The sequence below is a fragment of the Vigna umbellata genome, chromosome 5 (assembly GCF_029865625.1).
Source record: "Vigna umbellata cultivar VRB3 chromosome 5, Vumbellata_1.0, whole genome shotgun sequence".
Classification (NCBI taxonomy): domain Eukaryota; kingdom Viridiplantae; phylum Streptophyta; class Magnoliopsida; order Fabales; family Fabaceae; genus Vigna; species Vigna umbellata.
Genome location: NC_142169.1, coordinates 8,610,165 through 8,682,253, shown reverse-complemented (window position 1 = coordinate 8,682,253; position 72,089 = coordinate 8,610,165). Strand labels below are relative to the sequence as shown.

At 33.7% G+C, this 72,089-nt stretch overlaps 2 protein-coding genes and 1 long non-coding RNA gene across 5 annotated transcripts; 1 reads left to right on the top strand and 2 right to left on the bottom strand.

The window, feature by feature from the left end:
* Nucleotides 1-17,604: 17,604 nt before the first annotated feature.
* Nucleotides 17,605-21,000, bottom strand: LOC124846115 (putative serine/threonine-protein kinase PBL11). Its single transcript, XM_047323331.2, has 7 exons — nucleotides 20,836-21,000; nucleotides 20,629-20,693; nucleotides 19,668-19,990; nucleotides 19,305-19,440; nucleotides 18,998-19,140; nucleotides 18,780-18,903; nucleotides 17,605-18,375 (listed from the first exon to the last, which is right to left on the bottom strand). The coding sequence occupies exons 2-7, from the start codon at nucleotides 20,678-20,680 to the stop codon at nucleotides 17,921-17,923; spliced, it is 1,233 nt and encodes a 410-aa protein (XP_047179287.1). The 5' UTR covers nucleotides 20,681-20,693; nucleotides 20,836-21,000; the 3' UTR covers nucleotides 17,605-17,920.
* Nucleotides 21,001-38,332: 17,332 nt separating this feature from the next.
* Nucleotides 38,333-40,637, bottom strand: LOC148197637 (uncharacterized). 2 transcript variants are annotated; one of them, XR_015786707.1, is made up of 5 exons: nucleotides 40,146-40,637; nucleotides 39,757-40,052; nucleotides 39,553-39,649; nucleotides 39,316-39,385; nucleotides 38,333-38,571 (listed from the first exon to the last, which is right to left on the bottom strand). It is a non-coding gene; the product is annotated as an uncharacterized LOC148197637 (long non-coding RNA). The 2 variants fall into 2 exon arrangements; XR_015786708.1 differs by having other exon boundaries at nucleotides 39,316-39,379.
* Nucleotides 40,638-66,943: 26,306 nt separating this feature from the next.
* On the top strand, nucleotides 66,944-69,904 carry LOC124832842 (transcription factor AS1-like). 2 transcript variants are annotated; one of them, XM_047307162.2, is made up of 2 exons: nucleotides 66,944-67,265; nucleotides 68,654-69,904. In XM_047307162.2, exon 2 carries the CDS (start codon nucleotides 68,698-68,700, stop codon nucleotides 69,772-69,774), a length of 1,077 nt encoding a protein of 358 aa, XP_047163118.2. In that variant the 5' UTR covers nucleotides 66,944-67,265; nucleotides 68,654-68,697; the 3' UTR covers nucleotides 69,775-69,904. The 2 variants fall into 2 exon arrangements, with proteins under 2 accessions (XP_047163118.2, XP_047163117.2); XM_047307161.2 differs by having other exon boundaries at nucleotides 66,946-67,165.
* Nucleotides 69,905-72,089: the final 2,185 nt, after the last annotated feature.

Below are 72,089 nucleotides of genomic sequence, written 5' to 3'. Positions count from 1 at the left end.
TCCATTTACTAATTGCAATTTATAGCATAAATGGAGTATTTGCACCAGTTCTAGTACCATCTGTCAGACCTCATAAAATATGCATCCAAAACCCTTATGTCAGACTTCGGAAAACGCAAACTGAAATCCCTTGTCAGTCATTTAAAACGCACTCAAATCCCTCTGCGCGGACGCCAGGTGTCAAGCAGCGAAGATTCGAAAATCAGATAGTGGAAGGCAGGTGCCAACGAGTGAGCGGACGTTCGTTTTAACGAGAGAAGCAAAACCTGATTTTCTGAAAAATCCGTTTCACTCACTCTGCATGCACCTTCTTCCCTAGAACTCTGAACTTTCCATCTTCTCCTCCTTCTCACTAGAAATCCTATCTTCTCTCTAAGAAAACTAACCTTTCCTCTTCTCCGATCATCATTCAGAAACCCTAGAAGTGTTCCCGGCGACCCAAGCTTTGATTTGAACCAAACAGCTTCGAATTCTGAAACTGGTAAGTTTCTTCCCCTTCAGCCGTTCGTTCTTTGTTACATGCAAACCAAGTTCTGGTAGCATGCAGGGGTATAGTCTAAGTTATTTTTGGATTTTTATGTTGTTCGGTTTAGTTTGGAGAATTGTTGATCGTTGAGGGTAGAAAGTTGTAGTCGGACAAACCAAGAACCTACATTTAGGACTTTCAATCACGTATCCAGGTAAGGGAAGCTTATTTAATTTAATTTGAATTGTATGCTGTTGAACTGTTTGACGTTCGTTTAGTTGATTGGATGATTTTGATGCATGATGGTTGATATGGTTGGATGAATTGAATGTTCGTTTACTTGATGAGATGAAATGAAATATGGCTGAGTTAGGTTATGATGTACTAAATATATGAAACCTGTATGATATGTGATGTATGAGATATGAAGGTTGATTTTGATAGAAAGTTTATAAAGTTCTAAAGTTATGAAGGTATAGGTTGAGAAAACTGATTTGAAATAAATGATGTTGTATATGAGATTATACTATGATAAAATACGTTCGTTACTGGACGGTCATTGACCGTTCGGTTCTCCTGTTGAACATAGTTGAAATGGGATTCTTTCATTTGGAAAGAATTCTAGTTGAGGACGAGCGCCTCCCTATCGTAATGTTGTGCTTGAACGATCGGTCAAGCGTAGTTGCCTCTGAGTATCCAGTAGTAAACCTAAATTCGGTATCTATATATATATATGATTGCATAGGTAGTTGTTTCTAAACACCATTCCTATGATATCTTATTTATAAATCTTTTATTCTAAATTTTAAGTAGTGCTCGGTCTCACACCAAGCATCTCGAAATTTCAGTGGTGCTCGATCTTACACCAAGCGCTCGTATTTTTACAGTAGATCTACCCTGATAAAATAGCGTTCGTCCAATTTCAGAAGAACCTTCCTTTCCTCGTTCGGTCATTTACTGACATGAGATTTCTGTATGTGAATTATTCTAAGTTTGGTCCTTTGACGTCCTAATATGTCCACTTTATTGTCTCGGATCAAGAGTTCCCAGTTCTATGTATTCTTTGAGTTTCGATTGGAGTTCACGAGAGTCAGTTCATTTGACTGATTCGGGTTGTAGAAGACGTTCGTCACATATCGCATAGGTGTACCTAATTCCTTTCTAAAATTTCAGTAAAACCTCTTTGGTAGTATTTTGTTCTAGAACGAGAGAGTTTCGTGTTTCGTTCCTGTCGTTCGTCCTTGTATTAAAGAGGGCTGAACGTTCGGTATCTAATGTTCTTGAAAATGATGGTAAGAATGACACGTAAGTGAAAAGTTATAAATGATGAAGAGTATATGAGATGAATGTAAGATCTTGCATTTGAACGAGGGTTCCAGGGAGGAACGACTCTTGGATGAATATTGAATTGGTATAGTATGAATGTGGTAATGCTAAGCTGGCGGTTCATCCTGATGTTCCGTGAGTACTCGTCCTCACGTAGAGGAGAGTAGGTCATGTGTGGGAACGGCAGGTGGTCCTAGTCCTTATGGTTAATTTGGACAGATAGGACTAACCTCGGGTGGCAGCTGATGAGGATTCCAGTTACTACATCACCCGGGTGCACGAACGTCGTAGCTACACAGAATTCATACAGTCCGGACAGTCGGTCTAGTATCATGGTTTTGCTTGAATTGTTTATTGGAATGTATTTGAATGTGCTTGCATATGAAAATGTATGTTATTACTTGAATTAAATTACATAAGCTTACCCTGTGTTTTTCTTTGTGTTGTCTCGTTTGTACATCCGTCCTTGTCTTTGCAATGATCATCCGTGTGGATGTGAGCAGAAGGAGACGCGCTACTGGAAGAGGCGTTGGAAGAGCAATATTTGGAGGAAGAGAACTTAGTCGAAGTCGAGGTGAAAATCGAACAATAGGACGTTAGGCTTGTAGTTGGTTTTTTTGTTCGATGACCGTCCGTTCACCTTTTTCTTTAAGTTTTGAATGACCGTTCGGTGTTGGTTTTGTAAACCGTTCGGTCAAAATTTCTCTTATGTTGTACAGTTTTAGTTGGGAAGTTATGTAAGGTCGTTCGGCCATAACCGTACTCTTTCTTTTAATTGTTAAAACTGACCTGTGTTATTATTAATCGTAATTATTTTATTATATGATTTTATTACTGTATTTTTGGGATGTTACACCATTCAACTTGTAAATAAAATTAAAAGACTTCCCTAATTTTTTTTCTTTTAAAAGCATCATTCCGAAATTTTTTATTTTTGATTTTAGGATAAAATCTCTATTATTAATAAAAGAGATTTTATGTACATATTTTTTTTTTCAATTTTATCTTTTAAATAATTGTTTTTTAAATTAAAATACTTATTTTTTATTATTTATTTAAATTTAACCGTTTCTGATATATTTATACTAATATTTTATAATATATTTGAAATGGTGGTGTAAGCTTTATTTATAATAATAAATTATAAGTGTTAAAATTAATTCAAGTAGCATATTTTGTTTTTGTTTTACATTGAGTTGACTGTATAGATAGATTCTTTAAATTGTAAATTGTAAATTGTATGTGAATACAGTGTGAAATAATAATTATAGAGGGTTGGGATATGATGCAGAAAACATATGAAGGTGCTAAGGAGACCAAGAAAGTATGCAGTATCTCAGAAGACAATATGAGTTGCTGTCTATGGTTGATCAAGAATAAATAGCAGATTACTTCAACCGAATTCAGCTGTTGGTGAATTCAATGAGGGCTTGTGGAGAATCAATCACAGATCAAAATATGGTGAGAAAATTCTGAGAACTCTTTCACCCACATTTGACTACATTGTAGTTGCAATAGAAGAATATAAGGATATTGAAAAGATGAAAGTTTAATAGCTCCAAGGCTCGTTGAGGTTCATGAACTAAAACTTCTGTCACCAAGTGCTAATACTCCAAGCACAAGTTTAAAAGAAGAGTGATTAATCTCATGGTATAGACATAGGCGTGAAGGGGTGTGTTGGAAGTCGCACGTCGAATAGAGATAAAATCAAAATATAATATATAAGTGAAGTGCAAACCTCACCTTACAAGCTGGTTTTGTGAAATTGAGTTAAGCTTAAAAACCCACTTTCTAATACCAATTATTCTTAACTTTTAATCATGATTAATGTCTCGACAAAACTTGGTTTGAAACTCAAAATATTATTTTTAAAAATTAAATAAAATTTTGTAGTGGAACCAAGTCCATTTTAATCCTAATTCGAACCCACTTAAAAAGGAGGATCTGGAACAAATTTTTTGTCCTCTCATTTGATAGTCCCCTAAAAGAATAATTTATGAAAAAAAAGTGTTTCATCCTACACCTCCAAGATCTTATCCTGCACCTCCAAAAATTCCACTTTTAACCTTCTGACATCTCATCATTATCCTACACCTTTAACTTTATAGAAAATTTTATTTTTAACTTTAATAAATATATTTTTATTTTCTTCTTTTTCTTGTTAAAAAGACTCTATATCACCTTAATAATAACTAAATTTAAAATTCAAATATTATTTAATATAATTTCATATTTTAATAATTATTAAAATATGATTTATGTTATAATAATAATTATATTAAAAATATAAAAATAAAATAATTAAAAATAAAAATAATAATAAAAAATTAAATTATATTAAATAAAATATTTAATATATTCAAATATATTAAATTATATTAAAACATTAAATTAAATTAAATAATTATTAAAATTTAAATAATAAACAAAATTTTAAAACAGTTATTTAACAAATAAAATTATATTAAATAAAATATTTAAATATACTAAATTATATTAAAATATTAAATTAAATTAAATAATTATTAAAATTTATATATAAAATAAAATTTTAAAAACTCTTTATCGGATATGGATATCCGATTTATAACTTATCGGATATCTATATCCGATTAACAAATTTTTCAAAATTTTGTTTTTTTAAAATTTTAATAATTATTAAATTTAATTTAATATTTTAATATAATTTAATATATTTAAATATATTAAATGTGATTTTAAATATTGTTTTTATTTTTATTTTTATTTTTATTTTAGTTATTATATTATAATTTTTATTTAAGTTTAATATTTATTAAATTTTAAATAAAAAGCAAAGTATTAACATATTTTATAGATTTTAATATATAAATAAACTTTTTAAAATTTTTATTTTTATTTAAAATTTAATAATTATTTAATTTATTTTAATATTTTATTATAATTTAATATATTTGAATATATTAAATCAAATTTACTTTTATTATTATTTATTATTGTTATTATTTTATTTTTATGTTTTTAATATAACTATTATTATAATATAAATTATATTTTAATAATTATTAAAATACAAAATTACTTTAAATAATATTTAAATTTTAAAATAAATTAAATTAAATTATTATTAAGGTAGTGAAGATTATTTTTAATAAAAAAGAAAAGAAAATGGAAAAATATTTATTAAAGTTAAAAATAAAGTTTTGAAAAAGTTGGAAGTACAGGATGATGATGAAATGTCAGAAGGTTAAAAGTGGAATTTTTGGAGGTGCAGGATGAGATCTTGGAGGTGTAGGATGAAACACTCGAAAAAAAAGGGCTGCAATTGACTCATGGGCCAATGGCCCCAAATTGACACCTCTACCCAATATCCCATCTATCGTTTTTTTTTTCTAAGATTAACAATGCCCCGTAAAATCCAGTTCTGTTTTCTTTTGTTTATTAAAGCTTTTGTCTTTTTTAACATCTAACAAAAATATATATTTTAAATGGTTTCTAAAGCGAATTTTCAAACAAGAATAGCAATAAATAAAAATAGTTTTAAATAAGGTATAAACTAAATTTTAAAATATTAATAACAACGAATAAAATATTGTAACAGTTCAAAAATCTTGAAAACTACAAATTCAAAGATTTATACGCACAACAACAAAATATTAATTAATATTTAAATAAAATAAAATATTTAATAATTTAAAAAATTATAAACGCGCGTGACAATTTAAATATCAACAGTAATGAATATAATTTCAAAATAAATTATATTTTTAAATCAAAATATATAATTAGTTTTGTTTTGATATATATATTTTTGTGATTTTGTTTAGGTTGAAAGAATATAATGTGGAATAAATAGATAGATAACTAATAACAATCCTATATAATTTGCTTATGTATGTCATCTATGACTTTTTATTTTTTACTAAAGGTGTAAGAAAGGAAAATTATTTTAAGTGTGATAAAGGAAAATTGTTTGAAGAAATATTCAATTATTTTATTCTTGTTATATCTAAGCGTTTGAGTAGTGGCATGTTATCTTCTTCTTAAGTTTTTTTCTTTCTTTTATAGGCTTTTTTTCACTATTTTCTACTACTTTTTTTTTATTATTGGTTTTATTTACTTCTAAATAGATGTGATATTTCATTTATGATGATTGGGGGAGTAAAAAGTTTTACCATCAATAACAAATTGTTCAATTTTAAGTAAAAAATTCCAAGTTAATTTTAAAATATGTTCAAGTTAATTATCCTTTATGGGTTTGTATCAATGTATTAGACAAAGGAACCAAAAGAAAGGAAAACAAGAAATGATCTTATAAGTTTTGTCAAAAAACTTTTAAAAGTTCTTATCCATAGTAAAAACTCATTTATTAAAATTTTATGGTACTATAATTAGTATGAGCTCAAATGTCAATGAAGAAATATTTGGTTGAATCGAAATTGGTTGTTAAATTGATAAAAATAGATTAAAAACATAAGTATATTTTTTTGTCAACAAAACATAAATATGAGAATAGTTCATTAAAAGAAATGAAGAATGATCATTTAGAAAGGACGTTTAATATAAAAAGACATAGATCATGTCAACGCTCTCATAGTTAGAATGTTCTATTTTCCTAGGTTGCTTTTAATCTTGTAAAAAATCTCTATAATGTGAATTCATATTTGTTTGATGCAAATAATAATATCAAAGATTTTATATTCCTCATGGATACAATGCATCGAGAATGACTCTATTACAACAAAAGAAAACACTCTTGAATGATTACTTAAACCAATTAAATCAACTTGAAAAAAAAAGGTATTAACATAGTCTTTGATGGATGGATATGGATTATCAAAGAAATCCCACTAATGTGTGTAACCACCACCAAGACTGCCCTTGTAAAACGTCCCTGTTAAATTTCTACCACCTGTTACAAAATTTTCAGCATACCCTTTTTAAAATAAACTCTTCCATATTAAGTTGCTAACTTCACAACTTCATACCTTATTACAAAACTGAACATCCATTCCCTAGAAACTGCAGAATCATTTTCCACAGAAAATGAGATTATTGACAACAATCCCTCTCAACAACTCATTTTCTTGCTCTAAACCACGTCAAGGAAGTGTCAATTCCACCATAAATAGACCTTGCAACATATTTAAATTGTCAGTCAACCTTCTTATAAGCCACGCCAAGAAAGTTTCAACTTACGTTAATAATCTATTTTTTTCCACGTATTTCTTCTTCAATGATGTTTGATGAGTCATGAACACATCAAACAATAAAAGACTTGAATGCATGATTAATTATTTCCAGTATAAGTAAATGTATTTGGTTAAATTATTTGTATCACAAAGCTTAATCAGAAGGTAAGTAGGTGGTGCATAAAACCTTATTCCATTCTACATTTTTTAAGATATAACATTTTAGAAAAAAATTGCGTAGAAAAACCAAGTTAAAAACGAATATCAATGTCGAGAGTAAATTAAAAAATAAATGGCATGCTTAAAAGCACAAATGAGAATTTAATCACACAAAATCATTGTCACGTCAATTTTGTTTAAGACACGTGTAGTTATTACTTCAGATAATGGGAATGAATAAAGTAACCATCACTTGTGTATGAACACTAATTTGACGTGCTCATGAATCTGGTTACCATCATAGACTATATCAAATCTTGTCTTTTCTATTTATATAGGAAATTTTTCAAACGCTCCATTTAAATATTCTCTGACGAGGATAGATACCAATTAGTAATGTGTTTCTTTCGATGTCAAACAAAAATCAATTCTATATCACAAAAAGGGTACTATGAAAAAAATACAAAAAACTTTTTAATGTTTTATCTTCATCATAAAAAGATAATTTTATATTAAAAGAAACACTATGAATCATAGTTTTCAATATAGATCTTATTAAAGTCAAAAAATGTTTTTGGCAAATTAAATAAAAAAGTCAAGTAAACAAAATAGAAATGTTCAACTAAAGTAAAAGGAGATAAACACAGTGAAAAAAAATCATATACTTTCATACAAAGGTACAAAAATCAATCATCATCTATAACATACTTAGACAACTTTGGTCTGGATCAACAAGACAAAGCATTTTGATCTAAAAGTATCAGCAATTGGTGGAGGCCAAGTCAATTTTATGTGGGATAATACTCAAGGAGACCTTAATGACTAAATGGTTGGACAAGGAGAGTCTAAGATAAGGATATTCAAGGTGGTTGGTGACACTTCAATTGTGGGATTGGATGAGTAGGCCTCAACTTCCTACATTTTTAAGGCCTTTGAAACTATAGGGTATTGCTTCCTATACCCTGTCAAATTTCTCTCACCCCACAAAAAGTTACTGAAAAAATTTCCGTACGACAGGGAGGAGTGATTGCTTTTCGGAAAAGAATTTTCGGAAGTGTTTATTGTATTACAGAAAATAAATTTCGGAAGTAATAGGATGTAAGAAGGAATACCCTGGACTCCTTAAAGTTGGTGCCCAAAGCATTAGTGCTTAATTGTTTATAATCAAAGAATTTCCTAATGAATTATGCATAAAGCAAACAAAGATTAATATACCAAGAAAAAGAAGACAAGATGCTAAGAAGCTAGGTTCTTACCCTTCAATCGAGCTACTAGACCTTCTATATATAGAGGTTTTGATAATTTTATATCAACCTAATCCTTGACCCTGAGACAATACTCTACTCTAAACTAAAATTTATTAGGAATTTACCAATATAATAGGAATTGAGTTGTGACATTTGAGTAAAAAAAGAAAGCTTTTTTTTTATATATACATGGGTGAACATTTAACATGAAGTATTTATTTTTGTTTTTTTTAAGATCAAGGTATATGGTAAATGGGGATTATGTTGGGCATCATTCCAACTATTCAACCAATTTTAGAGTTGTTTAAACTAATAAAAATAGGTGAATTTATATATGGTGGGACTTATTAAAAGATGTTAGAAAAATAATTTGTAATCCTATCAAGAAAGCTTAACTATTTAGGTTAAATTAATTAGGTGTTACATGAAAAGAACATCAAATTACTAAAAGAAGAGCTCATATAATAAAAGTAAAGAACATTTATGGAAGGTTCATGCTCACCTTCTCTTTGTCAATAGAACCCTTGATCATAATACGTTTCATCATACTATCAGTACAAACATTAAAAGAACTCAAGAAATCTTCAACGAAATCCCTCAAGATATTATTAACGTCATACAAAGAAAATTATTAATAAACTCTAAACTATTTGAAAAATGACTATCTTTGATGCTAATAAACTCCTCACTTAAAATGGGGGCTATCACCATGAAAGAAATTAGAGATGAATATAAGACATGATGAGAAAAAAAAAACATGCCTAAAACAAATGAACAAAAGCTACCAAAGATTGTAAATGGAGAAGAAGAAACTTGCCAAAATGCTCGCAAAACCTAAAGAAAATGTAAAACAAGGAATAGAGAAAAATGAAAGTTTAAATAACAAGTTTAACTGTTTTCTTGGATAATGTCTAAGAAGCGAGAAAATTGTTGCTACATGAGACATTTTAAAGATTTCAAGATCTGATAGGTTTATGGGTAACGAAACCTATCTAACTTCAAGCACTCACACACACAAACAAGAACTCAAACTATAAAAAGAATGGGTTTATGTATTCAATTCACAAGATACATGTACAATCAAGAAGACAGGAGCCTAATCCCCCTCTTCTGGTCAAAGTCCAGACTTTACAACCTCTCTATCAGACTCCCCTTGCCTTCTTATAGAGGCAACCCACTTCTAACTACCCAACATATTGTTCGACTTTATATCGTTCGGCTTCCCCCTGCCTTTATATCGTTCGACTTCTATCTCATGTCCCCCTTGTTATTACCGTTCGACTTCCCTGTTAATACTGTTCGACTCATTTCCTCTTCCTTCTATCCTAAACCCATTATATCCTATTACCTTATATCCTATCATTACACCCCGCTGCAGAACAACCTTGTTCTCAAGGTTGGAACCGTGAAACTCGATCTCCTGGCTCCTCTTCATCATCACGTTACCATATGAAGGGAACTCATTGGCTACTGCCCTCAAATTCAAGTCTAAAGGCTTGGGTGGTGGCAAATCCTCATCCAATGTCTTTCATTCTTCCTAGATTCTATTAACTTCCAACATTCTGGTCACCTTTTTCCAGAATCATAAGCCTTGAGAAAATGGTCTTCGATGTCTTTCAATGTTTCAAGCAGCTTTCTCCCCTCTACAGGTGTATCAAGAACTACAAGCCCCCTTTGCTTCCCTTGGTCCTCGGTGGCCACATCCACCACCTTCACTGTTTCAACACCACTAATCTCTTTCTCCGCAACAGCTTCATTATTACTTTTATTATTATCATTATTCTTTTCAACTCTCACTAGATTGTGCTTAACCTCTTCTCTTTTCACCCACGAAAAAATTGATTTATCCTCACCCTTATCATCACTTCCCGCCTTCGCCACCCTACTCACCATGTTTCCCTCCTTCCGCACGAACCCCACACTCTCGACGACTCCTGATCGGTCTGGGTTATAGCGACTAGGCTCAGACCGTGTCACTGCTCCTGTCATTCGCCCCCAAGATGCTTGATTCTTGGTCATACTCAAGTTCCCAGCCTTCGCATTGTCGTGGGCCTCCTCTATACCCCTTGTGATCCCCATAGCTGCCCTCAATTCTTGCGGGTCATGGAGTCGAACTTGATATTGGATGCCCTCTTGTAGTCTTGCGAGAAAGTACCCCATTAGTTGCTCTTCCGCCACTCCCTTTGTCTGAACCACTAAGGTTTCAAAATCTTGAATGTATTCTTCCATAGTCCTCGAATGCTTAATGGCAGCCAACCTTTCAAAGATTGTACCCCTATTCCTTCCTCCAAATCACACCATCATTGCTCCCTTCAGACCTTCCCAAGAACAATTCTTGGTGTTCTCCTTCTAGGCCCGGAACCAATACCCAACGCTTCCCTCCATGCTAATGTATGCTAGGCGCACCTTTTCTTCCTCCATCACCCCTGTAGTTCAGAAAACTTCTCGGCTCGATTGATCCAATTATATGGGTCGAGTCCCTCAAACCTGAGCAATTATACCCACTTCCTCCAATGTTATTCACCTCTGTCTTCCTCCAGCTCTTGTTCTGAACCCTCTTTCTATCCTTTGATGACAGATTTTTCACTTCTTTCTAAGCTCTTTATGTGAATCTTGATTTCTTGCAGCATTTCTCTCATTTCTTACATATTTCTTCTCCATTCTGCCATGCTCATTTTCGGTTCGTTAGTCCTCCTCTCCAAGGTATTGTCTCTTCCTTCCATCATGTTCCTTTCCCAAAGATCTGACACTCCTCTCCTAAGGATATCCGGCAGTGCTCCCTTGATGATGCGGCAGGTCAGACCAATTGATAGGTTTTTGGGTAATGAAACCTATTTGACTTCAAGCACTTACACACACAAACAAGAACTCAAACTGTAAAAATAAAATGGGTTTATGTATTCAATTCACAAGATACATGTACAATCAGGAAGACAGGAGCCTAATCCCCCTCTTTTAGTCAAAGTCCAAACTTTACAAAAGAATACTCTAAAGTTGTCCTCTCTATCAAACCCCCCTTTCTTTCTTATAGAGGCAACCCACTTCTAACTACCCAACATACCGTTCGGCTTTATACCGTTCGACTTCCCCCTGCCTTTATATCGTGCGGCTTCTATCTCACATCCCCCCTATTAATATCGTTCGACTTCCCTGTTAATACTATTGGGCTCATTTCCTATTCCTTCTATCCTAAACCCATTATATCCTATTACCTTATATCCTATTAAGATCCCTCATTAATGAGTCTTGAAAAGTACTTCCCCAAATGATTATTCATAAATATAAGAAATAAAGGCATACTAATGATTTCTCATAAAATCAAATGGCCATAAAAGTTCAACCTTATAAACAGTCGTAAAAAGTTGGTCTCATTAAAATGGTTGTAAAAGTTTAACCTTCACTCAATAAGTCATAAAAAGTCGAGATGGAAAATTCCTTCATCCTAAAACTAGAGAATTATTATTCTATCTACTTATTTAAAGTAATTAATCAGAATTCAAGCTTGGAGGTTTTATGTACCTACCCACCTTTAAATTACTCGGATGTATAAATTTTTAATTAAAAAAGATATTGAAATGTAAGATATTTTTTTGTTATTCATCAACTTAAAATAGTTGAATATTGAACATAAAACTAAAAGTCAGTATTAAGAAACTTATTTAAGAGTCATATATTCTTTGTTGTTTACCATGTTATTAGAGGCCTAAAGGGCATTAAATATATACTAATAGTGATGACATCATCTTTTGTGCCATTTTAAGCCATCATTGAGCTTTTAGAGTAAGAATAATTATGGACCTTGTATTTTGGGCCAAGTACTCTAGGATTTATTTGGGTTTTGTATTATGGACTTAGTAATGTAGGATTCCAATTTGGACCTTGTATTTTGGGTCAAGTAGAGTAGGGTTTTGACCACCAAGTCAACAAAAGGGCCAAAATCCCAACTTTGACCAAGGTGGACTTCCAAAGCTAGAGTTGACCAAGGGGTCAACATTTTTTGCCAAGCTTGGAGGACAAGGAGCTTATTTTCGTCCTAGATATGTTTCTCCTCCCTATTTGAGAGTTTTTACACCTAGTTAGTGGCCATATGTCACTCTAGGAATTGAGATTTTCTCAATAGGTAGTGGTCACATGTCACCCTCTCAATTAAGAGATTTTTGACACTTGTCTCCCTTCTATTGGAGATGATTTCTCCTTACTCTCCAAGCCAACCAAGGTGACTCTTTTAGGTTAAAGTTTCTTCTCATTTTGAGACTCCTTATCCTATAAATAGAGGTGTCTCTCTTTCATGTAATTACCTTTGAAATAGAGTAATGTTATGCTGTCATTTTGTGCACTCATACTCTGATAAGGTCACCCTAGGCTAGAGCAATCCCAAGTGGCCTCCTCTAGCCACCTTTCTCAAAGAGTTGGTCCAACCTCTCTTAGAGAACCCTTAAACACATCATCCTTCATCATGTAATCCATCATAATCGAGGCACACATCATCCATTCACCACCACCAAATTCCACCCCATTAAAATTGTGACATACATGGCTTTGTGCTTCTAGTTTTGGTTCATCCTAACTAGGATATTGTGATTAAATATTGAATAAAGTACTCATTTAATATTAAGTTATTCACCATAGTTATCATTAAATTTTTTCTTAATTGAGTGTCGATGAGTCTTTTGTAAATGAATTATCTTTTTATCATTAGGAACTAATTAAAGTTCATCTTCAAGGAGTTCATAATGGTTGAAAAACATATTTCAATCCTTGACACTTTTGTTTAAAGTAATATTTCTCTTTTGGTAAGAATACGAGTCATTTTATAATATAATATGTAAAAGAACAAAGAATTATTTGTTATTTTAATATATAATATGTAAAAATTAACATTTAACTTTAAGACAGATATCAAAATCCATTATAAGAAGTTAAATGTGTTGCCCATTGTTATTCCAATGACTTACATAATTAGTATTGTCTCCTTTTATATTAACTTTTAAAAAATTCAAATTTTTTTATAAAAATTGGAGGCAATACATAATTTTTGTATTAAATCTTAAATTACTAATTAAAGCTAACTTAAAGACAATTATCAAATAAACAAAATATAACTATATATAATTACAAATATACAAATACATGCAAAAAAATAGATTTTACACAAAAAATACTTTAATACAAATATACAAAATGATATTAAAACATATATAAAAACAATTTAAACTTTTATGAACCCGAGAGTGTGAAACTAGTTGTAACAATGTTGGGAACAAATACAATGGTGGTGGTAAGAACAAATAGTGGTGGAATGCAGAAATGGGTTGCAGACAATGGTGAATGGAGCGTAGTTGAGCATAGTTGAAAAAGGAAAGGGAAGAGAGGCAAGTGATAACGACTAATTTTACATATTTTTGTGTGTATACTTTCATGAATAAATAAACTTCTTCATAACTTTTACCTTATTTTTCCCTCAAAGTTTAGTTTGTTTTTATGTTTTCTTTTGTTTTAGTTAGTATATGCTTGTTTTATCTCTAACCTCTCTTTGAGTGTGTGAAATAAAGAAATAAGAAGTAATTCTGGTGGAGGAAAACAAGCTGGAACTCAAGGAAGCATGATTGGAAAAGAAATAATTATTTTTAGATAAATATCCACTTTAGGGGCTCTAGAATCACACCTAAGGCTACAAACATGAAGAAAAGACTCACATGTAGGGTTATATGGCCATGGACCACCCTCGGACAACCAGAAAATCACCATTGGGCTTCAGGCTAACTTGTAGGGCGAGTTTGACAACCTAAACTTACAATATTCGAGTCTCTGGATGCAAAAATGACTCGCCCAGCGAGTTACAAGTCAGGAAAGATCAGTTTTTAGGCCTCACTAGGCGAGAATGAATTCGTTGGGCTAGTCTATTAGCTTTGATAAGCAAAAAGTGAAGCTTCAATTCTTACACAAATAAAATCACCTAGGGTACTTGGGAGAGAACTTTGGAGACTATTTTGAGTGTTGGGAAACTATCCTTCGCCTCCTTGGGTTTCCTCCTTCATCCATGGTAGTTTTCCCCCTTTAAAGGTTGAAGGGGAAGATGGGTCACAAATTGGAGGTGTAGATGCTAAGGGGAGACACAATTGGAGCATGGAGCAGATGCCAAGAACCTTTGGAAGGGGTGTGTATCTTTCTTTGGTTTTCATTTCTTCCTTATATCTTCCATTTGTAGAACTCTAAGTTCTCCATCATGGAGGACTATTCTTATTCGTTGAGATTAGATGTAAGAAATTGAATCTTATATATTTTGTGATGTTAATGCATATGTTTTTCCATTTCAAAGTTAGTATTTGATTTATATGCTTAATGCTTATTGTGGCTTGATCACTCATGGCTTGATTTATGGTTCTTAATGTATTGGAAAATATGACTTGAACATGTAACTGAAATTGAATACCTAATGGAGCTTATATCTTGGGATAGAACATGATTCATTAGTAATCTTAAGATTATTGAACTTAATGCATGGTTGCTTGTTGAGGATTCAAGGAATTGAAACTTGATGAGTTATCATAGGCTTAAAGTTGTTAGGGATAGGCTTTGAGTATGTTGGTGAAGTGATTTTGACTTGAATATGGAAATGAAATGTTTGTGAATACATGAGAATGAAGTGGATGAAATATAATCTTGACAATTGTGAATACTCTATGTTACATTTCCTTGCACACCAACTGTTTGATGAAAATACCAAAAAGAGTTTCTTGTGTTTTTGTTATTTTTGTGTCTAATTAAGTTGTGAATTGGAAGAGAACAATATTTATCACTTGTTATGTTGTGACCAGTGCATTTATCATTGGTTTTGAAAGTATAGTTGAAAACAATAGTGAATGGAGTAGTTGCGGTGGTGAACAGAGCAATTGCAATTGTGATAGAGCAGATGAATTCTCGAAAATACTATTATAAAGACAATGAACAGTGATGAGTTCTTAAAATTATACTTAGATTTATCCTAGGCAAACATTTGGCTTCGATTATTAATAAGACTAAAGCAATTGAACCTCTATGGCTTCGATTATTTTCAAAACAAATCCTAATGTCTGTGAATAAAATAAAAAATATTATTCTCTATGACAATTTTGTAATTTTGGACAAATTTTTGGCTTTAGTTCTAGGAAAATCGAAGCCATCTAGGTATATTGCCTTGATTTAGCAAAAAAATTAAAGTCATATTCCTCTCTTAGATAAAAAAAATTAAAATAAAAACAGTGGTAATTTTAAAATTCTCCGTAACGTTGACTTCAAGTCTACTAAAACCGAAGTCATAGATGCATATGGTATTGGTTCCCCCACAGAACTGAAGCCATATACTTTTACTCACTACTTTCTTTAAATAAGAAGTATTGTTCTTATTGAAAAAGAGCATAAGTCCTCCAAGTGAAAATGTTAATCATGAATCAAATAAAAGGGAGAGTCGTCTACACAAGATTGTTTAACATTCAAGTTGGTAAGAATATAAAATATACAAACATATAAAGTGAATATGTACGAGAAAAATTGAATAAGTACTCTGTCTAAAAATGTGTTGTATTTATAGACTGAAGTGGACAAAAACTATAAAAGTGGTCATTAATTGGCATATATTTAATTGACAAAATATTTTTTATTTAATTTATTATTTTCGCATTGTGTGAAGGAGTCATGACATATATATATATATATATATACATATATATATATATACATATATATATATACATATATATATATACACATACATATATATACACACATACATATATATACACATACATATATACACACATACATATATACACATACATATATATATATATACACATATATATAGATATATATATATATATATACACACATACATATATATATATATATACACACATACATATATATATATATATATGTATACACACATACATATATATATATATGTACACACACACACATATATATATATATATATATATATATATATATATATATATATATATATATATATATATATATATATATATCCACAGCTATTTCTAATTAATCGGCATTTAAACTGTTTTGCACTCATCATACATAACAATAAAACTCTTCAATTCGTGATCTTACATTGTAATGAAAAGCATACAATTTTAACTTTGAGAACTTTGAGACTGTTATTTTTGCAAGTATTTTTCATAACAATTATCATTATAATAAAACAAATACAAGGGTGACTTAAAGGTTTAAAAGACCTAAAACATGAAACATTTCTCAAACATAATTTTATAATAATTTAATAAAAATATATTATTAAAAAAATTGAGACATTTTTTTAAACATAATTTTATAATTATTTAATAAAGGTATATTAATAAAAAAAAAGTTTGAAGACTAAAGCAAGAGCTTATCTGCTTGTCCTTGAGCCTACCCTCACAAATATAAACACTAAACACTGCAAATTTTTTTCATAAGAAGCTTAATTATAATATAGTTAACATAAAAACACTCTTCCTGTCTGTATTATCTTTTTCTTTTTTCATTACATCACTGTCACTTTCTTTTCTTTCTCGTTTCACAAATTTATGTAGACATCATCATATTTGTTTTTACTTCCAGTTCTACAAGGCTACACATGTGATGAACCAATCACTTGAATCCAAATTGGATATGCTACGAAAGATTAAAACCTTAAATGAAGAAGTATGGTCTTTTGGGACACTTAAACCAGGAATCACATCACGAGACAGGTGGACGGACATTGAGTCCTAAAACACGACTCTACACGTTGATACATTGTCAGTATATGTCTTCATCAAGTAGTTGGAAGTTTTTTATTCCATTACAAACCAGACATTAACTTCTTAGTCTCAATATATATTCTAATATATTGAACCTGATTTGGTTAGAGTGAATTTCAACATTTCAAAACATTTCTCTTTAATGTTGTAATGTGTGAACACACAGATCAATAAATAAATAGCTACCTGCTGAATTGAATGTGCAGACTGCGGAATATACAATCATATACTTTAGATATATACTGAAAATTAATTAAGAAAGCATGATAACAAAAGAAACTTCACTGGTTTGATACTTTTATATTTTCAAGAAATAACTTAAAATGATTCTCCCAGATCCATGTCACTGCAACAAATGTCACAGGTGGTTGAACCATAAGTGACCCACAATGCTACCAGGATGATTTGAAGCAGATGAAAAGCAGGGTGCACATGGTGGTTGGGGAGGAATGTCAGGTAGTCAACATTATCAAGACTTTTTCACATATTTAATGCAAAAGATAAATATGAAGAGCATAAACCACATGGGCAGTGTTGCAAATTTCTGCAGGGTTCAAAATTAATGAACACCATAATCTCAAGGATCCACATTAGACTCTTGCATGTCTAACAATCAGGACCACAACAGCAAAAAAAATCTATATATAGCACAAAATATAACAGAAATAAAGCAAACTATACATTGCTTACATAAATATGGTTCATGCCAGACCTAAACCTCTGAATCCTGTGTATTCTGCTTCCTACTTGCCGCATCACAAAAGTGTATCAACCGCCAAGGAGAGAAGCTGTAGGTCTAGGATAAGCAGAAGCAATTCTAGGCACATCTGCACCACCAGGGGTGCCGGTTGATCGGCCTTGGCCGGAATTGCGTACATGATGATGTTTATGATCAGCACCTTTTCTCTGCATGTCCTTTGATTCCTGAAGCTGCTCCAATGCTTTTACCACCTCATCCATAGTTGGCCTGCACTTGGACTCTACAGAAAGACATTGCATGGCAAGTGCAGCTGCTGCTTGAGCTCGAGTATGTGAATATTGACCTTCCAAACGTGGATCCATTATACGGAAAACTCTTCGTTTATTAGAAAGGTAAGGTTTTGCCCATTCAACAAGGTTATGCTCCCCAGATGGCTGGTTCTTGTCTATGGCTCGTCTTCCCGATATCATTTCCAGAAGAACTACTCCAAAACTATATACGTCACTCTTGGCAGTGAGATGACCTAGCAAAATAAAAATTTCGATCACAAAATTCTAGGTAATGCTTTCGGGCTTGCGTGTTAATATGAAAAAACTAAGCTGAGCAAATGTAGTAAATTCACAAATCACGAGATGACAACAAACACTGTCACTGATAATTGAAAATATATGAAACTTTCAACAAATTTGGAGAAAACCATGGTTATTGGCATTCTGAAAAAATACACCTAGCAAATGGATCCTAAAAAATAGTAACAATTCTACTGATAGAATAAAGTGTAAAGATCGCTTTAGAAAACTTAGTAACTAGACTAAGAAAGTAGGCACAATCTTATTTATGTAATAATATAGGTTATCAATCAAAACAGCATACATTAGGGTGAAATCAATGCTAGGAGGGCAATTTGACAAACACTATGATTGATACCTGTAGCTAAATACTCTGGAGCCGCATATCCTCGGGTTCCCATGACCCTGGTAGAGACATGGCTTTTATCACCAGTTGGACCATCTCTGGCCAACCCAAAATCAGAAAGTTTGGCGTTATAATGCTGCAAAGCAACATGAAGCAACCCAGTGATCAACTCTAAATCGACCAATTTTCAACCATAACAAGAAATGCTCAAGTTCCAATTATGCACGTACTGTATCAAGTAGGATATTTGAAGTTTTAAAGTCACGATATATGACTTTAGCTTCTGTACTGTGAAGAAAAGCAAGGCCCTTCGCAGCCCCAAGAGCTATTTTCAGTCGCAAACTCCATGAGAATGGCTGAAAGTAAGAACCTCCTGTATTTATGATTATTTCAAGCAACATTATTATTAGAACTCAGGATTAAATTTAACATTATTAATTAATATTCAGGAAAATGAAAATTTCTTTAAAGGAGTACAAACAAAAAGGAATAAAGGAATAAAGAATCATGCTTTCAACTAAAGTAGAAGGTACTAACTTCTAAAAAGATGATTTTCCATGCTACCCTTAGGCATGAATTCGTAAACCAAAAGCCGATGCTCATCCTCAAAGCAGTATCCTATTAACTTGACAAGATTAGGATGCTGCAGTTGCCCAAGATAGTTGATTTCAGCCTGAGACAAACATTGCAAAAGAAGAGGACGTCAAAAATTATGCAACTTGGGAATTGGTAGAACTTCAGTGTCAAAGTCAAGTTCTACTAAAAATACCCCTCACAGAATCAGGCAGGCAAAAAGAAGGAGTATCCAAAAATGCTTGCAGTTGCCTAGAATTTTGTTAATATGCAATGAAATTTTATGTCAACGTTAAGTATCAAGCAAATAATTCAACTGATACTTACCAACCATTCTCTGTGACCCTGGAACCCATCTTGGTTAAGCTTCTTCACAGCAACAATCATGCCTATTCCCGGTTTGGTAGCAGTAAGTGAATGTTCATCAATCCAGCCCTTAAAAACTGAACCAAACCCACCCTCCCCCAAGACACTATCTGGGCGGAAATTTCTTGTGGCGACTCTTAGCTCATTATAGCTGAAGCTTTTCAAGTTGGATGATTGCAAGATTTCACCTTCACTCCGAGAAGTGACGGATATGGAGGCTGATGAGTTCCTGCTAGCTGAGCTGATGTCATGGCCACTCCTGCTGACACTTCTCGAGGTTATCCCTACATGAATACAAAGAAAAACATGTTCAAAAAGACTCACTTACCATCACTAGCCTTGAAATAAACAAATCAACACTTCTAAAAGCAAATTCACTTGGAATCCCAAAACCCGCCAACCTATTCTTCTGTCGTCTTAACAACAATTTCCCTCGGACTGAGATAACAGCTTCTCTCCTTAAAAGTTACCTAGCAGAAAACCTTTCTTCCCGAGGGATTAAAAAAAAGGTGAAAAGCCCATAAATTAGTTTTGCTAGTGAATTGTAGTGCAAAACCATTCAAAAGCTTTTCAATCACATACCAAATCAAGCCTAAGATGAACTTTCAAGGGAGTGTGGAAAAGCTACAATTCTCTTGAATACCCAAATCCAAAATCTACCCATCCAATGGGTCTCTGAAATCAAACCCCTTTTTACATCACACACAGATCACCGTGTCAGAAAAGGCATAACAGACCTTCAAGGACCTTAATCATGTATTACAGACTCGAAAACATGAACATGACAGCAAAACCATCCATAAAGTTATCAGCTTTAAGCCTATCACATGTTCATCTCCAACCCCGGAAGAAAAGTTAGCCCATTTTAACAATTGACATAGAAGAAAATAAAGTTACAAGGCAAAAAAAAAAAAAAACTGACCTGTATTGGAAGGACTCACAGCCTTAATCCTATTACTCCAGCAAGCACCCATCAACAAACCACCCCTGTGACCAAGTCAAAGGTTGAGCCTTTCAGATGCAAGCAAAAAACCACATAGTCTGAAACTCTAAAGGGTGAAAATGCAAATTTGCAGAAATGAGGAAAAAAGGGCCAACAAACCCCAGAATGAAACACTGTTGAACCCACCAGGATGAAGGCAGATCTCAGTAATTACGCACTCAGTAGCTTAGATTTCCGAAGCCTTTTTCGACCCTTTATGATTAGGGGTTTGATGAGAAGGGTCGTGGAAGGAAGCTAGAAGGGTCAAAACAGGAACTTTGATCACTTTGTTGATGGTGGCTTTTGTAAATGATAATATTGTAGCCTTTTTTAGACCCTTTTGGCAAACCAGCGAAAGTGGAATAGAAGGTTGACTTCACCTTTCACCACCTTCTTCTTTTTGTCCTTTTTCCACCCAACATTAATTAAGGGAATATAACATCAAACTATAATTATCTAAACATAAAAAATTAAAATCATATACATTAGTTGAGAACTTGAAACTTAAGAGTTTAGTGCCTCAAATAAGTGTTAAAAAATGAAAATGATAATTCAAAAAACTGTTCATGAAATTGGTCAAAGAAGATTATATTTATTTGTCGGGTGATTTCATCTTGTTTATAATAACGATGATGATGAAAGAGCTTATAATCATCGTATAAGTTTTTTAGTTTGAAGTTTAATTTTACACTTCCGTCAAAGGAAAAAAAAATAATAATTTTACACAATCATCACGTTTTTGTCGGTCAAGGAGTGTTGTCTTCTTCTGAGACTTTGTCCCCACTGCTATTTAATGATTCCTGTTTACATATTTTACAATTATTAGACTGTCACTTATTTCATCAGTTTATGTTTATTATGGTAATATAAGCTTTTCATTTTCTACATTCGATGTAATTTAAAACACTAACTATTATTTTCAATGTTATTTAAAATATTACTTATCATGCATATTCGTAATATTTTTATTTTGAAAAATTATCAAAATATTACATATTTTACCACAAAATAGTTTGAAATATCCTGTTTTGTAGTAAAAATGTTTTTTTATGTGTTTACTTGAATGATAGTAAAAAATTATTAAAGAAAGAAATTGTAGGATAATAGTATGAATATCAAATTGACTTAGTTATTTTTGTAATTAGCTTATTTTTAATAGCCTTATATATACTTAGTCTATTTTGATATATTTTATAAATAGATTTGTTTTTCTCTGATTTCATATTTAGTTATGTCATTGTATGAAATGGATCAACCTACTTCAAATTAAAATTAAATAATTTAAAATATGAGACAAATTCACTTGTCAATTCTAAAATTTTAATATTTTTTTCATCAATTATAGGTTTTCAAATTTTTCACAGGTGCGTAATGTTCATCTTAACCAGCTTTCTTAGTGTTGTTTTTAATTTTATGTAATTTTGATTATAATAATATTTTTTTATCTCTTTTAATAGTATGGATTATCTTAGATTATATCTTTCTCATTTATTTTCATATAATCTTTCTTTATCAAAGAAACAAAAATTTATACATAAATACAAAGTTTTAAACTCAAAAACCTCTTTTGCCCTTTTTTATCCGAAGGATCTGTTCCATACATATTTCAAATCGACACCAAACACATGCAATTGAATATTCTCTCATATTAGTCTTTTCTTTGTACCATTTTTTTTTTCAATCATGTTGTACAAAAAATTACTCCAATTCAAAATATTGGTTAAAATCATATAAAATTGACTAAGTCAACGCTATATAAGTGTATAATTTCTAGAAGAAGAAAAAGAACTGTACATGAAACCATTTAAAACAATATAATATTGCTTCTAAAAAGTTTTATAAAGAGTTTAAAGTTAAACCATTTCGAACTATTGTAAATATAATTAATTAGTGTAATAAAAAGATTATTAATTTGAATGATAGAATATATTTATTTCTATAACATTTGAAGTATAATTACAAAAGGTAACATATAAGGAGCAAATAAGTATATTTATTAAGCTCTTAAGTCTTATTGAATCTTCATTTCAATCAAATCTAAATGAGCATTTACTCTATCTTATATATTTTCTTGAATGTTGAGTAGTGTATTAATCAAGTCACAGACATTCTTTTTTACATGCATTACATTTATGCAATGTTTAACCTCTAACTTTGACTAATATGGAAGATAAAAAAATATTGATTTTTTTTCTTCCAAAGACTCATTACAAATGACTTCTTAAATGTTTTCTCATATACATAATGTATTTTATCAATTTTTTTAATGAATTTGAAGGTTAGTCGATGAAATTGGTGCATTGTTATTCTCTTTATGTCCATTAAATGTTATTTTAGCCTTCGATTTGGATGATTAAATTGTAAAAATCTCCAATGGCGCATATATAGTGTCTTCCTTACGTGTTTCAATTGATAAGTTGTAATGTTTTCTTCACATATAGGACATGCTTTATGAACCTTGACACTATATCCTAACGAATTACTGTAAGCTGGAAATTCATTAATGGTGCAAAATAACATTGCTAGCATCACAAAAGTTTAAGAAGCAAAGGCATCAAATATTTCAACCTCATCAAGCCACAACAACTTCAAGTCTTCAACTAGTGAATTAAGATAAACATTTATGTCATTTCCATACTATCTTGGATCAGATATCATCATAGACAACATCCTATACTTTCTTTTCATGCAAAATTCAGGAGATAAGTTGTAAATGAATAATATAATTGACCATCAATTGTAGTTGGTACTTAAGTTATCAAATGGATCCATTCGATCAATGGCTAAACCAAATTGAAGATCTCTACATTCTTGACTGAATTGGAGGAATTCATGATCAATATTTTTCCATTGCATTAAATCAACTGGATGATGAAGCAATCTGTTAGTTGTTATTTCATCTACATGTCATCTAAGGTTTTTAACATTTTTTGGATTCGCAAACAAACACTTAAGTTTGGGCACAATTGTAAGATATCAAACTACTTTCAATGTGAGACCATCCTTTTCTGTTAGTTGTTGTTTTTTGGTTTGTACAATGGTAACCCACATTTCAAACATTTTTTCAAACCTTCACATTCTTTCATTTATAATATGCAATCATTAGAACATGCATGTATCCTTTTATACTTCATAATCATCGTACAAAGAATTTTCTTAACATCATAATTATGAGTGAGTAATGTATTTCCATTTGGAAGCATTTTATTCAACATCTCTAACAATTCTATAAAACTATTATCAATCCATCCATTAGTCACCTTCAAATCCATGAACCTTAACACCATTGACAACTGTGTGAACTTAGTTGAATAAACATACAAAAGAGTCTTTACATTAGTGGACAACCTCTCATATACATGCGCTTGGGCAAAAACTTCTGCACCAACATCGTGGATCATGTCCTCTAATTTGTCTTCTTCTAGTTGATCTTCCATGATGGAACCAATATGTTTAGTTCGAGAGACAGTTGGAAAGTCTATCATTTCATCGTGTCATGTCCATGTTGTATAACTTTGAAGGACACCATCACAAATAAGATGTTCCCTAATTTCAATTGTGTTCAACTTTCTCCCATTCAAATAGTGAACACAATGACATTTAAACTTCACTTCATCATCACTTCTACCCTCATTACATTGCGCAAATTGTATAAATTATTCTACTCCTCTTTCATACTCAACACTATTGCATGGTGAATTATCTCACTCTCGATTCATAGGTATATATATTGAATTGTTCACACAATCTCAATAATCTTTAAATGAATGATCACCTTGATCGTTTTTGTATTTAAGGTTTAACCATATTTCATTCAAGAAGATTCACTTTTTCCAGTTTAGTGGTACATGTCAATTTTAAACAACATATCATAAATTTCAAAAAAAAATTTCAGCATTTCACATTGGTCTTCAGGTTACAGGAAATGAAGGTGATTAACAACCACAATCAAATATTTACCCAAAGATCAATACAAAACACAATTGACAAATATTAATGAATTTTAAGAAATGTATATTAAAATATAAATACATTGATAAACTATGAAAAAGTGATTAATCTTCTTAAACTATCCAACCGGACAATTCAAAGATTCAATACATATAAATATTCATTTATTGTCTCGTCTTATATTAATTGTTAAAAAATACAATTTTATAAAAATAATTGGAAACAGTAAATAATTTTTGTATTGAATCTCAAACAGAGAACTAAGACTAATTCAATGTAACAACAATTTCAAATAAACAAAAATTAAGCATGTAATTAACCTATCCTAAATAAATAAACAATTCAAAATATTAAACATACAAATATATTAAAAACATTTAAAAAATATATATATAAACTTTTAAGTAAATAAGAACATGAGAGCGCAAATGATAGGAACTGTAACAATAGAGCATGTTTTAAGGAAACACAACCTGCACAATGCAACCAGAATGTAGTACCCTAAACATGAATGACAACACAAAATGCATTCTTTAGGAAGAGAGTAACATAAGTGGAAAAAAAATGTGGAAAGAAAACGAACTTCACGATGATAAAAATAGAGGAGGAACAACAATGGAAATGGGAACGTCTTTGTAGTGAGGGAAATGGAAGAACGAGAATATTGGTAGGAAGGAGTTCGCAATGGTAGAAATGGTGAACTACAACAGCGGAAGTTACAATTGCAGGAATGGAGCAACAATGGCAAATAGTGACGGATGAAGAGAAAAACACGAATGTAATGAGGGAGAAAGAGAGCACAACTTCTCTACATAGAGGCAATGCATCAGGGATTAAGTAGTTGTAGTGGTGAACATATAGTGGAGGAAATTCATGAAACGACGTTGCAGAGAGAGTGAACAATGATGACTTCATAAAAATTACTCCTAAATTTACTCTAAGTAGAATTTTGGCTTAATTATTCATAAAACTACAGCAATATATTAAAAATTGAAGCCTAATGTCTAGAAATAACATAAAAAATATTAATTTCGATGACAATTTTGAAATTTTCAATTTTACGGCTACGAGTCTGAAAAAATCGAAACTATAAGACTATATGGTCTTGATTCTTTGATAACCAAGACCATATCCCCTTTCTCATATAAAATATTTAAATAAAAGGAGTGACAATTTTGAAATTTTATTCAACTTTATGGTCTGGGATCTAGGAAAACCAAAGTCTTAGGTTTATATAACCTCTGTTCTCTGGCAACCGAGGCCATATCCCCTTTCCCAGATAATAAATTTAAATAATAAAAGTGACAATTTTAAACATGTATTCAACTTTATGGCAGGTTTAGAAAAATCGAAGCCATAAAGGTATATGGCCTCGATTATCAAACAATCGAGACATATCTCTTTTCTCAGATAAATAATTTCAATAAATAGTGAGATTTTTTTAAAAAAGAATTGAAAATATTAGTTCGTCTTATGACTTCGACTGTGATATAATTAAAGTCGTATATGGATATCACCTTGGTTATTTGAGAACCAAAATCAAATCTCCTTTCTTAGATAAAATAATTAAAAAATAACGAAAGTTTTAAAAAATGTACACATCTTGATTCTTATTAGTTGAAGTCAAAAAAATATATATAGAACTTTAGTTTTAATACAACTAGAATCTCGATTCTTATTAGCTGAAGTAAAAAAAATATATGACTTTAGTTTTAATACAACAAAATCTATAAGTTTGTAAAATTGTTATAGTGTATTTCTCATATAAATTATTTAATTAAATAGTGAGATTTTAAAAAAAATTAAAATTTTTAACACCTTCGGATTTTAATATAAACCATATATAAATATGTTCTCGGAAAACCAAAGTCAAATACTTTTTTCAAATAAAATAATTAAAATAGTAATAAAATAGTTAAAATAATAATAACATAAATTTTCAAAACTTGTGTAATAAATGAAATAAAAAAATATACAGTTAAGTTCCTTACAAGTCCATAAATTCTAAAAAAATTTAAATTATTACAATATCTTTGGATACTTATTTTCTTTAAAACCAAAATATCAGGCGAATTAAAAAAATAAATACTAATGAAAAAATATAGATACAGTCACAAAGTCAAGTCAAAATAATTTCAATAAAATAATCGCAGGTTAAGTGATTTATTACGAGTTGCTAAAGGTGTTGCCATATTGTATTTGGTAACGATTCTGACTAATAATTAACTATCCAATTATCGTAGTTGAATAAAATAGAATGAAAAAAAGACTTGGTAATTTTAAGATTTGATTGTAGCATTTTCATGATATTCAATTATGATGATGGCCTTTTAAGGTACTATTTGATGAAAAAAATGAATGTTGGAGTTAAAGATTTAAATCATGTGCACACTTGTGTGTTCCTGTTTTGATGATTAAAAAATAATTGCGAGATTTGTGACAAAGATTAGGTAAGAATCTTCAGAACAAATCCTGCAGTTTAGAATTTCGTAGTTGACTGCAGCTAACGTGTCGCATACACATGTGTATTCATACGAATTGGGACACGTGTGCGCATTTATACTATCATAATAATATTTAATTTATAAGTGAATCAATCAGATTTAACGTCATCATACAATGGTCCAAGGAAGATTATTATTATTATTATTATTATTATTGTTTATTAGGAAACAAAAGAAGATTTCTTTATAAACAAATAAATAAATATAGAAGAGGAAGAAGATGATTAAATATTTTTACGTATTTTTTAGTCTTTAATAAGGAGGACAAATTTGTGGACTAGAGAGAAAGTAGTGGATTAGAATGAGAATATACTCAAACTGTAAGGAATCGTAATTAAAAAAAAAAAAAAAAAAAAAAAAAAAAAAAAAAAGAGAACGGGGAGGAAGGGACGTGCGCTGCCACAAAGGGGCAGTGAACGTTGCTTCCCCTTTGAAAACAAAACCAAAAGAAAACAAGAAAAGGAAAGAGAAGAAGAGGGGAAGAGGGAAGAGTTTGGGAGGCTCGTGGGAGATAAAAAGGGGTATGGGTCTGCACTTAGGGAGTGAAATCATTGCTGCCAAGTTTCTGAGAGAGGTGAAGTTGAAGCTGCAAGCAAGGTTTGGTTCTGCAAGTTGGGGAAAAGAAGAGGAGGAGAACTTTTGGAGTTGGAAGGAAATCAAACTCTCTGGAAGTGATTCAAGGAAGTCTTCAAGAGGTAAGGGGAGCTAGATCTTTTGTTTGATTGATGATATATGTTGTGTTTAATGCAAATCTGGGAAGGAAGGGATGAAAAATTGGGATTTCTGGGTTTTCTGGGTTTTCTGGAAAACCTGCGATTCTGCAGAATTCTGCAGAAACGCGCGTTCGTCCAATTTGATGAAAATTGGACGCTCGTCCAAATGGCTCGACCAATTAGTGGTCGGCCAAAATATTGAACGTTCGTCCGCACAGTGCTCGACCAGTGGTCGGTCAGAATATCAAGAACGTTCGGTTTTGTGTTCGGCGAGCGTTAGCGTTCGTCCTTCTTTCTCAGTATACCGTTCGGTCGAGACTTGTGTTCGGTTAAGTGTGGTTCGGTGAGGATGGTAGACGTTCGTCCTAATTTGGTAGTCTCGGCTGGTGAACCTGAGCGTTCGGTCTTGAATTGATAGGTTGCAATTTTGAGCGTCCGGTCATGGTAAAATAGTGATCGTTGGTGTTCGTCCATAAATTGCTATTCTTAGGAAGTGATATTAAACGTTCGGCCTCGGTAGGGTTGTGAGGAGAGCGTTCTTACTTGGTATTGTTGTGAGTGTAGCGTTCGGTCTTCATTTGATATTCTAAGTTTGAATCTTAAACGTTCGGCTTTGGTGTATAAGAAAGTATAAGCGCTCGTTCAAACAATGATGAATTCAATATGGTGTCCAATGGTTTAGCAATCGGCCTAGGATCCGATAACGTCCGTTCTTATAATATTCAGGAATTAGCGTTCGGCAGAGAGCGTTCGGCCTTAAACTTTGGGTCTCGAACGATCGGTTTTGGAGTATTCGTGAACGTTCTGTAGATCGCGTTCGCCAGATAGTGTGCGTTAGATAACGTTCGTCCAAATGCCTAAGAACGTTCGTCCAGATATTGAACGTTCGTCCAAGTTGCGCGTTCGGTCTCATACTGTTAGGAGTTCGTTAGCGTTCGTTCTTGTTGAGTTTTAATGATATTAGCGTTCGGTCTTAGTAGATTTTGTTTCTGTATGTATAAATAGTAAGCGTTCGGTCTTGTCAAGGTTTGATCTTTGAGCGCTCGTCCAGTATTGAATTTGGTGTTCGGTAGTTGAGCGTTCGGCCTAAGTAATTGATCTTGAGCGTTCGGCCTTAGTTTGTGAGTGTTCGGCCTTAGTTTGTGAGCGTTCGGTATTATTTAAATTCTGAGTTAAGCGTTCGTCCTCTGCCTGAGCGTTCGTCCAAAGAAGTGGTGCGTTGAGCGTTCGTCCAAGGTGATTAGCGTTTGTCCATTCGGTATTTCGCGTTCGTTCATTTGGAAATTAGCGTTCGTCCTTTTGGCTTAATAGCGTTCGTCCTGGGTGGTGAATAGTGCTCGTCCAAATAGTATTTTACAAATAAGTTGGATTCCAAGTTCCTTTGCTCTTGGGTTGAATTATGTGTACCAATGGTTGGAATATTGTCTGTGACGTGTTTTATTTGAAAATATGTGAATGTATGAAATATGTTGGATTTGTTGTGATAATATGGTGGTATCGGAATATTCATAATTGTGGTTAAGTTTCAAAGTAACAATATGATTCATGGACGTAATTCCATGATCCTCAAGGAGAGGATACATGGTGGTGTTTTGGGGGGGTTGTATAGAATGATTACATGGTAGCTCAGTCTTGGGGGTCATCCTGAAGCTCCAATGGTCTTTCTTCTCATGTAGAGAGGATTGAACCATGTGGTGAGGAGTAGCAGGAGGTCCTAGTCTTGGGTGCTTCCATATGATCCAAGGTGAGTGATAACGGATTAACCTCGTGATTGTGGTCGGGCGGGGGTGCCCCAAAGTTTCACCAGGCGGTAGTGCCAGAGCGGTAGTGCTCAAGTTCTATAAAACCACCACGAGTGCAAGACCCGCCATAGCTCGGTAATCATTCTAGTCCGGACGAGTCGGGTATAAAGTAACAAGTCTTGTGATGTTAGTTTACCATGTTTGGATGAATGTTTACATGTCATGGGAGTGTGTGAATATGGATCAATGAGTATGCTTTAAATTGTTATTTTATATGAACCTATGAATGATTTCATGAATTAATTGTGCTAGGAGATAACATGTTTTTATATCTAGCTCACCCTTGCATTGTTTGTGTTGTGTGCCAATTTGGATATGTTATTTGGCGATGATCATCCACTTGGATGGGAGCAGATGGCGGGGAGGATACCTTGGGAGCAGCTCTTGATGGAGACGGCAGTGCTGCAACCTAGTTTCACTAATTCTTATTTCGTGAACTCGTTTAATTACATTTGTGTGTATTTTAAGTTTTAAATTTTTCGTGTTTTCCACGGGAGATTCCAATAATCGTATTGTCAATTTCCGCACTATTCTGAGGATGACTGTAATCCTTAAATACTCTTGACTGCTTTCCTATATTATGCATGATGACGTCTTTATTATATATGCATGATGTATATATTTGGGACGTTACATTTATGGTATCAGAGCAGTTCGTCCTTAGGATGACCTTTGTGTTGTGGGTTTGCCATGTCTTCTCTGTGAAGAATTGAGTGTAAATGGTATGACTTACCATTTCCCCCGAATCTATATAGTAAGGTGTATATCTAACTAGAAGTTTTAAGAACAGAAAACGTCTTAATAAGAGTAATGAGGGTGCCAGTTGTTTCCTAATCATGTTCCATAAGGATGGGACTCCCAATGTAAACTTTTCAGCTCTTGTGAACCAGAGTGTAGACCTTCTGGTTGTGAATGACTTCATGGATGTTTTCCCTGAAGAAGTTCCTGGTTTACCTCCTCCACGAGAAGTAGAGTTCTTTATTGATTTGGTCGCAGGAGCAGGACCAGTATCCATGGCCCCTTATCGGATGGCACCAGCTGAGTTGGCTGAGTTGAAGAAGCAGATTGAAGAGTTGTTAGAGAAACAATTTATCCGGCCAAGTGCTTCGCCGTGGGGTGCGCCAGTGTTGCTAGTAAAGAAGAAGGATGGTAGCTCAAGGTTGTGCGTTGACTATCGACAGTTGAATAAGTTGACGATCAAGAACAAGTATCCATTGCCGAGGATCGATGATCTGATGGATCAATTACACGGAGCTACAGTATTCTCCAAGATTGATTTAAGGTCGGGTTACCATCAAATTTTAGTAAAGGCCGATGATGTGCAGAAGACGGCATTCAGGTCCAGGTATGGCCACTATGAGTATGTAGTTATGCCTTTTGGTGTGACTAATGCTCCAGCCATATTCATGGACTATATGAATCGAATTTTTAGACCCTTCTTGGACAAGTTTGTGGTGGTGTTTATAGATGACATACTTGTCTATTCTAAAACTCGGGAAGAACATGAAGATCACCTTAGGGCAGTACTTGAAGTGCTGAGAGAAAGAAGATTGTATGTCAAGCTGTCCAAGTGTGAGTTTTGGATGAAAGAAGTTCCTTTTCTTGGGCATGTGATTTCAGCTGGAGGAATTGTTGTTGATCCCACTAAGGTGCAAGCAGTACTTCAGTGGGAGAGACCTAAGACTGTTACAGAAGTCAGGAGCTTTGTGGGTCTAGCGGGCTACTATCGGCGTTTTATTGAAAGCTTTTCACGGATTGTGGCGCCGTTGACACAACTGACTAGGAAGGATCAACCTTTTGTTTGGACAGACCGTTGTGAGACTAGCTTCCAAGAGCTAAAGAAAAGATTGACTAGTGCACCAGTTTTGGTTATCCCTGACACGAGTAAACTTTTTGAGGTTTTCTGTGATGCCTCTCATCAGGGATTAGGGTGTGTACTGATGCAGGAGAAGAAGGTAGTAGCGTATGCATCAAGACAACTCAAGGTTCATGAGAAGAATTACCCCACTCATGACTTGGAGTTGGCAACTGTAGTTTTTGCTTTGAAGATTTGGAGACGCTACCTGTATGGTGCGCAATTTCAGGTGTTTAGTGATCATAAGAGCCTGAGATATCTCTTTGATCAGAAAGAGCTTAACATGAGGCAAAGGAGATGGATGGAGTTCCTTAAGGATTATGACTTTGATCTTTTATACCATCTCGGGAAAGCCAATGTAGTGGCGGATGCATTGAGAAGAAAGGCAGTACATATTTCCTCATTGATGATCAGAGAGCTTGAGTTAGTAAAAAGCTTCAGAGATTTGAGGTTGCAGGTAGAATTTGAAGCTGACAGGATCAGATGCAGTATTTTGGTGGTGTCCAATGACTTATTGAAGCGTATTAAAGAAGAGCAGTCGAAGGATGTTCAGCTCCAAACGTCATCCAGTTTGATTGGGACGGAACAAGGAAAAGATTTTGCATTGGGGACTGATGATATCTTAAGGTTCAAAGGCAGAGTATGTATCCCTAGCAATTCAGAAATGAAGAGGTTAATCCTTGAGGAGGGTCACAAAATCCGTTTTAGCATGCATCCAGGCATGACAAAGATGTACCAAGACCTCAAGAAGTCCTTCTGGTGGTCGGGTATGAAGAGGGACGTGGCACAGTTTTCGGCTTCTTGCTTGACTTGTCAAAAGGCAAAAGTGGAACATCAAAGACCTGGAGGTTTGTTGCAACCGTTAGAGATTCCCGAGTGGAAATGGGATAGCATCGCGATGGACTTCGTTACCATTTGCCACGCACTATTCGAAAACATGACGCAATATGGGTAATAGTGGACCGATTGACCAAGAATGCTCACTTCTTGGCAATTGATTTGAGAATGTCTACGACAAAGTTGGCTCAACTATATGTTAAGGAGAAGAAAGGTTTTAGAACAGATGATAAAGGGTGGTTGTAGTATAAGTTGCTAAAGAGGGTATCGAGAATGATCAGAGAAGTTTGGGTTGGTTGAGATGTTTAGAGTTATGAAGTTGTATGTTGTGATAAAGTTAATTTTCTTTGTGTATGGTTTTATGGTGATGTTTAGTGTTCGGCTGAGTTTGATCAAGAGAGAAGTGGATATTGAATGATGGAATGCAGAAGGCAGTAAGTTAGTAAGTTCAGATAAGGTCAGAGGATTGGTATTATTGGTTAAGATTATCTTGAGGTTTAGAGGATTAAAGATAGGGTTTATATTTTGACGACTCCGAGTTGAAGAGGACAATCCTTGAAGAAGAAGGTTTTAAGTTAATTTGGACGGGATGAGTACAAGAAGAAGTATGAGTGATGTGGCGTTTGTGGAGTTAATCTAAGAGCTCAAGTTTGAAGTTTATATGGAGTGCTTCCTTGACAAGGAAGGAGAACGAAGGTGGTGCATCAAGTGTAGTTGAGCGAAAGATCGAAGCAAGTGTTATGAGAATTCAAGATGTCTGCAAATTGTAAATGAAGAAGAGATGATGTTGTTCTTTCGTAAGTTTGAGGTGTGATTCAAGGGAAGGGTTTTGATTGGTTTTCTGCAACAAGTATGGGATTTTATGACTTGAAGAAGTGGAATTCACTTTGGAGTGGGGTCTTAAGGCAACATCTGCGTCCGAAATTTTTGGGTGGTTCCTGTTTAAGTCGTGTAGTGTAAGAGGACGATGGAGATTGAGTTAGAGCAATAATATTTAGACTCAATATAATCATAAGGAGAACTACAAGGTTGAGGAATCGCAGAAGAGAAATAGAGGACATGTTGGCATAGTCTAGTATAAGTCTTGACAATCAGGAGTGATTTCAGGCATGGTCGTTTTGTGGAGTAGAAAGCAGTGTTGAGGAAATGGAATGACAAGGCTATTATGCAAAGGGAGAGTTCTCAGAGTTTTGGTAAGGCCATAAAAGTCCTGAGAAAGGTTCTTCGAGGGTGATCTTTTGCTGGTTATAGTTGTCATGAAGGAAGTGTCATTTTAAGTAAATTGGTTAGTAAGGAAGTATGAGGAGCAGAGTAGCGCAGCAGATGATGCTGAGCATGTTATTGTCAGAAATAGGTATGCATGAAGAGCTTTCAAAATTGTGGATTAGTAGTTTGTGAGGGACGAATTCTTTGAAACAATATTGGTGTTGTCATATGAGCATGAGTTAGGAGTGTTTAGTAATCTTCAGGAGTCAGAAGTAAGTTTAGGTGTGAAAGAAACATGTATCAGGCAAGGAAGATAAGTGAGCCTTCGGTTGCAAGCTACAGGATCAACTTTAAAGTGAAAAGTATTAATGGCTTTGGAATGGGAAGAGTGGGTCAATGGGCGAAGGAGACTATTTGAGCTGTGGTTTTGAGTTATAGTGGCAATCTAGAGGTAAGGTTATGTTAACAGATGGTTTGAACAAAGAGAAAATTTTTCGACTTGTTCCGGGAGACTTAATTTTCGAGGACGAAAATTTTTGTTGTTGGGGATAATGTAAGGAATCGTAATTAAAAAAAAAAAAAAAAAAAAAAAAAAAAAAAAAAAAAAAGAGAACGGGGAGGAAGGGACGTGCGCTGCCACAAAGGGGCAGTGAACGTTGCTTCCCCTTTGAAAACAAAACCAAAAGAAAACAAGAAAAGGAAAGAGAAGAAGAGGGGAAGAGGGAAGAGTTTGGGAGGCTCGTGGGAGATAAAAAGGGGTATGGGTCTGCACTTAGGGAGTGAAATCATTGCTGCCAAGTTTCTGAGAGAGGTGAAGTTGAAGCTGCAAGCAAGGTTTGGTTCTGCAAGTTGGGGAAAAGAAGAGGAGGAGAACTTTTGGAGTTGGAAGGAAATCAAACTCTCTGGAAGTGATTCAAGGAAGTCTTAAAGAGGTAAGGGGAGCTAGATCTTTTGTTTGATTGATGATATATGTTGTGTTTAATGCAAATCTGGGAAGGAAGGGATGAAAAATTGGGATTTCTGGGTTTTCTGGGTTTTCTGGAAAACCTGCGATTCTGCAGAATTCTGCAGAAACGCGCGTTCGTCCAATTTGATGAAAATTGGACGCTCGTCCAAATGGCTCGACCAATTAGTGGTCGGCCAAAATATTGAACGTTCGTCCGCACAGTGCTCGACCAGTGGTCGGTCAGAATATCAAGAACGTTCGGTTTTGTGTTCGGCGAGCGTTAGCGTTCGTCCTTCTTTCTCAGTATACCGTTCGGTCGAGACTTGTGTTCGGTTAAGTGTGGTTCGGTGAGGATGGTAGACGTTCGTCCTAATTTGGTAGTCTCGGCTGGTGAACCTGAGCGTTCGGTCTTGAATTGATAGGTTGCAATTTTGAGCGTCCGGTCATGGTAAAATAGTGATCGTTGGTGTTCGTCCATAAATTGCTATTCTTAGGAAGTGATATTAAACGTTCGGCCTCGGTAGGGTTGTGAGGAGAGCGTTCTTACTTGGTATTGTTGTGAGTGTAGCGTTCGGTCTTCATTTGATATTCTAAGTTTGAATCTTAAACGTTCGGCTTTGGTGTATAAGAAAGTATAAGCGCTCGTTCAAACAATGATGAATTCAATATGGTGTCCAATGGTTTAGCAATCGGCCTAGGATCCGATAACGTCCGTTCTTATAATATTCAGGAATTAGCGTTCGGCAGAGAGCGTTCGGCCTTAAACTTTGGGTCTCGAACGATCGGTTTTGGAGTATTCGTGAACGTTCTGTAGATCGCGTTCGCCAGATAGTGTGCGTTAGATAACGTTCGTCCAAATGCCTAAGAACGTTCGTCCAGATATTGAACGTTCGTCCAAGTTGCGCGTTCGGTCTCATACTGTTAGGAGTTCGTTAGCGTTCGTTCTTGTTGAGTTTTAATGATATTAGCGTTCGGTCTTAGTAGATTTTGTTTCTGTATGTATAAATAGTAAGCGTTCGGTCTTGTCAAGGTTTGATCTTTGAGCGCTCGTCCAGTATTGAATTTGGTGTTCGGTAGTTGAGCGTTCGGCCTAAGTAATTGATCTTGAGCGTTCGGCCTTAGTTTGTGAGTGTTCGGCCTTAGTTTGTGAGCGTTCGGTATTATTTAAATTCTGAGTTAAGCGTTCGTCCTCTGCCTGAGCGTTCGTCCAAAGAAGTGGTGCGTTGAGCGTTCGTCCAAGGTGATTAGCGTTTGTCCATTCGGTATTTCGCGTTCGTTCATTTGGAAATTAGCGTTCGTCCTTTTGGCTTAATAGCGTTCGTCCTGGGTGGTGAATAGTGCTCGTCCAAATAGTATTTTACAAATAAGTTGGATTCCAAGTTCCTTTGCTCTTGGGTTGAATTATGTGTACCAATGGTTGGAATATTGTCTGTGACGTGTTTTATTTGAAAATATGTGAATGTATGAAATATGTTGGATTTGTTGTGATAATATGGTGGTATCGGAATATTCATAATTGTGGTTAAGTTTCAAAGTAACAATATGATTCATGGACGTAATTCCATGATCCTCAAGGAGAGGATACATGGTGGTGTTTTGGGGGGGTTGTATAGAATGATTACATGGTAGCTCAGTCTTGGGGGTCATCCTGAAGCTCCAATGGTCTTTCTTCTCATGTAGAGAGGATTGAACCATGTGGTGAGGAGTAGCAGGAGGTCCTAGTCTTGGGTGCTTCCATATGATCCAAGGTGAGTGATAACGGATTAACCTCGTGATTGTGGTCGGGCGGGGGTGCCCCAAAGTTTCACCAGGCGGTAGTGCCAGAGCGGTAGTGCTCAAGTTCTATAAAACCACCACGAGTGCAAGACCCGCCATAGCTCGGTAATCATTCTAGTCCGGACGAGTCGGGTATAAAGTAACAAGTCTTGTGATGTTAGTTTACCATGTTTGGATGAATGTTTACATGTCATGGGAGTGTGTGAATATGGATCAATGAGTATGCTTTAAATTGTTATTTTATATGAACCTATGAATGATTTCATGAATTAATTGTGCTAGGAGATAACATGTTTTTATATCTAGCTCACCCTTGCATTGTTTGTGTTGTGTGCCAATTTGGATATGTTATTTGGCGATGATCATCCACTTGGATGGGAGCAGATGGCGGGGAGGATACTTGGGAGCAGCTCTTGATGGAGACGGCAGTGCTGCAACCTAGTTTCACTAATTCTTATTTCGTGAACTCGTTTAATTACATTTGTGTGTATTTTAAGTTTTAAATTTTTCGTGTTTTCCACGGGAGATTCCAATAATCGTATTGTCAATTTCCGCACTATTCTGAGGATGACTGTAATCCTTAAATACTCTTGACTGCTTTCCTATATTATGCATGATGACGTCTTTATTATATATGCATGATGTATATATTTGGGACGTTACACAAACGGTGTTAATCAAGCAAGTTAATGTTTTACATATATAAATCAATTAAAAAAGTATAAATTTTTTACATATATATCTCTGATATTGTACTAAGTAAAAAAATTTAGATTATGTGAATGAATTAAATAAAATATATATATCTGATATTGTGGCATAAGAATATTCCAAAATATATAAGAATAATTCAGTTATATACTCAAACATAATTAATGAATCACATGTACCTAGTAATTCCTCTAGTAGGCTTTAAGTAGATAAATATGATATCACATGTTTTTGTTCATAAATCATATATCAAATTAAAAAAAAAAACCTAAGGTAACTATAGGAATGAAACACAAATTAAAAAAAAAAACAAAGAAACAAACAGCACACTACAAAAAAAAAATTATAAGAAATGTTATCATATTGTATTAAAAGAAAATTTAAACTTAAATAACTATTATAAATAAGTTGTGCAAGTAATGAATAATTTTAGTGTAGGAACATAATATTTCAAACAATATTGCAACAACACTTTCTTAGAAAATAAAATAAATTTGGAGAATTAGAAATTTTAAGCATTGCGAAGTTTCATTGCACATACATATTGTCTAAGTCAAGTCAAACGAATAATTGATCAAAGACAAGTAAGAGAAAAGTGAGAATAAAATAATTAAAATGATAAAATTCAAAATAATGTGAAATTTGGCAGAAACTTTTTCATCTATGGCAAAGAAATTGATAGATACTTGACCTAAAGTAGTCACTGTCAGATATATCAACTATCCTATTTAAAAAAGAAAAATATTTTCTCTGTGAGATATGTGTCAAAAAAGAAGCAAGAGTCAGTGCAACAAGCATGTCACATTTGTAAGCTTATTATTGTATGTGAATGCTTATTCCAAAACTCACTACAAAAAAAAGGTTATTTAGAGGAGGTTTTTTTTTCGATTTGTGGGGGTTTTCACCCTCCGCAAAATAAATTCCGGGGGTTTTTCAAACCGCCGCAGTTTGAGTCGCCACAAACTATCTGCGGGGGTTTTTTGCGACCCCTGGTATCGTGTTCAATTTGCGGAGGTTTTTCTACGGAGGGTAAAAACCTCCTCTATTACTGACTATTACTTTGTGGGGGTTTTTAACCTCCTTTATTTTCAACTATTTGATCACAAAAGTTTTCTATATTTTTGTCAGTTTTTTTATTTGATGATTATTAAAATATATAATATCGTTTTTTGTTTAATGATTATTAAAATATATAATAACTACCTATTTTCACCAATTTCTTTCTTTTCTTTTTTTTTTAATTTCAAAATTAAGTAAATTTAATTTTTTTTAAATTATTAAATACCAAACAAATATGATTCCTCTGAATAAAAAATTGATACCATAGAACAAAAACCACTGAGTAGGAAGGAATTTAGAAAAATAAATTGAGAAACAATAGTATGTTTCAGAAGGATAGACTAGAAGTCAATGTAATCCTATTGCAGAAATAATTACAAAGAAAGAAATGTTACCCAATTCATAATAAACTAAGTATAGTTTTATCCTAAAACAATATCATAAACTTCCTAAAAGTTACTTCCATAAGATGATTGTCTTGTTCCCAAAGAAGACTCTGGCTCATATATGCATCACGAGCTTGCTGAAATAATATAAAAAATATTAATAAAATAAACTCAATTACATGTGCTCACATTTTGAAAATAATATATAAAAAATCAATCAAATATAATAATGTTGTTGGAAATAACTCTGAGCAAGAACTGGATGAAAAGAAATCAGGTAAAGGTATTTCTACACCCTAACTCTAACTAGTCTTCTTGAAAAATGTGGTGAAAAGCCTACTAATGTTACTGGAATGCCCTTATCCTAATCAGGTGATCTCCTCCATTAAATTTGCAAGTTTTGGAACACCTCATGGGACTTGTGGAAACTTTAATCATGGAAACTGCAGTAGCAATAAGGCTCTATCCGTTGTGCAGAAGGTGATATCCTTGCTTTTTCTTTAAATAAGAAGTTCATACATGTCTTTTGTGTAGCTAATTTTAAACATGGAAACTGCAGTAGCTAATTTTCCATTCGGATTATACTTACTCTAAAGAGCATCTTTTAACAGGGCTGCATTGGATCAAGCAGTTGTAGAATTGAACTATCAATTAATACATTCGGAGATCCATGTAAAGGAGTAGCAAAGAGTTTAGCTGTTGAAGCTTCTTGTGCATAGACATGCTTCTTGTGCATAATTAACTTTGTAAAATTTACAAGTTCATCTTATGCAATCAGATTCAAGAAAATCAATTATGAAATAACAATAGCACATATGAATGATAATCTATGCCATCCAGCCAAATACATCGCACATATGAATGAGTTAGGATCTTATTACCTTTCCAAATGAGAGAACGAGCTAATAAAGAGTCACAATTCAGAAAAGGTAACTTCTTCTTAACCTGAAACTGAGAAATCAAACATGTGGTACATATCATCACCTTAAGAAATCAACCATGAGTCAATTATACATTTGACTAATTGATATCCTCGTCTAAATGGTTTGTAGCCAATTGAACATATTCATTGTCATTACTATAAAATTTGTCTATTTCTTAAAGTTTTCGTAGTGTACCCTCACATATGGATCACTTATGCCTTTGAGATAGACAATAACAATCCCTTCCCAGGACAAGTTCAATCCAACCATTGCTTGAGCCAAAACCCGAACCCTGTACATGAAAATTGTTAGCATGAATATCCAAGTAGTGAAAAAAAGTTGTGAGTAAAATGACTAAATGGTTGAAAGAATCACTAATTTCAAAGTGAATAAGCACACCTTCGGTCCTTCTTGGTCATCCACTCTAATTGATATTCGAAGTCTTAATTCTCCAGAATGCACTCTTTTAAGAGGGATCCATACATCCCTTACTGTCCCATCAACCACTACTTCCAAAATACGGTGTAACATTGTTCAAAATTTGCATACAAAGCACTTACACTATAAAAATGCGTTTCTTATTAGAAGAACGATGGTGGGCAACAAAAATGTATTGCACTCAACCTAGGAATTTCATCAAACACGTACAGGGCAGCAATAATCCCCACTCCTTGTTATGAGTTAACCAGAATATCCTGCACCATTAACAATCAATGTGAGAGACAATTTTGAAAAGTTGAATTGGAAGTGAAATCAATATGGAAAGGCGTTGCAACACCAAACGATACCGTTGTGGCCGCGATAAGTGCGGAGGCGTTTGAGAACTGTCTCATCTTCGATTAGGGTTTTATGATTTCACGAATTTAAGGACACTAGTGAAAGGTAAAGCCTCTGAAACATGAAACCTAAACCTAAAAGAGAGGTTTGGGGAAGAGTTTTAAGATTTGAGTTTTGAATCAAAAATGGAAAACGTAGAACTGAAAACCCCTTTGACTGTATATGCGTCTCCCAAGTCTGCGACTCCCTCGTCTAGTCCAACGTCGACCCCGAACTCCTCACCACCTTCATGACAGGCGACATCAAGCTCCTCTACAAGATCACCTTCTCAGCAGTTTACAGCGGGTTGTCATTACGCTTTTCCTGGTCGAGAATGGCTGTGACGGGAAGACGGCTCAAAGAGTGTAGATGAACATGAGAAAAAGGAAGTGTTTGATGAAGTTAAGTTTAGGTTTAGGAATTTGGAGAAAAAATAAAGTAAGATAAAATTTTGGAAGGAAAAGACTGAAAAACGAAAAAAAAATAAAAAGAAAAATGTATTATAATTTGATTAGTTATGAACCTCTTTAAAAAAAACTTAAAACCTCCGCTATTATTAGGCATTTGACAATTCAATAGAACCAAATTAAATCATATTAATTTGCGGAGGGTTTTTATAACCTCCGCAAAATAACCTCCCTTAAATACCATTTTTTTTGTAGTGACTCTTTTGAAAAAATCATAAATAAAGAAGTTATTCTTTCTTTTTTCTTCTTTCTTTTTTTTGGTTCAGGAACTCTTCCTAAAGAAGTTTTGGAGAACCGAACATCCCAACATCATCAAGAATTGTAATACGATAAGAGGAAATTTTGATTTTTTTTTCCTTTTCTTCTTCTTAATTCAGTTTGGGATTCACATCCCTTGCATGTGTTGCTAGAATGCTTTGTTAGGGTTTTTCTTTTAATTCTTATTCCAAAGGAGCTATAAATCGCTAAAGTGGGTTCTCTTATTTCTCATTCTAGGAATTATGTAAGGGTTTAAGTGTTAGTGTCTCTTGGAGAAGAGGAAGAGTTAGTAAGAAGGTAACATAAGCTAAATTTATTTTTGGGTGTTTAAGTTTTTGGTTGGAGATTTATTAAATTTTTGGTTTGAGAAATGTTTAAATTTTTGGTTTGAAATCATTTAATTAGAGAGGATACATTATGTTTGTTGTATGTGATAGGAAAACTGCATGTGGCTTTTAAATTTGATTTGGTAATTTTTCTATAGTCTTGGAACGTCATTGAGCTACAAGCATGTATCGTTGAACTCGAGTTGCACAAAACCTCAAACAGAGGCCATTGTCATAGACAACATTAAGCAGTAACACTTACCGCTAAGTGCAGACTCAACAAGAAGCCCCTGAAAGATTGGAGTTGGGCGCACCTTATTGCTACTAGGTGGTGATGAAGTCAAAGAGACCATGTTGCTCTAGCATTCAGTGTGTCTTCTAGCACTAAGCAATGACCCGTTGAATGTTTTATTCTATGTGATATGTTGAGGATCTATGGTCCTTTTCACTTTCTAAGGGATCTAGGTAGAAGATGCTTGAGACTTGTATGACTTAGTAGTATTCCATATTGATGAATTGTAGTTAGTTCCACGAGTGATGATACGTGTGTGGATATTGCTAAGTATTCTTTGATTATATATATGATGCTGAAATGGTTAGTTAATATGAATTACGATAAAGAACAATGTAATTTTATAATAAGGGTGATGATTTGAGTTACATGAAAATTGTGATAGAAATATCGGATGATCATGTCAAATAAATTGGAAAATAAAAGGTAAATGTTCTGAAAGGATTTTATTATGGTAGATATATAATTGTTTGGTGGCATAATTTATTCTTTCTAAGGAGAAATATTACAATTCAATAAGATTAATGTGATAATAGTTAGGAACCATCATTGAAGTTATCCTTAAACTCAACCAAACTCTCATACTCATAAATAATGGGTTTTGGAGGTGAAGAGTACAAGATGTTCCTATAACTTGTTTAAAAATAGTGAATTCCTTCTCTATTAAATTATAGTAAATTAACCTCGCAGAGAAGATTGTGGATTAGTAAACTTTGGACCAATATTAAGTTATCATATTTCAAAAGGTGGAAAATTTTATGAAAAATTCCCATAAGTGCCTATCTTCTAGTGTCCAAGCAATTGTACTAATATGAATACCAAGTCTAGAAATCTTTGAGTCTTGTGTCTAAAAATGTGTAACATCCCAACAATATAGCTGCAAACTATATTCAAGAGTACTTACATTTACAATAAAATAGAACAGTTACAGGAAATAAAGTTTAACTTACAGTTATCCTAAAATAACCATAAATTAAAAACTTTACAGAAACCTACATTGATACAACCCAAAAGAGGAGACCGATCGGTCATACAAGAAGTGTATTAATCGAACGGTCTTATACTAAATATCAAAACAAAGTCAAGACCGAACAGTCTTACTCTTAGCGGAGACCATCCTCTTCTACCAGCGTTTGCTCCAGAGAAGCTTATGCACCTTCTGCTCACACCCACATGGTGATCATTGCAAAGACAAGGACGACCGAACGGTAAAACATGACAAGACAGGAAAATAAGGATAAACTAGTGTAATTTAATTAACTATGTAAACTTACAATTCATACAAACACATAAAATAATCATACTTCTACAGAAATCACACCAACATATTATAACCGACCACTTTCCCTTTGACTGTCTGGACTGTATGAATTATGTTGCTACGACGTTCGTGCACTCGTGGGTGGTAATCTAAAAACCTTATGACTACCGTAGCATGGAAAACCCTTAAGCTGCCACACGAGGTTAGCCTGTTATTCCTCACCTTAGTTCAAGGTAATACATACCGCCCAGGCTAGGGCCTCCTGCTATTCTCACCACATGCATCACAAATCTCTAATTGAGACTCGGTGACCATTAGAATGTCAGGATGAACGATAGCTTAGTCTGACCATATTCATCTGAGATATTCTTCCTTGGAACACTCGTTCATATCCATATAATACAAATGACATCATACTTCTTCATATTCATACTATTTCATTCATATCACATTTTAAATACCATACCTCATTAACAACACATTTCCTCATCCATAACACCTTTAAATAACTTCAAACCGAACATTAAAACAACATCACCATTGAGCATAACTGACTTGGAAAATATCAACACTTATTATGAACAAAACCTGACGGTAGAACACCTCCTATCTGCGAACATGACCGTACGGGATATGGTTTCCCTATGGTGAACTTGACCGAAGGGGATATTATTTCCCTATGGTGAACATGACCAAAGGGGATATTATTTCCCTATGGTGAACATGGTCGAACGGGATATTTACTAGACAGAATCCAAAGATTTGACTGAATATTATAGAACATCTATAATTAGACATAAGCAAATACTAAAGCTTATAACCAAAATCTAAGAGCCTAGACTGAACACTACAAGCTTGGTCCGAACCCTCTTAGTTACAATTTCAATTACATAATTTTTTAATATGACGACACCGAGTGCTTAGTGCATCACCGAGCATTACTGAGACTGAGTGCTGGCATCTGGCCGAGCACTACCAAGACAATTCAAGACCGAGCGATCAATAATAGTTATAGCCTATGACAAACTGAATGTTGTTTACAACAAAAGTTATGTCTAGACCGAATGCTACATTAATTTAAAATCAACACTAAACTGAACGGTCATTAATTGAGAATCCACAATAACAGAACTCAATTAAGATTGAGCACCAGATAAAAGTCGAACGGTTAATTAAAGGCCTTCAACAACTACATAATTCTGCAGAATAGCTGCAAAATTAAGATCGACACCAAACCTTACCAGTTTCACTCGACCACTGTTCCATAATCATATAGATACACAATCATCATAAACACAACATCAATATTCCACACCAACAACACCGAACACCCAATTCATCCAATTTTACGCTCATATAGCTTTATCCAAATCAATTTCATACACATGCATAATTATCAAACAACATATCCATACATCAAAACCAAGTAATTAAGTTATCTAGCTTCCCTTACCTCTTTGACTGAACTGAACAACGATTATTCTTTCCAGACTTTGCTTTCATACCAGAAAATCCCAAGAACACCTATATTTCACCGGTTGGTGAGAAAAGACCAACCCAAAATTACCAGAAAAGTGATCAGAACTAAGAAGAAGAAGTTGATGAACACAGGCAACCAAGAACTTGGTTTGCATGTGCCATGAAATAGAATTTCTAAGAAGAGAGTGAACTTACTACTCTAAACTTGATTTTGATCGGTGGAAAAGAAGATCTGGACCCCCAAAATTGCTCAGATTATGGCTGGTTGAAGAAAAGATAAAATGAGATGAAGGATTTCTGGAGAGAAGGAGGAGAAAAGATAGAGGTTTGAGTTTTAGAGAGATGCAGATTTCTGAGAAAATGAGATGAGCTGTGGTTTGGGAAATTCTATAAAATGTTCACTCTCTTGCATTTGAGACATCTGTCCTCCCTTCCAGGTGTCATTTTCAGGGTTTTACATTCTCCCCATCAACAAAAATTTTTGTCCTAAAAAATTAAGACATACTAAAGAACAAATGAGAGAACAACTCTCTCATAACAAATCCAAATGTCCAGGTAGATTCACCTGTTCTCACATCTCTAACCACCTTGACTAGACTGATTAATTTTTCCTCTAAGTTACTTAGGTAGTCTCTCCATACCGTTGACCGGCTGCAACTCGACCGAACGATTATATTTGAGTAAGGGTCGAATGGTTATGGGAAAGAGGAAACCGAACAGACTCTCTGAAGTGAGGAATCGAATGGTAACTTTGAAATAAAGAGGTCGTGACTCTGAAAGGTAAACCGAACGGTAACGTAAATACCGAACGAGAAAGATATTATTAGGAAGAGTTACAAGTCTTGTTAGGAGAGATAGAAATAAGGGAAAAGTTCGTTAACTGTTTAGGGAGGGAGTATAAATAATTGATGAGTGGTTCGAAGAAGAGCATAAGATATTTTAGGTTTAGGTAGAGACTGAATTTCTTGGTTATTGAAGAAAACGAGAATTCCTAGAGATGTTTTACTAGTATTCTCTTCTTTATTTACACTAAAGGTAATACTTCATCTCTGACTCCTAAATAATCCAATACACACTTCCGTACAGATCTTCAAGTGTCTGGATCGCCCTATCCGTCTGGCCGTTCGTTTGGGATGATAAGCTGAACAAATCTTCAACTGGTTGTCCAAATCTCTCTGCAATGGTTGCCGAAATTGAGAGGTGAAGTGAGGATCCTCGTCTGAATTGCTACCACACGTCACTCCTAGCAACCGAACCACTTCCTTGTGGTAGAGTGGAAGCAATCTTTGACATTGACTTCTCAACTGATAACCATAAAGTAAACACTCTTGGTCAAACCGTCCTTACCATCTTAATAACACTATGGCCTTATGACCGAACGGGAAAAGCGATTGGCTAAGTTCTTGAAAATTTTTATCCCGTTGTCGTTCGGTCTTTGAAGCTCTACCTTCACCTTTTGACATGATAACCAAGAACACATAAATCGAGCGACGTCTGCTTTCATAATTGACCACCAAAAATGATTTTCTTGAGATCCTTATACATTTTAATCATGCCTTGACTCATACTAAAATGATTATGATGTCCTTTCTCAAGAATGAATCTCTTAATTACTCTATTATCAAGAACACCAATCCTTTGGCTGCATTTTCAAAGTACCGACCGTTCCTAACGCAAAATCTTTCCTTGGATCACTACCGATCGGTTCTCTGAAAATCTACAACTCCCCATTTGCCGACTGCTTAATTCAGATGCTTGCCGAATGGTTCACTTACTACCTCCAACTGAAACATCTAACATCTAATATCAGTTCGATTTTAACCTCACATGTAATCTTAAGTCAAACTCTCAAACAAACCCGACTCTCAGATTATCATAGCCGACACAGGTCCTAGAATTTATACTTCCTTCGTCCAGAATCATCCTTAAACAATTTAACATACAACACCTTTTTCCTCACCATGCCGAACACATCCTTAAAATGTTCCCAAGCTCCCCTCTGGTTCATACTTCTTCTCCGTTAGCAAAACTGGTATACTTCATGGCGAAACGTTCGGTTATGAAAACTGCTTCTTCAGCGAATCCTCAAAAATTTGATTCTTCAGATTCACTAACTACGTTGAAACCCTCCAATAAGGCTACTGGCTCATTACCTTGCACCAGATAAAAAGAGACTCAACCTCATGCTGAAGAGGTAACTCAAGGCACCTCTTCATGAAACACGCCCCAAATGTCCCTCATTAACGTTCGGTATACACCAATAAAAAAGATTAAAAATAGTTTTATATTCATGCTGTCAATTATATTTAGCTAAATTTTTATTCTATTCCTAGCCATTATTATTTTTATTGCTTTTCTATTTCTCGCATTATTTTAATTCTTGCATTATTCCTCATTTTTTTTGAAGTTATATTTTTTGTTCACAATGTGTTTTTATTGATTATTAATTTCGTTGCTTTTTTTTGTTGTCTTTCCATATAATTTATTTTTAAGATCAAGTGTTTTTTTTCCGCCCCTGTCATTAGAAGGAATTAGTGAAGTTTATATACTCATGTATTTTAAACTTCAAACTTGTTTTATAAAAATATTTTCAATATAATCAACAGTTTCAATAAACTTGTTTTTATCTAAATTGAAAATTCATCTATTGTTTATCTAAAAAAAACTCAATAAAAATGTATTGTTTTTATTGAAATAGCATAAATTTTATCATCAATTTCATCAAAACAAATTGGTACATTCAATCGGATTTGATGTTTTTTACAACTTTTTTTGGGTAAAACACTTAATTCGGCTAGTTTTAAATGTGTTAAATCTGTGTTTGAAATTGTATGAGATTGCAATGTAGGAGGATGGTAATGTGTACCCACCAAAATAATAATGTGAACCCTACAAGTGTTAGTTTAAATGACACAAGTGTGTAGGTCAAATGTAACTGTAACTGTATTCAATATGACCATTATGACAACTACTAAATCTCCATTTAACCAGGTTCCATACTACTATATCAACGACAAACCCTATTTAACACCAAACATGACCTATTATGAATACAATATTGGAAAATATTTCAATAATTAATGCAAATTCTATATTTTGGGCAGAGACTTCAATGTGAGTACTGAAATATCGAATATTTCCTTATAATTAATTAGTCAATAAATATATCTTATGATTATGACTAATCAAACGACCAAATAGGATGGTATTTGATATCTCATTTATATTGTGAAGATATTTTTTAGAAAATTTTTAACCTCTTATTGATTTATTATTTTGTGAAAATTTGAAACCTCTTTTATTTATAACTTTTTTATCACAAAGATTTAATAAAAATCTCAAACTTTTTTATTGATGATGTGGTGATCCCTAGAGCATTCAGTTTTCACCATTGCTTTCTACCATCTCCCAGGATCATTCAATCTTTTGATGCTTTGGTTGTTGAGTTGTACCCATGAATGAACATGTGTTATTTCTGTCTCATTAAATTGAAATGATAAGCCCAAGAAAAAACCCATAAATAAAGCATAAACCTACAAGCACAACATAATATGTGTGTGTGAGAAAGTGTGTGCGTCGTTAAATTGAAATGATAAGTCCAAGAAAAAACTCATAAATAAAGCATAAACCTACAAGCACAACATAGTATGTGTGTGTGAGAAAGTGTGTGCGTGTGTATTTGTTTCTATATGGGTCAAGTCACTTAAATTCGTGGACTTTTCGCTACGTTCGTCCGATCTTTTCATGTTCCTTCCTTCTGTCAGTCAACGTTCGTTCGTCCTGTACGCCTGGGAGGGTACCTGTCAAAGGTGCTCCAATGCTTAAGTCAGTGAAGGTTCAATCGGTTGTTTAGGTGCTGCAATAAATGCGTAATTAATGAATCTGCCTACCTCTTACCTTTGACCTGTATTTATAGTTTTAGTCATGGGCCTAGGATTGGCAAAGCCTTAATTTTGGCCCAGTTTTACCTTAATCATGCTTGGAGATCTGCCTGTCACGGTCGTCCAGTACTAGTGATTGAGTGGTGTCGTTCGTCCTAGTTGTATGTATGGGACCGTCCAGGGTTATCCGGTACATCAGGCCCCCCAAGCCCTAGACAAGTAGTTGTCGTTGGGTTTTAGTGGGTGGCCAGTCGACGTTCTTTTGAATTGAGTTTGGGCGGGAAAACACGTGTCGCGTTGTAATAAGCCGTCTGTCTCGAGTAGTGGGATCGTCGTTTGATTTGAGCCGTTGATCGTGCCAGATTTGGACGGTGGATATGAATCAACAGTTTCAAAAAATTTTCTATAAATAGGAGTGTTGGGCTTTGTCATTTTCACACACTCTTTCTCTTCTATTGCTGTCGCTCGGCTTGAAATTATTTTTCCAAGGTAATTAATAAATGGCTACTGTTGGTATTTCTTCTTCCGATGGCTCAACGGGCAAGGACGGCGGGGATTCATCCGACGGGGGCAGGTCATCGTCTCCCAGCTCGGTGTCTTCGTCCTATTTGGAGAGGCCCGAGCAGGAGGAGGGACCGGGGCCGAGATCCCCTGTTCGTGGTGGTGAGCGGGTTATAAACAGGATATCGCTCTTCCTCCTTCAGGGGCGTATCGATATAGACATGGAACGGGCAGAACCGGCCGACGGGGGACGGCCATCGGGGGTTACGACTGGGCTTCTCACGAAGTGGGATCCTATGAGTCTGAGTTTTCCACCTGGGAGGAACTACAGTTGTGGGCGGAACAGTCGTTCATAGCAAGGGATGGAGAAGACGCTCATTTGATCTGTCTTGGTGTTAGTCATCCTAACGAACAGGTCTTCCATGGGAAGGGGTCCCACACTAAGGACTTCTTCTTTGTATATACATATTTATTCAACTAGATGTTCGTTCGAGTGCTCTTTACTATGTTCCAATCGGATATGCTTCGAAGGTTGAATGTCGCCCATTCTCAGCTACACCCGAACGGTTGGGCATGTAACCAAGCGTTCGTGGCAATGTGTGCGACCCTAGCGATCACTCCCACTATTTCCATCTTCCTCCACTACTTCAATGTCTGGCCGGTCGCTAAGCGAGGTTGGGTCTCCCTGACTTTCGTCCATGATTGTTGCCTGTTCAAGCCGTATTCCGAATCTTTCAAAAATTTCAAACACTGATATTCAAAGTAATAATTAGAGAGAGCGGATGGTCTCAGTTTCACACCGAAGCGGGCGATCCACTCCTCCCCTTTTATTGGAGGAAGGATTCGGCGAAGATAAATGTCGTTCCAGTCGGCGTTATGACTCACGTCGAGATAGAGGTGGTTAAGACCATTAACGCCTTATCCCGCCGCCTCCTTGCCCGGCATTTAGATGAATGCCTTGGCCATGAGGATTTCGATCAAATGGCATTCGGTATGGCATTTGCCACAATCTGCATATTATTTTTGTATTAACTTAGCTAAATTTGTGTTTTCTTTTCAGATATCATGTCTCTCCTAGCGCTCCGCAAGACAAGTTATGTGTCGTCTTCCCAAAGGAGGGATCCCCGGTCGGCCACATCAAGCCATGCATTGACGAACGCTCAATCGAGGACGGTGGTGCAGCCAGATCCTCCTGTTACAGTTGTCGCTCAATCGCCTCTCGTGGTAAACCTGGAGATGTTTGAGGCGGTCGTCATTCCTACTGCTACCCCTGTGGATAAGAAGAGAAAGTCCAAAGAGGGAGAGAAGTCGTCCTCGAAGAGGAGTCGTTGAGAGGGTAGCACTCCTCACCCCCTGCCGAGCGGTCTCTTCGACCCGACATTCAATGTGAGTGGGCGCGTGAGCTTTCATATGAGCTCATCGTAGCGAGCGGTGGTGGAACCTATGTCAGAAAAAGACATCACTGAGGCTGCATTGGAGCTGGCATGGTATATGCGTGAGTTTGCTGATCGGAGGAGCGCCGAGGATGTCCAAGCAGAGTTGGTCGCCGAAAGGAAGACCGTGGAAGATCTTCGGGCTCATATGGAAGATTTCACTCTTGAGCACCAAGATTGCGAGAAAAAATGGTTGGTGTTGCAAGAGAAGTTGGACAATGCACGTCATGAGCTGAGCACGACCGTCCAACAACTGAAGGATACCCGCACCAGGAGCGACTGAATAGTGGAGGAGGTCGGGCGGCTGAAGCTGGAGACGAAGAGGCTAACTCAAGCGAAAAGGATTTGCAGAAGCAAGTAGATCGCCTGGCCGGTGAGCTGGTGAAGGCCAACGAGGCCATTGTTACTCTTAACACAAATGTTCAGATTGAGCATGAAAAAGGCTTCAATAAGGCTCTCCGCCAGGCCGCCTTTCTGCTAGGAGGGACCCTTTGGCTGCCGGTTTCGACATTGGCCAAGATGTTTATGACAACAAGATGATGCCGGTAGATGCTTCACCAGCAGAGGAAGATGGGGCTGCCAAAGAGGAGGGACATCTGGATGAGGACGATGATGCATGATTTTAGAGTAGGGGGGATTTTTATTTGCTTTTTGAAAGGGTTGGATTGTTTTGATTTCCGGCCGATGGCCATTTACTCCAGATGTTACAACTTTGAACACTTATAAATGAATTTTGAAGTTTCATGAACTCCGTCTTGTATCATTCGACTATTTACTTTGTCGTCTGTTTAGGGCCTTTTACCTATGCGCTCTCTTTTTTTTCTAAAAACTATCACTAAGAGATTTCGTTAGTTTTGACCGTCTGGTGGTGGAGATCATTATATAAACTCTTGTTTATTTCTTCTAAAACGCAATGGTTTTAACAATTGAACTCGCCCTTCTCCTAACGATCGTTTTATTAGTCTTGGAGTCGGGTGGCAGTGGTTCTTTCTATGAACTTGTCATTCACCACACGCGACTGGTTATCATTTGGATGGGGTGACAGTGGTTCTATTTATGAACTCGCCATTCACCACCCGGTCGGTTGGTTATCATTTGGATAGGGTGGCAGTGGTTCTATTTATGAATTCGTCATTCACCACCCGTTTGACTTGTTAGCTTTGGAGTCGGGTGGCAGTGGTTCTATTTATGAACTCGCCATTCACCACCCGTTCGGCTTGTTAGCTTTGGAGTCGGGTGGGAGTGATTCTATATATGAACTCGCCATTCGCCACCCGTTCGGTCTATTAGTTCTTGAATCTGGCGGTAGGTTTCTGGTTAGCGCGCCGGTAATTAAGTGGTGCGAGTAGTGGGAATCTGGAGCATTGTATTCTATATATGAAATCAAGAGGATATTACAATCATATTTTTAACTGAAATAAAATTTTAAGTGTGAGGCGTTCCATGTATTCGGGATGGTTTTGTCGTTCGTGTGCGAGATACGGTATGCTCCCTTCTAAAGGTCTTCATATACCCTGAAGGCCCCTCCCACCTTGCCGCGAGCTTGCCATGAGTGGACACTCTCCGTGCGTCTCCCGTCTTCCTCCAGACCAGGTTGCCCTCCTTGAAGCTCCGGGGCCGTACTTTGGTGTTGTACTTCCTCTGCACCATTCGTCTGCAGGCTTCTGCCCTGAGGACTGCCCGATCGCGACATTCTTCCAAAGTATCCAACTCCACCCTGAGTTCTTCATTATTGAGTAAAGGGTATTGCGGTTGTCGCCGCAAGGAGAGTTCCCCCAACTCTACCGATAACATAGCGTCGGAGCCATAAGTGAGGGCGAACGGGGTGTCGTCGATTGTTCCGTGTGGGATGCATCGGTACGCCCACAAGACTTCAGGGAGTTCGTCCACCCATGCGCCCTTCTTTTCTCCCAACCTCTTTCTAAGCTCTACCACTATTGTCTTGTTCACAGCTTCTGCCTGACCGTTCGTCTAGGGATGTTCCACCGAACTCGTGACATGTTTGATCCCTAGACTTTGATAGAACGACCCCATCTTTTTGTCAATAAACTGCCTGCCATTGTCGGTCATTATCGCCCGTGGGAGGCCGAACCGGCAGACTATCTTCCATACAAATTTTTGAACCTACTAGGCGGTTATTCTCGCGAGGGCCTCTACCTTTACCCACTTGGTGAAGTAGTTGATGGCGACCATGATGAATTTCTTCTATGCTCGTCCGGGTGGGAAAGGTCCCACAATGTCCATTCTCCATTGGGCGAACGACCATGGTGAGACTAGAGTACATAACTTGGCCGGTGGAGTCTGTGGGATCTTAGCATGGGCACCCGCATTTCTGAACAAAGTCCCTAACGTCTTCCTCCATCGTTGGCCAGTAGTAGCCAGCTCGGACAACGCCGGCCTTTAGGGTGTGCCCACCGGTATGGAAGCCGTATATACCATTATGAAGTTCGTCCAACACGCACAACGCCTCCGGCCAATCTAGACATTTGAGAAGAGGAGTTGAAAATCCCCTTTTGTAGAGGTCGTCCCCTATGATGACTTATCTTGCAACTTTGCGGGCGTCTGCTGGTCGAACCGGCTGTCCGTTGTCTTGATCTTGCATCAATTTGCAAATTTCGCTTCGCCAATCCTCTTCGCCGTCCTTGCCGATAGCTAGGCACACCACCGAAGGCTCTGACAATACTTGTCGGAATACGGTCGTTAACTGTCCCTTTTCCTTCCTGCTACTGAGCTTTGACAACATATCCGCTCGGACGTTCTCCTCCCACAGAATATGTTTAATGTCTACTTTTTCAAACTTCTCAAGCAAAGCCTGGGCTTTATGGAAGTATTTGAGGAGGTGTTCATCCTTCACCTGAAAATCACCCTTCATTTGTCCTACGACGAGCTGGGAGTCTGTGCGGCAGGTCAGTCTACGTGCCCCCGTATCGTGAGCCAGGGCAAGGCCAGCTATGAGGGCCTCATATTCGGCCTAGTTATTGGACGCTTTAAACTTGAATATGAGGGAGTGTTCTAGTAGGAAGTTGCCCGACCCTTCTAGGACCACCCCTGACCCCCTCCTATTCTTCTAGAGGCCTCGTCCACATATAAATTCCATTTGCCCAGATCGGGGGTTTGTGGCAACTCTACGACGAAGTTGGCAAGTTGTTGCCCCTAACTGATCCTCACGGTTTGAACCTTAATCCGAACTTTGACAACTGACCACCGCCCCGCCAGATCAAGCTTCCTCAAAATCTTGGATATGGGATGGTCCATTCAAACGACCACCTGGTGACTCTGAAAATAGGGGCGAAGTCTTTTGGCCTCAAATGAACTTTGTTTGAGGCTGGCTACTTTTCATACATACTTAAAAGAGGTGTCATAAGAAGAGCCCAATCTTTTGCAATATTAAATGCAACATCGCAGGATAACGTCAATCGAATAACTCCGAGAGCTTGTCGGTCAAGAAGAGCCCAATCTTCATCCTTCATGTTTTCTGGTTTATGTCCCAATAGAGGTTGATATATCTTTTTTTTTATACAAATAATCTTTAATCTGTATCTTCAGAAAGACAAAGTTGGTACCATAGAACTTCTCAATTTTTATCTTTCCTTCATCAATAATCATTCCTCCTACTAAAATCTGACTCCTTTTGAATAGTTGATTACAATAATAGCAATCGATTCTCGTACCCATTGTTAAAAAATTTAGTAAAATTTCTCTCAATCATATTTGTGAGAGAAAATATAAATATGAAATAATAACATTCAAAATAGAAATCTTTTAAGTTATACTCCAAATATATTATTGACAAAAATAAAAATTACAATATCATTTTTCTCTCTTTTTCTTTATTTCTTCTCTACCTTGAAATTTCTTGTCAACTTGTTTTTCTTCTCTACATTTTTTTATCTATTTATTTATCTTATACATAGTAACTTATTTTCTATTTAATTTGTTGATTTTCTTAATCTTCTTTCTTTCATTTATTTTTATTAGATAAAACCTTTTTTTTTATTAATTCTAACATGTTCGTGTGTGTTTAATAAACAAATAATATTAAAATTTGAATTAGATGGGTTTTTATTAAGCAAATAATATTAAAATTGAAATTAGACTTACTTCAAATCAATTCAATTTTATCTTCTAAAGTAAGGTTAGGAAAAGAGATAAAAAAAATACATAAAAATTGAAATAATCTAATAATTCTAATAGATGTTGGTTTATGTGACGTTGCTAAAAACAAAAACTTCATATATTGGACTGTTTTTAATAGTCATGCAAATCAAGCTTTAAAAGAATATCTCAGGTTAAAAAGTTATACTGATATTAATGAGAGATTATACGAAGAATGGGAAGGGTTAAATCCCAAATTTCATCTCAATGGTAAGATTTACGATGACGTAGTTGTTTGAGGGAAGGTAAAAGAAATATTGAACACTGAAAGCAAGGGTAGAGTGAGGTACAATGCATTATTGCAGCTTTAACATTCTCTCTTTCTTTCTTTGTACAAAGAAGTGGTAGTAGTAGATGTGTAGGCTTTCTATCTATGTCAAGTCCATTTCCAACTTTCTCTTCTCTCTCCTCCAACTTCATTTCACACACTTTTTTCCTTTTTCTAACGTTTTTCCTACTCAATAAACATGACTCTTTGATTTTAGAAATAAAAGACAAAATACGGATAGTTTGTTTTATGGTTCAATAAATTTTATATTAAAAAACTAGTCTTAGAAACAAAACCTACTCTAGGTGTGTGAATTTATGAAATTATTAATTGGCTGGAGTACTCTGTTGTGGACAAAGAATGCTCTGTCAACCAGTAGAAAATCAGAAAAGGTTACCTTCTAATTTAATTTGATGAATTTTTAAAATCATATGATAAATTCATTTTGACATACCCTTCTTCAGTACCGTTTACAAGGAATTCAAGTCTTTAATGAAGTCAACAGTTTTATATGAAACATTAGTAAATAATAAAAAATAATCATATATAAAAAGGAAACTCTTAAACTTAATACATTAAAATTTTTAGTAAGAATGGGTGTTATGTTTATATATTTTTTATATTCATCAGATCTATATTCTATAATAGTAATGGATAAATTTAGAATTTTTACTGGGACTTTTTTGTGTTATTGTTCTGTTGTATATTTAAAATATATTAATGAATATTGATTTTAATTTTTTAAAATATATTAAAAAAAATTAATATAGTACTATTAATAAATTTTTAATATGTAGTAGATGACAGCATTAAAATATCCAATAATAAAAAAATTCAGTAAAAGAAATCTGAATTCGTTTTAGAGATATTATGGAAGTGAAGGACTTCCATGAACTCATAAGTTTTTCAATTATACATGAACTCTTTCTATTCTTTGTAACAAATAATGCATTTATTCCATGCAATCATTTTTTCCAGATTTAAAATTTACAAACATAATTAACAACAATCTCATCTTGTTTTGAGGTATTAGAGTTTAAAGTGAAATTTAATTTCTCGAACATAATGCAGAAGACCTTGGCAGAGGTGACCGGTTCCTACTCCATTGAGTACATATCATTCACGTGTTTAGACAGAGAATTTTAAAAGTTTTAAGTTTATAATGTTTTATAATATATAAAATATATTAATCAAATAAGAAATTTTAAAATTTTATAAATTACTTATAATAAAATAATTTCAAATTTATTTAAAAATTAAAAATTCTTTGTATCTTCTCATATTTTTTATCTCATATTTTTTTATTAATTTACGTGGTTTCAAACATCCTGACCTGATTAAAATGAAAATAATATTAAGATGATTATTTGTTGTTTGAGACTAATTTATTAATGTTTATAAGATTATTTTTTAATTTAAATTATTATTATTTTTTCTAAGAATATAGAAATAGAGTATTAAAATTGATAAGTGTTTTAAAATAATGAGATTGAATATTTTAATGTTAAAATAATTTAATAATATAGATAGAATTTCACAAACTCGTCTTATTATCTAAAGCATTTATCATATAAGAACCATAAAATATATATATATATATATATATATATATATATATATATATATATATATATATTTATAGTAGTAAATTTTAGTATTTTCTTAGTAATAATAATTTTAATGGATAGAAAATTGTAAATTTTGGATATAAAAATTATAGTAATTTTAGAAGGAGAGGTTCAAATTTTTGGTAACTTATTTAGTAAAATTTTTTTTAAATAGAATAGTAAAAAGTAAATAGTAAATAGTAAAAAGTAAGTAGTAAAAATAAATTTTCAGCATTTGGATTTCTTAGCATGGAAGAAAGTAGTAGGTAGAAATTAGGATCAGATTTGGTGAGAAAATGATTGAAATATTATTTTTAAATAATATTAAAATAATAAATAATATTAAAATATTAATGAATAGTAAATTTTTTTTACTATAAATAGCCATGGGAGGGAAGGGTATTTTGCACCAAGAGAAGAGGAATCAAGTGAGAGCTTGAGAAATAGATAGGGAGAAATTTTTAGTTGCAAGAAGAGTAGAGGTTCTGAAGGGTTTCGGGGAAACAAATTCGGAGCAGGAGATTAAGTCTGGAATAGAGGTAGGGGAGCTAATCCTTCTTGTTTATGATTTTTTTTATCCATGTTATGATAATGAATATGAGTTATGAGTATGTTAAAATTTTGGTAATGGTAGTTATCTATTAACTTATATAAATTTAGTTTTCATTATTATAATTTCTTATTTTCGAGTTACTGTTGTGAAAATTTTCTATTAATTGTTTTCACCGTTGGATTTAGCTAAAATTTTAGTATGTGAATCCTAAGACCTATTACTAAACTTTGACCGTTCGGATTTGAAAATAGAAGTCTGTACTTGGAGAAATAAATACTGCAAGTTTGAGTAAATTAGTCACCCTGTAGTTCTGTTACTAAGTTGTCTCGGTAAAAATATAGATTTTGACCTATTTAACCGTTAGATCAACCTCAAAATTTGATATATGATTCTTAGGACATATTAATACAATTTGACCGATCGGATTTGTAATTGAAGGTCTATGTTTAGAGAAAGAAATTTCGAAAGTGTGAAACAATCGGATGAACACTGTATTGTTGTTCTTAAGCTATCATGGTACAAATTTCATATATATTTCATCTACCGTTAGATTGAGCCCAAACTTTAGTATGTAATTCATAAGACATATTAAGTCATTTTGACCGTTCAGATTTGTAATTAAATGTCTGTGATTAGGGAAATTAGTTTCGCATTTTGAGTATAACCGAAAACCACTTAAAATTCTGCACTTGAGTTACCTCGGTAAAACCTCAATATCTATCTAGTTAACCGTTGGATCAACCTGAAATTTTAATATGTAGTTTATAACAAATAGTGAATTATTGTGACCAATCAGATTTGAAATCGGAGTTACAGATTTAGAGATATTAATTTCGTATCTTCTCAGGGATCTTAATATTGCTTAATTTCGATTTTTTTGATATCTATATTAAATTTCGGTGTTAATATTATATGCTGTTGTTTTAAATCTGTAAATAAGAAATTTGTTAAAAACTAGTTGAGGAACGCTTTGGCTAAGGAAAGATTTGGTACTTAAGTTGTCCATTGTGACGCACCTCTCTTTCCTGGAAGTCTACTCGACAAGTTTTTAACTTAAATCCTATTGAACAGATTTTGTACTGTTAAATTATTATGCAAAATATGTTGTTGGAATGAAAATGTTTGATTAATTCATGTTATTGTGGTAGATATGAAATTATGAATTATAATTGTGATTTATGCGATAATTGTATTTTATTATACTGCATTTGAATTTATGCATCTGAACATGTTATGAGTAGTATGGGGAGATTTTGTAGGGGTATAATGTGAGTTGAGGAATATTAGTATGGTATGAGTCTTGTGGAGAGATTAAGTAAATGTTATGGTATTTGTGTATATGTTGATGTTGAGGGTCCCGTAGTTGGAGGTTATCCTGATACTCTAATAATCATCTATTCTCAAGTAGAGAGGGATGAATTATGTGGTGAGAGGAGCAGGAGGTCCTGGTCTATGTGCCGGTTTTGGACATAGTGAGGGGATTAACCTTGTGAATGGTATGAAGTATTTTGAAAGTGTATTTGTATATAAAAAAAAAAAAGAGAGAAAGAAAAAAAAAAGAAGAAGTAGAAGTCATTACAAGTGCATAACCTCCCGTGACCGCTCATCAACGTATCATCCGGATGAGTGTCTATTGGGTATTGTGGTGTCTATTGGGTATTGTGAGACGAGTGTCTAATAGGAATTGTGGTATGAGAGTGTCGAACATAATTATTATATGATGTTTATATCAAGGTAATTATATATGTTTTATAAATGATTTGTTGCATGTTAGCTCACCCTACTTGTTTGTGTTTGTTTTGTTTGGGTATGTGCGATGATCGTATAATTCGTTATACGGGAGCAGATGAAGGAATGTCGTCTGAAACAATACCAAGGAAGAAAGAGATCGAAGAATAAGTTAGAAGAATTCAAGTTATATTTAGGAGTTTATAGTTGAAATCTGAGTTTAAAATATATCAACTGTGAATTTTTAAGTGTGAGATTACGGGATGTTACCGTAAATGTAATGTTACAATATATAAATTATGAATTATCCAATGTGAGATATTGGGATGTTACATATCACCTTTCTAGAATTCTTTCTCTGAGTTTCATTTTTTTTCTCTCTACAATTTTTGACTCTAGGATCATTTGTTTGACAATTAGGAAGCATCTAGGAGATCATAGTAGTGTATTCTCCATCATCATCTGATTAGTTTTCCTTGTGGAGAAGTAAGTTTATGTTCTTTTTTCCTTTCATTCTTATATTAAGGCTATGCGCAGGAGTTCCTTCGCATGTGTCAATTGAGTTCCTTTTCTAGTTCTTTGATGATCAGAGGTTCTAAAGACTCAATTTGATAACAATTTTCTGGTTTGCAGGGTTTTTAGAATTCCTTGGGCTTAAAACAAGGGTTGTGTGTGTAGATCTTGATAGCGTTTATGTTCAGGTAAGAGAAGCTAATGTTTTTTTTAATTGAATTATGAAGTATGAAATGATATTTGATAGTAGGTGAGATTAATGCATGTTGAGTGTTATGCTTAAAATGATTGTTCTTAACATTGAGTGTTTTTGAATGAATGTACTTAGTGAATGATGTTGGTGTACTTTGATGATTTGTTTGGACTTGGTTATTGTCATGAATTCTGTTGTTGTGAAGTTTGGTGGTGTCAAGTTGGGTGCAATGTTGAGAAGAAAGAACTATGACAAGTTATAGGTCATTTTGGTCTAAAATAGAGGTTTTGAGAGGTGAGACTTTGAAGAAAAGGTCAAAGGGAGGAAACTAAACTTTAGGATTTGTTCTGTGATCATTTATAACTTGTTTGAGTTGTGAGTTAGTAGATATGAGATCTATAATAGAGTGGTAGCCAAATTGATTGTGTTTTGAATGATTTTAGGTGCATTTTAGAGGTTTTGAATAATGAGTTTTAGAAGTAGAAGGTCTGAGACAAAGTGGAGGGTTTAGGGTCTATGGTTGGGTCATTTTGGACTGTTCAGACCCCTAAGTAGCTAAGTTATGTGTTAAAACTGGTAGAATTAATTTATGGTCTAAAGTAGTGTTTTAGTTTATTTTGAGTTGGAATTCCATGTTAAAATGAGTTAAACTTGGTTTTAGTTGGATCATATATACTTGGATGGGTCTATTGTGGCTTAGAATACCAAATAGAAGTGGTAGAAGTTGGTAGAAGTGCATAGAATAGGACGTGTAAGGTTGAGAGGGTGCGGATTCTCCAAAATTAATGTTTTGTAGAATTATGAAAAGTTGTTGGGCGAGCAAGTGGCTCGTTGGACGAGTGTTTAGGGTGTTCTAGTAGTGGGTTTCAATGGCTAGGCAAGCCAGCTCGCTAGGCTGGTGGAGCTCATTGTTTTCGCTCTTGCTGGCTAACATAAGGGTGCTCGTTAAGCGAGCCTGTGTTCGTTGGGCACCATAGTTCTGGCACTGGGCGAGTGGGTTTGGGTTTTCTTGGTTGTTTTTATTTTTTTTCTTCCTTTACTATGTTTGGATTTTAATGGTATGATGTTTTATCTAATACTTATTGATATGATTTGAAATATATTATGGTATGGAATTGAATTTTGGAAGAGTTCTAAGGAGAATTTTTAGTGATTGTATCAAAGTGTTGTTGGTATGAATGTTGAAAGCTCAGTCTTGGAGGGTCACTCTAATAATCATTCATTCTTAATTAGAGAGGAGTGATGCATGTGATGAGAGTAGCAGGAGGTCCTAGTCTAAGGTGCTTCCATTAGCAATGATTCTATAGAGCAGTAGAGTTAAAGGCATGATTATGATGTTTGATTAACTTTATGTGAAATGTGACGTATGATGTAATATTAATAAACTATGTTAATTCTTTTCTTCATTAGCTTACCCTTATTTTTGTGGTTGTCTGTTTGTGTATGATTGATTTTTCTATGAATAATGATCATTTGATGAGTGTGAGCAGAGGAAGATGACGTGTTTGTATAACAGGTATTAGGTGAAGACGACACATATGTTTAGTAGCTTTAGTATATATAATTGTTTATATTTTTCTTTGATTGTTTTAGATAATCAATCTTGTACTTAAATTTTGAGTTTAATATCATATACATAAAGTTAAATTTTAATTATGTTTTGTTTAACTGTAATATCACTTTATATACCCTACTTGATAACGATTTTATTTTATTGACTACGTAATAGTTTTTATATAGTTTTTATATAGTATTTATATTATTTAAATGAACGTAACATTTTCTATTTGATATAAGTGAATATTTTTTAAACCATGTTGAAGACATTATTTTTAGGATGTGACCTAAAGATTTTCAATTTATCTTTATTTTTTCAATCATTAACATGATGAGTATTATTTTCTATGAATAATTTATTAATAAAAATTTTAATATTTGTAAATTTTTTGGCCAACATTAACTATAATTATTTAAAATTAATATTAATTGAAAAACATGTTTAACTGATATCAATTAAAAAATTAGAAAAATCTCAACCAAAGTGTTTTGTAAAAACAATCTTAATTCAGATTAACTAAGAAAAAGTTTTATCAATTTCAATTGAAAAATGTTCATGAACTTTTGATAGAAAAATAATATAAGTTATGATCAATTAAAAAAATATTAATATTTACATTTTTAATTATTAGTAAATTATATTTATATTTTAATAATTATTTTGTATTTTATAGTACTTAAAATTATCTTTCCAAATAAAAAAATTAAATTTTAATAAATTTAAATTACCTTATTTAAAAATGGGATAAATTCAATGTATTCAAGTGTTGTGAAATTTCATATTGGATAAGTGAAAATGGTGAAAAACATGAGAAGATTGAAAAATAATTAAATGTGTAATTTAAAATTTGACATTGTCGACATAAATTTAAAAACTATCTCACAGGTTAGTCAATTCTCCCCAATTATTTAATCATAATAATGTTGGCCGAAAATAAATAGCTTTCGAAACTTTGTGGGGCCTAAGCATACTTGTAAAACAAACATTACAAATAACTATTTTAGCTTCTAAAAAAAAAATATTTCCCATGGTCCTTTGATAGTTAACATTTCATGTAAGATTATATGTTATTGGGAAATTGTAGAATGCTTTGTGCACAAGAAAAATATAAAATAAATTATACAAAACATAAATACTTAACATCTTCATTATACAATTTTTTATGTAAGTAAAATTTAAGTTGTGGTAATTAAGTATTTAAAAAATATTTTATTTCAAAGTATGTAAAAAAATATATAATAATTTTATATTCAAAGTTTAATTTGATAAAAGAAAATTATTCTGTTACAATTATATATATATATATATATATATATATATATATATATATATTGCGGAAATAATAATTTTAACTTTAATATGTTTGTTTTATAAAATTCTAGTACATTTTCAAGAATTATATTCCCAGAAATATTATAGCAAAAATTTGTATTTATAATATTTAAAAAATTTGATGCAATAAAATGTATTTATCCACTTTTGAAATACTCATATATAGAGTTACTTTAATTATTATGAATATTGGAATTTACTGCAATTATTCTTTATCTAATGACTCAACAATTAAGTATTGAACTTAGAACCTAAAATTGGTAATAAATTATTATTTAATAAAGTAAATAATATATATATATATATATATATACAACAAAAATAAGATAAAACAATAAAAGAAAGATAACACAAAAGCATTCAATGTAAAAAGTTATTTTAAAATCAAGCTACAAGAATCTTGACATAAAGCAAATAGACCAACGATGTTACTTATTGAAAAAAGAAAACTTTTAATTCTCTTTAGATTTCTGAACATATACTTAAACGTATAAAACACAATTGCTTTGAGTATCCATAAAAACTCTTGGATCAATTATAGTGAAATTTATTTTTATGTCTACTCTAATGCTTAATCTAATCATATTTCATTGGCATCTTAGGTGATGGCTTTTTGGTTGGATTTTACACTAATTTTAATGCACCAAAGGTAAAATTATCATCTATGACAATAAAAACAAGAAGGGAAAATGTTTCCACCACCATCTTACCTTCTATGGAAAAGAAGTCCATATGACTCTTAGAGAAAAGTTCTTCTCCAATGTCGTCACTCTCCATGCCAATAAATAAATACCACCATAAGAATTGAAAAATGAAGAAATTGAAGACATGGTGAACATAACGGTGAAAAAGATGACCAAAGAACACCAATGAAATAAAAAATGTAAAAACTTGTTAAAAAGTTCATGAAAAGCCAAAAATATTGACTGAAATATGAAAAGAAACAAGAAAATTGTAACATCTCAATTTTAGTAGCTTACTACTCATAAAATAAGGTGTTATAAAATTGATAAATTAAAACATATTTGTCTCAACTTATAGATATAGTATTAATAAAGTTATCTAGAAAAAAATAACCATAATAATAAATATATCTAAAAGAACTAAACATAACCACTAGATAACTAAAAAGCAGCTCTACAACATCACCATCCTCCACCAGAGATGTTTCAACACCTATTTCTTATCTGCTCACACCAATCAGGTGATCATCGCAAAAGGAACAAACAATACACCAAAGACAATAAAAGAGATAGTTGGTGTTTAAAAGAAAACTTTATAAACAATTTAACACATCACATATTAGTTCAACATTTATAACATTCTATAACTCATATAAACATATAATCAATTAACTCTATACTCAATTACCCAGGTACATGCTTTGACATATGTATTCAATGTAGGTGTGCACCCGTAGTAGTATTTATACTCTATAGAGTTATAAACACAAGGTTTATCACCCTACTATTCACGAGATTAATCTTTATGAGATCAAAAGTTCAGCGTAAAGACCTCTTACCATTTTCTCCTCCACTCCATTCATCTCTACATAAATTGAATGGTTGGTAGTATATCACGATACCTACTTTCAGAATCCCCACATGTCAAAGCACACACTAACAACATCACTACAAATTCCTCCTTGGATTGGTTCTAGCCATTATGAATTACACATCACAAACTATTCATCATATTATCATACATGAATAAATACCATACATACTTGTATTGTATAGTTGTTCGATTAATCCAGGATCGGACGGTCCACATAGTCAAGAACATCGAGACGACCACCCAAGAGATTGAGCGATTGCACCATGCAGACTAAACAGTTATCTTTGAAGAACGATTAAGCTTGATGGAGATTAGCATACGAAAAACATGATTAACACCAAATGGGTCACAATTAGGTCATTAGTAATCCAAAGCTCTCCTCGAAATCTATAAATACACGTTTGAGGCAAAAAGGTAGGTGATTGCATTTATTATGCATTAATTGTCGAGTTAGTCGAATTTTTACTGACTTTGGCACCGAAGTATCTTCTGTAGGTAACCTCCTAATTGGATCAAGCATTTTAAAGGACGAACAGTGACGAAGACGAGCGTTAGGACACACAAAAGTCGAAGAATATATAACCTCGACCCTATAACCGAAATAATACTCATAATCATATATTATAAACCAATCATTGTTTTTAACATCCACATAATCACACTCATTAAACACATCTTAAGAGGTATATAAAAGCTTAGTTAAAATTTTGATATTTTTGCTCATCCACCAAATTTACTTGGTCAGTGAAAGCACTCTCGCTTAGCCACCTACTCGCTCAACTAGTAGTGCCTGACATCACACTCGCTCAGCCACTAAATTTGCTCACTCAGCAAGAAAATTACTGGAACTTACATACTTAAATTCTCTCAAAAGTCACCCAATGAGTATATTCTCGCCCAATGACCGTCAAATCAGTGAACTCTCTGACTTTGACTTTGTTCAACGAGTTTGCATAATTTTGCATAATAAATTTTGTATAATAGAATTTTGCATATTAATGTCGTTCTAGCCTTGCAAAGCTAGTCTAACACCATTCACATATATTTAAACCAACCAATTCTTAGATCATATGCATTTCAGCAATACAATTCACTCAAAATACAAGCTCAATCATTCAATCATAAGAGAGTTTTAATCACATTATATCTAAGGCAATTCAAGCTTCCTAATTTAACTCAACATGTCATATCTCATCAAATAACTCAATTACACAATCCAACTACCAGACGCATCAATCAAAACTTGCCTATCAGATAAAAGTAAAGTAACTAGTTCCCTTTACCTGACAATTGACCAAATAGCTCTAGAGTCCTAAAACAGTTCTAGAGTCCTAAAAAGTTCTAAAAGCTCAAAAAGCTCTATCTTCTCTTATGAATAACAAAAGCACGATCAAAGTACATCGTTAGAGCCACTGACCAACAAAGACTCAAATTGAAGACTCAGAAGACACATGCAAGCTGAGCAAGACCCGCATGCAACATATACAAGAAAATACCAAAGAAAAAGAGTTAAAACTCAATTTACTCAAACAAATAAACTGGTTGATCAAAATTGAAGAATTTGTAGTTATGATCAATCTTACGGTCTCAATTATTCAATCAGACAAACAAAGGATGAGAACTCCTAGTGAAAAGTTAAGAGATTCTAGAAAAATGATTTATAAAGAAATAATATATTTTAAAATAATAAAACTTGTTTATAATGAAACTATTTATATTAAAATCATTTAATATTAAAATAATTGAATCTCATTATTTTTAAATTATTATCATACCTAAAGTACAAATTTCTAAAAAAAACTAAAAAATAAACAAAAATCTTAAAAAATAGCAAATATTTGATCTATTTTGCATAAAAAGATATACCTCTAAGATTTTACTTAGAGTGTTCACATCAATAAATTCTTAATTCTAAATTTTAAATCTTAAATTATAAATCCAATATATCATATTCGATCTATAAATTTAAAAGAATGAGTTTATAATTCTTTAAGTTCTTAATCACAACTAACAAATCCTTCAATTGAATTAAAATCAACATTAATACATCTTTGAATGTCCATGTTAAATATCATAATTATTTTTTCTCATTATTCATACTATTATTGCTTTAAACTGATTTAATTAATATAATAAAATAAATTTAATTCCTGTTGAAATGTGTTATAATCAATCCAATAAATAAACCCTAGTAAATGGCTAGACAAATGAGAAGAGTATCTCACAACACAATCAATATTTGATCACATTAATAAAATAAGTACTACAAACATAAAGATGTACCTTAGTTTGTTATTCTCATTGTGATCCTAAAGTTGGATTCTTCCTTATTTATTTCATTCCTATTTGGTCAAGTTGTCATCTATGTTCTCCACCCTTTGCATGGTCTATCATGGACATGTTTTGAAAAAGAATTAAGAATTTAATTAAAAAATCTTTAAAAATATAAATAAAAAGGTTGAAGATTACTGAATAGCCCTTATTTTGAAAAGCACACTAACTCTTACGCTGGCAAATTCCCTTGAAGACGTAAGCACGTACCACTCTTTTTTATTTTTTCTGTTATAACAAATGCTATTACTGTGTGCAACCTTTTCTTCTGTCATCTTTATTTATGAATCTGCAGGAGCAACATTTTACACAGACAAATGCCATGTACCATAAAATGTTTCACCTCTTCTAAACTTTATTCAATCATAAGTCATAATATATTAATTAACCATTTTAGTATTTTTTTTAACTTATTTTTCTTTAATTTATCTAAATAAAAAAGAACACCTATAACTGTTTTTTGATTGGGTTAAATATAGTAATACACTGATTCTTTATATTACTGGTTTTAAGAGTTAATCAAAGCAATCTCATAACCAAGTTTTAAGTTTTAGTTGGATAGGTTAAACCTATTCTGACAACTATATGCTTTGACTGTAATTAATAAGTTGACTGTATATTTATTCTAAGAACGATTAAAACAATCTCAAAAAAATAAACTCTAAATATTAAAACAATTTTAAAAAAATAATACTACACATTTATCACATGAATACCACGTTGAACAAAAATTCTTGCGGTAGACATCTAACACATGTAACATCCTTAGTTACATCGACGTTCAATCTACACAATTAAGAACACAAATTTAATGTAATAAATTTTATAATTATAAGGGAAAAACCTTAAACTCACTATATTAACTAAGAGAATTTATTAGCGATAAGTGTAATGATAATTAGAAGTAGGTTTAAGTGGAGGGTGAAATTATCATGTGATGTGTGTCCCTTATCATTCGCGTGCCCTCTGGTTTCTTTCTCGCATATTAGGCGCTGAAACTGACGTACCCTCTCTCGCTCTCTCTGTCACACTGTGGGGTCTCTCTCCATGTCTTGTCTTATCAACCTTTCCTCTCTCTCTCTCTCTCTGGTCCATTTTACTTCACTTCTCTGTCTTTACTCCTCCAAGCCTCTAACACAGCACTACACAACACAGCCCTTCTCTCTCTTTTTCGCTCTCTGCACCTTGGTTTTCACTTTCCCTCTGCTTTAAGAACCCACCACTGCTTCAACTTGTGCCGTTGTTTCATGGACCAGACCTCATAGCTTATCTCTCATTAGGCAGTCACACCGACCCCCTGTGAGCATCTCCTCTTCATCTTTTTAGCTTTTAACCATCTGGGGTGCTTCCTTTTTTACTTCAAGTGCTGTAGGAACCATCTGGGGTGCTATGCTACCTAGTATGAAAAAGTTCTTTTCTTTTTTCCACACTTTTTAGCTTGTGTTTTTATTTTGTGGTGGCTAACTGGATTCTGGAAGTTTTTTCTCTCTTTTTTTTTTTTCAAAAGGGTTGTTTTTTGTAAATATTTTGGCGATGTTTGTAAAGTTTTGTTGGTTTGCTGTGTTCTTTGCACTGTGTATGCATGTTTGAGGATTTGGCTTATGCGAATTAGTAGCCAGTGAGAAAATGCAGTGAAGCTCCTTTCAGCATTTTCCTTGGTGTCTTGGTGTGCTATAATGTTAACTCAATATTGTGTTACATGTTTTGGCTTATGTGCCCTTACTTTGGTGCTGCTTCAGATGGTTTCGTGGAGTTCCTGAATTTGTATTTGCTCGTTGATTTTTTTGCTTTCTGTTTTAATTACCGTAATGTTTTCAAGTTTAGTCTTTATTTCTCTGTGTCTTCCTTCAATTGATGTTCTGAACGCTCTTTGGGTCTCCCCGTCTGTCAATGAGCTTACATAAGTGCAATGTGTGTATCCGAAGCTTGTGCGTGTGGATAATCAGCTAAAGCTGCAATTGAAGAATTGGGATATGACCACTAAACTACTCTTAAAGTTTTTTTTATATTGTGGGGGAAGGGAGTGGTTAAGCTACTAGTACAGTTTTTTCTCGTTCATTGTTCTTGATTGTATTGTTAGAAGAGCACATGGAAATAATTCATGGAGAATGGCTTTATAGATTCACTAACTGAAGTTCTGAAAGAATAGTATTGTTGCTAATAGTACTTAGGCTGAGAAAAAATTGTTGTTTTGAAGTTGAAGGTATTGATCCTTGGGCATTTCTACTCTTATCACATGATCTCTTACAAAATATGTTTTATGCATTGTTTGTTTCTGTTAGATGCTTCATGCAGTTAGTTTCCATTCTTTATTTCTGACATGTATTTGGCATTGTCACGTGAACTCTTTTTTTTGAACATTTCTAGTGCTGCAATACAGGAACAAGTGAGAGGGAAAATGATGCAGAGACTTGTTGTTTTGTTTCTTGTCTTTTGGTAGATTGTATTTTTAAAAAGCCACAACTTTTTGGTTTTTATTAATGACTTAATCTTTTGTATCTCTGTCTGATCTTAACTGAATTGTTCTAGCAGATAGTTGTGTATAATGTTTAACTATATATTCATGGAGGATGAGCTTGTCTTTGTTTTATTTACCAGATTTGTATGTATATCTAAAGAATGATATGAATGCATTGGTAATAACAAGAATTCAGTGTTGTCTGATTACTTTTGCTCATTTGTGCACATGTGGTTGGAAACTGTAAAAAATCTACCTTTTCCCTCACAACTTTGTTCTTAACTTGAACTGTGATGAATTGATGCCTCATCTTGTGATGAATTTGGTAGAGACATCATGAAGATTTCAAGTTCCAAGCAACTTGCTGTGGGATATGCTCTTGGAAATGAAGGATAGGCAACGTTGGAGAGCTGAAGAGGATGCATTACTACGCGCATACGTCAAGCAGTATGGTCCAAGAGAATGGAATCTCGTGTCTCAGCGCATGAACACACCTCTCAATAGGGATGCAAAGTCATGCTTAGAGAGGTGGAAGAACTACCTGAAGCCTGGCATTAAGAAAGGATCTCTTACAGAGGAAGAGCAGCGTCTTGTCATCAACCTTCAAGCAACACACGGAAACAAGTGGAAGAAAATAGCAGCACAAGTTCCAGGTCGCACTGCCAAGAGGTTAGGAAAGTGGTGGGAAGTGTTCAAAGAAAAGCAGCAAAGAGAAACAAAGGGGAATAACTGCACCATTGACCCGATTAACGATAGCAACTACGAGCATATACTCGAGAGTTTTGCTGAGAAACTTGTGAAAGAAAGGCCTTCACCATCATTTGTTATGGCTACTTCTAACAGTTCATTTCTGCACACCGATCAACCTGCGCCTGCACAGGCCTTGCTTCCATCTTGGCTTTCAAACTCCAATGGCACAGCACCTGTGAGGCCACCCTCACCTTCTGTGACTCTCAGTCTGTCTCCCTCGGCGGCGCCACCTCCGTGGATGCAACCGGTGAGAGGACCAGACAATGGTGGTCCTCTTGTTTTGGGGAATGTGGGTCCTCATGGAGGTGTTCTAGCATTTGGTGAAAACATGGTGATGTCTGAGCTGGTGGAGTGCTGCAAAGAGTTGGAAGAAGTGCATCATGCTTTGGCAGCTCAGAAGAAGGAGGCGGCGTGGCGGTTGAGCAGGGTGGAGCTGCAGCTGGAGTCGGAGAAGGCAGGGCGGAGAAGGGAGAAGATGGAGGAAGTTGAAGCAAAGATCAAAGCTTTGAGGGAGGAACAAACAACTGCATTGGATAGAATTGAAGCAGAATACAGGGAGCAGTTAGCAGGATTGAGAAGAGATGCAGAAAGCAAGGAGCAGAAGTTGGCTGAACAATGGGCTGCAAAACACATGCGTCTCACCAAATTTCTAGAACAGGTAGGATGCAGATCAAGGCTCTCTGAACCAAATGGAAGATAGAGTGACAGACATCATTCACATCTGGGAAAATTTCTAGTTTACTCTTACTATTATTTATGTCTTGAATTAATATGAACTTTATAGTCATAGTAGTTTTGTTCCTGTCATTATTCTAAAATTTGTTGTTACACATGGCTCTTAACATCCCTATCTTTTCATACAACTTCAGAACTTGCATTAGCTACTCGTGTTTGTTAACAATCACTTTATGAATATTGACTTTGTTATCATTCCATTTTGCTTGAATAATGTTGCAATAATAAATAGTTTATGGCATGCAAAAATGAACAACAATGGAGGGAAATTCAAGAATTAAAATTAAAATTTACAAATTCTAAATCTAAATCGATGGCCAAGATTTAACCAATGTTGTTCATGCCTCCATTTGGATGAAGTTGACAAATGCTCGAATGAACATTAATTGTAGCCTGATTGTATATGCCTATTTTCTTCTACTCCTCTTGGCCTAAACTGCAATTACTATTTGTACTTCAATATCAAATAAATTAAACCAAGATATATCTTACAAGGTATAAGTCCAAGAAATAAAAAATAAACGAAACAAGGAATATATTTTCTCTTATCATTTTTCTCGTTACTTTGTGGAATGATATATATAATTTTTCTTTTTTCCTTCTTTATTCACATGTTCAATAGAAAGTCATTCTATGGTGATACACTGAGTAGACATTGATTAATTACTTTTATACCTTGTTACCAGTGGCGGATTATTTTTTTTTTAAAATTATATGTATATATATTGAAAAAATTTAAATTTTTTTGAAAAATTTTAAATCACATGTACTATATATTTGAAATATTTTATATATGTACTATATAAAGTAGGTATATTTTATTCTTTTTTATAAAACACAACATTTAATGTTAATAAATAATAAAACATAAAATCAAATATAATAAAAGAAATTATTTATTAAAATTTTTTTTAGCAAAAAGATAAAATCCATTCAACTAAAACATTCAAAAAGTGATCTTATTTTTTCCTAGCATCATAGCCCATTTATCCTTCTCTCTCCCTTAACCTAAGTTTTCCTTTATTATCTTCCAATGTTCTATTTAATTTTGTCGCTAGTTTTTAATGTCTCTTCTTTATTGTCTAACGCCTCATCTCTAATGAATCATAAATGTCTATTAGGTTGGATGTTTTAATAATCTGGACCCCAATGAAATTGGGCCTAACACCACTTAACCCAATCGACATTGAGCTTAACACCATCAGATTTTTCTCCTTCCTTAAAAAACTAAGGGTGTTGCTCCCTACACCACCCCACTTTGCTCCCTGTACCACCACATTTTTCTAAAATTCCAAAATTATCCTTTATATTTTAAAATATCCTACACCCCCACCTCTTTTCTTCAACGGATGTCAACATCTGTTGAAGAAAAAATTCTTCAACGGATGTGCCACATCTGTTGACTTTTTTTTTTTAATTTTTAATTTTTTAATTTATTGTATTTTAAATTAATATATAAATATTATTTAATTTTTTTAAATTATTACTTAATTATTTATAAATTAATTTTATTTTATTTAATAAAATAATTATTATTAATTTTAATTTATGTATTATTATTTAAATAATAATTAAAAAATTTTGTTATAAATATATTAAAACGGATGTGCTACATCCGTTAACGGATGTGGCGACATCCGTTGCATTTTTTTTTTGATTTTTAGTTTTTTTTTTTAATTTTTTTATTTTAAATTAATGTATAAATATTATTTAATTATTTTAAAATTATTACTTAATTATTTATAAATTAATTTTATTTTATTTAATAAAATAATTATTATTAAATTTAATTTATGTATTATTATTTAAATAATAATTAAAAAATTTGTTATAAATATATTAAAACGGATGTGCCACATCGATGTGGCAACATCCGTTGCCTTTTTTGTTTTTTTTGTTTTTAATTTTTTATATTTTAAATTAATATATATTATTTAATTTTTTAAAAATTATTATTTAATTATTTATAAATTAATTTTTTTTATTTAATAAAATAATTATTATTAATTTAATGTATATATTATTATTTAAATAATAAATAAAATACTTTTTAAAAATTTATTAAACGGATGTGGCACATCCGTTAACGGATGTCAACATCCGTTGAAGGTGAAACGGATGTTGACATCCGTTTTATAGAAGGGCAAATTAGGTATGAAGAGGTGCAGGGAGTGGTTGGTGGTGGTGGAGGGAGCAACTCCCTAGTCTTTTTTATTCCTTAGAAGTCTGATTTCTCCCATTGAATATTTCTCCTTTCTTATGAGACTAATTGCTCTTATG

Excerpts from the sequence above, each read along its gene's own strand:
- LOC124832842 (XM_047307162.2), top strand. The coding sequence starts at position 68,698 with ATGCTCTTGGAAATGAAGGATAGGCAACGTTGGAGAGCTGAAGAGGAT.
- LOC124846115 (XM_047323331.2), bottom strand. The coding sequence starts at position 20,680 with ATGGGTGCTTGCTGGAGTAATAGGATTAAGGCTGTGAGTCCTTCCAAT. Across the intron at positions 19,141-19,304 it reads GGAAAATCATCTTTTTAGAA|GAGGTTCTTACTTTCAGCCA; the intron begins GTTAGTACCTTC and ends TCATAAATACAG. Across the intron at positions 18,904-18,997 it reads CAAATATCCTACTTGATACA|CATTATAACGCCAAACTTTC; the intron begins GTACGTGCATAA and ends GTTGCTTTGCAG.